This window comes from Gouania willdenowi, chromosome 11 (genome assembly GCF_900634775.1).
Source record: "Gouania willdenowi chromosome 11, fGouWil2.1, whole genome shotgun sequence".
NCBI classification, from domain to species: Eukaryota; Metazoa; Chordata; class Actinopteri; order Blenniiformes; family Gobiesocidae; genus Gouania; species Gouania willdenowi.
The window spans coordinates 25,554,419-25,625,629 of record NC_041054.1 but is presented as its reverse complement, the minus strand read 5'-3'; the positions used below and the strand labels follow the sequence as shown (position 1 = coordinate 25,625,629).

Here is a 71,211-nt window from a genome sequence, read left to right as displayed (position 1 = left end):
AACCGCCCTATGCTAAATGCCATACGTGCGTTCACACTGCATCAGTGAATTGATAAAGCGTGGCCGCTGCTAAGTTCTCTAGCTAGTGGGCGGGATAACACTACAGTCTGGATGACAGAGCTAGGGACAATAAAGAATGAGAAACCAACACCTGAGCTACCAGACCTTCAGCAAAGGTAAGGTCAGAAAAGGTTTTGTATTTTTCACAGTGAATAGAAGGATTGGCTTTGTGGATGGGAATGTGATGGGAAGATAGAAATGTATTTTGAAAAGCTGATGAATGAGTGTTGTGGAGCTGGAAGTGACAGATTTGTAAGGCTCAAGTGAGACAGGCATTGAAGCGGATGAAGAGTGGAAAAGCAATTGGTCCTAATGATATACCTGGGGAGGTATAGAAGTGTCTACGAGAGGTTGCTGTAGAGTTTTTAAAAAGGTAGTTCAACAGGGTCAACAGGGACGCCTGAGGAATTGAGGAGAAGTGTGCTTGTGCCCATTTTTAAGAACAAGGGAGACGGGCCGAGTTGTGGCAACAGAGGAATGAAGTTAATCAATGAAGTTATGGGAGAGAGTAGTGAAAGCTAGACTAAAGGCAGAAGAGAACATTTGTGAGCAGTAGTATGGTTTTATGTCCAGAAAGAGTTCTACGGGTGTCGTCTTTGCTTTGGGGATGTTGACAGAGAAAGTCACTGGGAGATGCATTGTGTCTCAGTAGATCTAGAGAAAGCTTGTGACAGAGAGCCCAGAATGATGTGGTATTTTATGAGGAAGTCTGGAGTGGCAGATAAGTATGTTAGAGTAGAGCAGGACGTGTATGTGTGTTTGAGCAGTGTGTTTGTGTGTATACATACATACTACATGGGCCCTCAGTTATGAAGCGTGCATGAAAATGGGTGCAAATTTGAGTTCACATTTGGTTGTATGATAGGACTAATGTGTGATTTATGAAACATTCGTATTTCACCAATCCCAGCATCCAAATGATCGGGTGTTGGTAAATGCGGCGGCTGAATTTGATCCTCATTAACTTGTTATGCCCTCCTGTTTCGGAGGCCCCGTCCACTGAGGTCAAACAAGAAAAGACACTTGAGGATGAAAATCCGGCCTCCTCACATCTGAAGTGGATCCGGACAAAAATGTGCATTTTGAACAAGTGAAAATTGTAATTAAAGAAGTGCATTTAATCGCTCCGTAAAGGATCAGCTACTGGGCAGGTGTAGTCTGCCCCCCTGTGTGCACTGCGAGCAACAACAGAGATCCTGGAGACACAAACAGATATGACGTTTAATATTGGCCTCAGTCCGCACACTTTAGGCATTAAACATCACATTCTTTTATTTATTTATTTTTTTTATTTTATTCTTGTGTGCACGTGCTGACAAAGGTCAACACTACATAAAGTGCAATCTTTATATGACAGCAATGCATGTCTCCTGGGAGCTGAACAGGGGAGGCTGGCAACCGTAAACACACTTAAAGGGAGCAAAAACAGGAAGAGGTGGGTTATGAATTGTGAGCATACTCAGCCCACGTGAGACACTTGCTCCAGGAAGAGGGATTGTGGGAGGTGAGGCAGTGCAGGAAGGTCTCTAACTGCACCTTGTAAAATATCATAAGCTGAGGAGACCAGTTGGAGAGGGTACCTGTTCTTAACAGAGATATTGTTCAGACATTGGTAATCAATGATGGGTCAAAGCGAGCCGTTCCTCTTGCCGACGAAGAAGAAACCAGTCCCAGCAGTTTGTTTATTGGTCAGTCAAAGCATCCAAAGTCTACATTCTGGTCAGACCAAGGGACATTTACCAGAAGCCTTAATTATACCTATACAATATTAATTGATAATCAGAGCAAAAGTTTATACACACATATATACATACATACATATTCTTGATACTGACGTACAGAATAATGTTTCAGGGAAAGAAATAAATTCAAACTGATAGAAAATAAACTTTACTACTCCCTTTCATATGCTGTCCTGTAGCCCAGAATCACTTATGTAGTTTTCTATCATATTGTCTTTGTACCTTTTATTTGAATATCTACACATTCCTACATTTCAATTCATTCAGTAATGCATTCCGTAGCTTCAGCCCACAGATAGATATACAGTACATCTACTTTTCCTGGTTGTGTTGTGGATGGGCTGTTTCCAGTTTAGATTTCTCCCTGGGATAAATAAAGAACTTCTGATCACCTCTGAGGGGATAATCCTCCTTTCTTTCTTTGAACATATTTAGTAAGTGGGATGGAAGTTTGAACATAATTATTTTACAAAAAATGCATTTGTATGTTCATAAACCATCAACACTGTGCACCATTCTTATGGCACGTTCTGTACAGGCATGACCCCATACTTCAACACAAGTTAGATGAGGTAGTATCAGTGTGCAGTATAGGATATTCATTGACCTGAGGGTTAAAACATGTCTTACTTTGTTCAACACTCCAAGACATCTTAAGATTTCAGATCTTACTTGATTCACTTGAGGTTTTATTTACACACCAAGAAAGTTGTTTTCATATATTCATCCAATGTCTACCCTATTTATCATTAAGTTTACTTGAATTGTTAGATGGGTTTTGCTTTTTCCAAAAATCTATTTTTTTTTAATCTTTTTTAATTTAGGGATAATTTGTTAGCTTCAAACAATACTTTTAGTTTACTTAGCCCTACTGTCACCTTCTCTAATAACCTTTCTAAACAGTCATCAGAACAAAATATGTCTAATATAAATATAATACATCTTCTCCCGCTAAACCGTAGTTTGGTTGCATGGGCAGCACCCTTAGCAGGGAAGCCCAGACTTACCTGTCCCTGGCCACTTCGTCCAACTCTTCCCGGGGGATCCCAAGGCATTCCCTAAGACATAGTCTTTCCAATGTGTCCTGGGTCTTCCTAGAGGTCTCCTTCTGGTGGGACGTGCCTTGAACACCTCAGGCGTCCGGGGGGAATCTAAATAGGTGCCCAGGCCACCTCAAATGCCTTTAATATGCACTGTATATTAAATTGAAGTCAGTCAGAATCTGTCCCAATCGATTGAAACCAGCACGTTGTTGAGGTAAAAGGCTTTTATTTGATGTATAAGAATCTTGCTTTGTATATTTTCTGGATGTACAAGTAGCTTCACAAAAAATCTGCTACATAGAGATAGGGGTAATTTCCTAAATATCAATCTGAGAATGTTGAGAGGTTGTAAGAAATGACCAGGGAGACGGCAGCATGAAGAAAATGCCCTTTAGCAGCTGCAATAAGTCATACTGACAGGCTGATACCCAAAACCTGACATAAATCTCAGATCTGTCAGATTGATGCCTCAGCTCCCTCTGCAGATAGTCAGCATTAACCACACCACTAGAGAAAACATTCCATTAAAGAAGTTGTATAATGTGCCTATCAAATACTGCCAAAATACTTTCTGCTTGGAGCTGACATTATAAACAGGTCATTCCTCAAACAACTCTCTTCATAATAAGTTATTAGATGTTATTCCACTAACCCACAAGGTCAAAAGGCAAAATAGAATTTATATCCATGACATGTTAAAACCTCAGAGCTCGAATGAATCACTAAAGCTGTCATGTTAAAATCCATACATATTTTGGATACAGAGGTTAGCTGTGTCACAGCCATAAGGCCTTTTGTACAGTGGCTGGGAAGTGTCAGGTGAATGCATTTACAGAAAAACACGAATGCAAAATGGCCACAACGGAAGTGTTTCCACAACGGAAGTGTTTGCGACGGACCGGTATTATGATATGATTGCCTAATATGAAAAATATAAGAGTATCCTGATCAACTTTCACTTACTTTCATACGCGTTTCGATGTCTTCTTCTTGTTCTTCTCTGTTCTGGCGGGTTAAATTTAGTTTGGAATACTAAATAAATCTGTCCCGTTCGCCTCTGTTTACATTGTCAGCATATAGGATTTATTGGTCCCGAATCCAGTAAGGCGCAATCATGGCAATATCAAATAAATTTAATTGTTTCAAAACTTCAACTTCCGCGTGTGTTGATGGTTGCCATTGATAGGGCTAGGTATTATAACCTGGAACATTTTTACTGCCCTCACAATTATTTTTGTAAAAGTATTAAATCATAAATTATCTAACATCTATCAGTTGCCTTGCACCTGCAACACAGTCGATAGTCAGTCACCAGTTTATTTGGATTCTGCTTGGCTATTCTACCATGACAACATGCAAAAAACTAAGTGTACAGGCTTTTGACAAGCTAAAACAACCACAGACTGCATGAAAACAGGAGCTGTACCGGAAAACTGCATGTAAAATTCCTGAGGAATACCAGCGGAAATAAATCCTAAACAATCTCATCTAATTTGTGTGCGGCAACCTGTCTGGGTTCTGGAAAGTGAAAAGGGCTACAGGCAGCAAACTTCCCAAGATTTTTGGTCCTTCCGTTTCAACAGTATTCATTCTGTGTGCACTAGAGGTTAGATTTTAGGCCCCAGGTCGAGCTGCCCGAGATGTCGCGCATTAGAGTCGGTTTTGGTCGGGTTTTTAAAAAAATCTCTATTACATTAATATAATTTTTTATTGAACACTTCTATAATGTTGTGGTATCATTTCTAAAGTGATTTCTGCTGGTAGTGGGACGGGATTTTGAGGGCGTTGTGTTGCATTTTGTTGTTCAGCGTTCACATTCACTGAATATTATTTGCTGATTTTGCTCATTCCTCACTTTCTGCGCAGGGAAGAAATATGATTGGTGCTTCAGTCAGGTCTGCGCTCCACGCACGGGCCGCCCGGTCTGGTCTGCATACTGTAATGGACTGGGTTCTATGTTCTGGTTATGTTCCACTTGTGTGTATTCATTGGTACACAACTGATGTTGAGATTTCCCAGAAGGCATCATTGGTTACGTGCGGCTTTCTCTGCCAATGTGTGTCTTACACGTGTTCTGAGTGTTGATTGGCTGGGAGGCTGGGGAAAGGGCGGGCGTAAGCGGGGAAAAGAGTGAACAGTTCTATTCCCACGGTAGTGTGAGTGTATGACGATGTAAGACGGGTCTTTGTGAGTTTGATTGTTTATTTTTGGCGTGTTACTATGACCTCCATTAAAGCCTGTAAAACTGTGATTACGGCTCAAGTCGCGTCATTACAATACATTTTGGGCAGAGCTGCAGTGCGTGTGCCAAAATTTTGTACTGGAGAGGCTTGCTGTAGCACCACCTATATGTCTGTTGGCCTGTTTTTGCAGCTGAAGCAATCGAGCATGGGACCACACCTTTGTGCAAAATGTAATGATTGCTTCACATGGGAAGTAGGATTTCCACTGAAGAAGGACATGCAGGACAATTAAATCTTAAATATCAGTGAGTCAAAGTTCATGCGATATAGAGAGCATATTACACGTCACACTGTGTAATTGCCTGATACTGGTGAATGAATGGGATGAGACTAGTTGTAAAGCAAATAGTGTCACTGTCTGCAGACAGCTCTGTGTTGTTACAACACAGCCTGGCGGCAACAACCGCACTGACGGGCTGGGAGTTTTTTGATGCTTCCTGTTGCAGTTGTACATATTTTCATATGTGTTTTTAAAGCACTAGGCTGTTGGCAGGGGCACTCTCTCCACACACGCATGCCCATGCATACAGTGCTGTCAATGATGGCCTGGGAATATTCTACAGAGACATAGCCTCTGCATGCACATGAATGATGGGAAAATAACAGTCACAATACCAACAACCTGCAAACTAGAGATCGGTATTATTTTTGGCTTGAACAGCTGCTTTGAAATGCATTCCTTTGTAGGTAGTAGGATTTGGCTCTGTCATATTTTCATGGATTTCTACTGGACTGTTGAAGTGATTACAACAAGGTTGTAAATGACAATATTGAGTAATAGCATCCTCATCATTCAGCCCCCATCCCACCCAAATGTCCCCCACCCAAACATCCACTACTGAGAAGAAGTCACTGCTGTAGCTGTTATTAATAAATGCACATTAAACCTCTATAGGTGTACAGAGTTGGCACAAAGATGTGAACAGCAAGTTAAAATGGCCCTGGAAAATGGCTAAGGTCTGCGTTGGTTCCCAGGATTAGCACACTTTTCTGGGTGTTATTTCCAGTGTCATTAACCTACACTATTACAAATCATTTGGCAGCATTAGTCATAATTTTACAGTTAACACCCATATTAAAATGACTTAAATGGTACCTGTAGTGGAAATGTATATGACAAAAAATTAGTTCAATGAATTACCAATAGGGGGGCACCAATCACCGATTGGTGATTGGTGCCCCCCTGAAAAAAGCCTGACCTGCCGATTCCGATTTTGGCCAATCCTGGGTTTTTCTATACACCTTGAATGTTCCAATCTTATTTTATTGTAAAAAATTGAACAATACCTGTGAAACAATACAAACTTAATCCGTGTACCCTTCGTTCTTTATTTTTTTCCGTTTTAAGACCAAATAAAAAAAAAAACAAATAAACAGTGTGGTTATTTTGTTATACTGACTTAAAACCAAAATAGTGATACAAAAAACCAAACAAGCAGCGTTTTCGTGTTTTAAAATTAAATCCTGTTTTGTTTGTGTGATATTTGGATATTTATGAGGAAACTAGGACGAGAGTGAGTTCTCACTCTAATTTCCCCGTAAATATCTGAATATCTCACAAAACAGAACAAGTTTAAAAAACAAACAAGAAAAAAAAAAACAAAAAACAGAAAAACACTGCTTATATTCTGTCAGATTCAACAGCTCAATGTTTGCAGGTAGTCACGGGGCTGTTTACATTCTTAAAGAGACAGTGTCCTAATTTTGTGATTTAATTTAAAAACTACTTTCAGCAACTCAGAGCTGCACTGAAAAAAGCAACACTACATAATTTAATCACATTTCAGCCTTAATGAAAAAAAAAAGGCAAAAGTGACACAAAATGTTGTTTAATCAATCAATTATTGATTGATTGATTATTATTTATCATTCAGTGGTCTATTGTGTCTGTTTATTTGATTTATTAGGAATACACATATGAGTTGTTTAATGTGTGTTAATGAGTGTCCTTGTTATTTATATCTGATTTGTCTCTTTGCTTACGTACTTGCTTGTGCTATTGTTAGATTTAGATTAGGCTGAAATCAGATGTTCTAAAAATGTTTGTTTCAAAAAAATGGGCTTTGAGAAAGTTGAACTGTACGTCATTGTTTACAACGTCGAGGCTTGATTTTCCCTTGGTCGGAATTAATTGCCAGTCGGTGTGAACATTTTTATTGGCCTAGTCATTTGATTGATGTCAATGTTTTAGTCTACTTATTTGATTGAGACTGTGACTGCTAGAAATTGTAGCATATTAGCGTACCTACTTTTAACTGTATGCCATGGCAACAAAAAGGAAACTCACTTTAGGTAAAATGTAAAAGTACAAGGGGTCCCCTTTTTCAGCTGACGTCACGGCTTGAACAATGTTAAACCTTTCCCCCATGTAATAAAAAGTGTAAACCTACTTTAAACCACAAATACCTAACCTCACCTGCACAATCTTTTCCAAAAATTCAACAACGCCAAGAATAAACATTAAGTTTACAGATAAAAAGTACATCCTCATTGAAAACATATGCAGCTAACATGATTCAAAATGTGCAGCTTTATTTTGAAGATGAGCTCATTGTACAAGTTGGATAATGCAACAAGCTGAACTGAATAGCTTTGCACGTCCTTGCTCAAAGAAACAAGACGAAAGTGCGTCAACATATATTCGCCAAGTCGGACAATAAAATTAAGCAATGCCCCTTAAACTGGCATGTTTTATTATACAACATGAACTACTGCACATTAACTACACTTCCAGCACCTGCCCTACACTTGTTACATTTCTACACCCAATCATTACTAAGTAATTGTTTTTTGTTTTAAAATTATCAACGGATATAGTGAAACTACAAAAAATGAAATGACCAGACAACAATCAAATGCATCACATCATAACCGACTAACCAGATTAAACATAATGCACCATGCCAAAACAGCATTAAATGATGGCTCTTTTCTCAGATTTAGAGTTCATAAGTGTATCTATACTTAGAGCAGGAGATTTTTTTTTTTTTTTTATTGAATCCATTGGTGTTATTTGATTTTATTTTATACAGAAACCTTTTTTGAAAATAAATTATGTTCCAAATGTTCAAGATTTCATCTGTTCCTTTTAAGGTTTATACTGTACATGAGAAGTTAGTTTACTGTATGCAAGGGAACCGTGGCAAGATTTAATACCAAAAATAAATGTGGGGGGTGAAAGTAACTAGTACTTTGACTACTATTTAATTTAGCTCATTTTTACTTGTACTTGAGCATTTTATGTATGATGTACTTGCACTTGAATAAGATATATCAGTACTCTTTAGACCTCTGAATGTAACTCACCTAAAGTTTGGAGGCATGAGCTCTGAAGCACTGAGCAGCCTTTGAGCATCCATCTGAATGTCCCTCATCCTCATGCTGTCGTTGACCTCCCTCGCCATGCTGAGAAGCAGCTTAACGTCATCATCGTTGTCATCCTGCAGCTGCAACCAAAAAACCATATATATCCCAAATATTTGCAATAAATCACAATTTTCCCGTGCTTATGTTACATGACGGCAGTCATTTTTTATCTCAATTTGTTCAAAGAACTTTCAATTTTACTCAAATTATGCCACTAAATTTATCAAAATTTAAAAAAATTTTTTTTTCAAGAAGTCAAGGAAATTCAAGTGAACATCCTATCTGTCGCTTATTACTTTGTTAGCCCATGTTCTGAAGTGGCTGTTAAATCTAAGTTGTGCCTTCATTTGTGTAATGAAAATGATGAAGAGTGTGTTGTGTGTGCACCGTGAGCAAGGTCTGTGTGGGTTAATAGAAATAGCATTACCTACAGTTTTAAGTGTGTGTGAAAAGTCAGCTGTCCTCACTGCCTCGTGCTTCAGCATTCATAAATATAGTCATTTTCCTGCTTTAAATTTGTGGCCCACTTGAGATCAAACATCTCCATATTTGGCCCCTGAACGAAAAATGAGTTTGACACTCCTGCTCTAAAACCTAGGTTCCCAAATGTGTACCTTTGGGTACCCCCAAAGGTACACAAATTGTCATAGTGGGTACGTGAATGAAAATGAAAAACAATGACAACATTTGGAAACTGGAATATAAATAGAGCAGTTAATGCTAATGCTAGACTAATGCTATTACTAGTCTAATGCTAAGTGAATGTTAATGCTAGGCGAATGCTAATGTTAGGTTATTGTTATTACTAGTTTAATGTTAAGTTATTGCTAGGCTAATGCTATTGCTAGTTTAATGCTATTGCTAGGGTAATGCTAGGTTAATGCTAATGCTAGATCAATGTTAATGTTAGGCTAATGCTAGACTAATTCTATTGCTTTGTTAATGCTAGGTTATTGCTATTGCTAGGCTAATGATAATTCTTTGTCAAAGCTAATACTAGATCAATTTTAATGCTAGGTTAATGTTAATGCTAGGCTAATGCTATTATTATGCTAATGTTTTTTGTTTGTTTTTTTTACTTTTGTTATGCTTATGTTAATGCTATTGCTAGATAATGTTAATGCCAATGATAAGCTAATGCAGTGCAACGCAGGCCAGCACCTGCATCCTCGATTGCATTTTCTTCAGGAAATGCAAATATTCTAGTTATTATTATATATTATTCCTCAACAGAATAGGTAAAATTCACTGTAGGGCTACATTCAGTGACGTGCTGTGAGCACTAGGGTTGGGTAGCCACGTTGCAAATCGAGACCACCAATGACAATTTCATATGTTTCTGCTGGCAAGTGTTAATCAAACAAAATCAACATCGTAAAACACCATTAAAGAAACATAAACAATTATTCAATATAGCCTCCATACTCTCCCAACAAGATATATCTCATAACGCGGCAGCACATCCGTTGTTTGTGTTGGAAACACAGAAACATGGAGAAAATGACAACAACAACAACTTAGAACAGCCTCAGTGAGGAGCATCCACAAAGCCAATCCTTCCTTTTATACCATTCACTAGTGTTGTGGTGGTCAAGACCGGTCTTGGTCTCGAGACCAAATTTTAAAGGTCTTGGTCTTGTCTCGGACTCTGAAGCATTTTGACTCGGTATTGTCTTGGACTCGGGCTGCCCGGACTTGGGATTTTCCGTCAAGACCGTTCGAGACCAGCACTAATTCCTGCTATTTTTAAACTTTTTTATAATGTGATAATAACACGGAGAAGAACGGGATAAAACAATCCTTTATTCATTCTTTAATCCACCCTGTATAATGACCACAACCTTCCTTAATGTGACTGAGTGACGTGTGTGGCTACGGTGTCAGTTTGGACCGCGGAGCGCAAGGGAGATATGAACTAATCACCGGTAAAAATCCCAGTAAAACTCCAGAAAACAATCACCAGTAATAAATATTATCTCCCTGGTAAAGACAGTAGCTCTAATAACTGGTAAAATGATAAACTGATATTACAGCCTGTGAAGGCTGGATAGGGGACGCACTTACTCTTGCTTCTGGGTCCTAGTGCCAGCCGAGCGGTGAAGCCTGTTCCGTTTACCGTGTGTACTGAGGTCCGTGTGTGTTTAATAAGTCAGTGTGTGTCCGTGTGAAAGTCTGCATGTTTATGCCTCTGTCCATCCACTCTTTTCATTAAATCAATGTCTTTTAAGGCTTTATTACATAATGTCGGCTGTAGTCCGGGCCGCCGCCATCTTGGATTATGTCGTCACCAGTGCGTCATCGCCGCAGAGATGCACAAGCCAGAATGAGTCAAATAACTGTAAAGAGGTCTTATATTAGTCTATTTTCTTTTTAAAGTGGTGTTTTTTTTGTGGCTTTAGACTCCAATTACATGTATGTATATAATATGTTCCCCACAATATAAACAGGTTCAATATAATTATTTTTTATAGTTTCTGTTTTCACTGTATCCAGAATAATAATAATCTTTCTCAACTAGAACTATTGATTGATTTGTCACATGACTGTTCCAGGGTTTGAGTTTGTTTTATTTAGTTTCACATCTACCTGTAGCTCTTTGTTTTTTAGACTGATGACAACTTGTTTGTAGTTTTATTTCAGAAAGTTTCACTTTTACAGTTACAGTTGGAAACCTTTGTTAATTGAATATCCTAGTTACATTACAGCAAAAAATTAAACTATATCAACTAAGTGAATTAATAAAAATGGCCTGTGTAAAGGCTTTTTCAAACTAAAAAATTATCTTGTGAAATCTGTGACCTGTTGACCTGCAAAACTCAAAGAATCAGAATCAAGAATCATTATTTCTTGGAAGAAATGCTTTTAAACACTTGCTGTACATTCAGCTGACATAAAAATCTTGTTTTCAATATGTAGAATAATTGTGAATTTATCAGTAGCAGTAGTAGTTTTAATATTTTAGTAAATTTTTTGCAGGCACCTTTTTTGTCCGTCAAATGTATTTAAAATAAACTAAAATTAAAGAGAGAATGTTATTTAACTGTCGAACCTTGTCATAATTTTATTTATTTATAGATTTTTTTAAATTGAAAAAAATAATGTTTATGGTCTTGGTCTTGGTCTCGGTCTCGGCTTGACTCGGTCTCGGCTCCCGAAAGTCTTGGTCTTGTCTTGGTCTCGGTGCATTCTGGTCTCGGGCAAGTCTTGGTCTCGGAAAGTGTGGTTTTGAACACAACACTAATTGTGACCATCACCAGCCCTCCCTAAGGAAGGGTAAGAAACACTTTATTAAAGGGAGAATATAAAAAGAGAGGGCAGTGTTACACCTAGGTGAGGGGGTGGAGGGGGAAGAGAGCAGGGAGGAGCGATTCAAGGAAGAGAAATGGAAGGGTGGGGAAGAGTTGATTACTGTAAAGTGAGATGTGAAGTTGTAGGCGTGAGGCTTAACTATAATGGTGGTGGCTGTGGGCAGAGGGAAGGAGTGAGTGGTAACACCTGAAACAGGTATTTGGGATCAACGTGTCTAAAGTTAAGCCCACTACAAGTTTTATCCCACATTCAAAGGTATGCTAGTGCATCGTAGACCAATGTATGTGCAAGAAACTGCCACTGTAAACCCAAGCGCTGCCCCGGACTCGAGGACGCAGCCAGAATAGCAGAGAGAGCGGGGGCCAGCGAGCCCAGGCAACCCCCCCCCCCGGCCGAGCAGTTCCCCAGACGCCACCAAGACGAGAGGCAGCCACCGCCCCCCACATACACACCCGAGAAAGCACCTAGAAGCCGAGGAGCCAGCGCACTCCGCCACCGCCCCCAGCCCCCAACCTCAAGGCCCCCCACCGACATCCACCCCACCCCACCACCCCCGCACCCAATTCCCCGAGGGGAGGGCCCAGAGAGCCCCCCGCCCGAGATCCCAGCAGAGGGGCCAAGGCCCACGCCCAGCAGAAGGCCAGAGCCGCAACGAACGGGCACCCGCCAGTGGGCCCAGAGCCAGCAGGGACCAGACCCCAGGCCAGAAGGACCCGGAATAGAAGCAGCACCGGGAGCAGCACGCCCGAGGACAATGATCTCATTTGTTATTTCCGCCTGTCCCGGTCAATTCCTGCAGCCCTCTCAGTCCTAAGTGGCTTTATGGATCTCAGGATATTAGGGGTGTAGCAAAATAGTCAACTCACGATACAATACAAAATACAAAATAGGGCTCATGATACAAAATATGATAACGATATAAAAACTAAAAGGAATTAAGCAGCATTTTCCCTTTACCCCTTTCGGCCACCATACAAAGGTATGCATAAAAACGCCCCGTGAAGGATCAGCTACCAAGCAGGTGATGTCTATATATATATATATATATATATATATATATATATATATATATATGAGAGAGAGAGAGAGAGAGGTCAAAAAGTCACTGATCTGGAGGGTTGCCTAAAATTTGGCACCCCTTTGTAAATCCAACTAAAAACCAATGCAATATTCTTCCCATAATACTTGGAATACTTTATTTTAGATCAGATTTTACAATCACCTATGTTTCATAATTTCTTTACAAAATCATTTTGAGACTAACAGAAAAAGGGATAATTTACAAGGTCAGCAAAAAATACTGCTTATTGGTAGGATATTATCTAAAATCAACTTGGTTTTTCTTAACCCATTCTGAAATGTGACCACTCCTAATGATTGCACTAGTACAGTATATTGAAGACCTTTGAGTCAGCAGTGCTGCCATCTATCAAGCCTTTTCATCAACAGAGTAGAAAACAATTGCATGTGAAGCATGATAGATTTTATCTGGAGATTATTGTTATGGCGGTTTTGGATTAAATGACACGGAGTCAAGTATTAGGGTTTAGGGTTTTAGAGGCAGACCGGTCTGGGATTCAGTGGTTTCTGTGTGTGTGTTTCAATGAATCTGTTGTTCTGTGCACTCAGAGTTCTGTATGTTGCTGATAGTGGTAGTCATAACAATGACAGAGCCTCCAAGAAGAGACCTTGGTTAATGCTATCAGTGTACAATGGTATCTGGCCTGCTTCAGGCAGTCTGACCAGAACTGACCAGGAGAGATTATGTAATCACATATCAATTATCGCCAATTTCAGAAGATGTTTCAAGTTCGTCACATTAAGTAGCTATTTTTACAGTAATCAAGGTAAGATTGACCTAAAAGCAAACATCTAAATGTCACTTGAAGTGAAAGTGAAAGTTATAAATCAATTAGACACATACACCAAGTAGCATATACAGTAGCTACATGCATGCATGAATGTGTGGGCCTTGACGATATGCTAGATGTGTTAGGCCAGTATAGCCACCTACACTAGATATGTAGCAGTGTGGAATGATTGTTGATATGGATACAGGTCTTATCCATATCAACAACTAAATTAAAGGGCTTCAATATACTAGCACAATCATTCTCAGTAGTAACACTTTGGAATAGAAAAACCAAGTTGGTGCAGTTTTAGATAATATTCTGTCAATAAGCAGTATTTGTATTTTGTAAATAAGCCCTTTTTCTGTTTGTCTCAAAATGATTTTGTAAAAAAAATGATGAAACATGGGTGATTTATAGTTGTCAAATCTGGTCTAAAATAAAAAGTACTACAAGAAGAATATTGCATGTTATAGGATTCACGAAGAAGTGCCCATTTTTAAGCAACCCTTCATAAATCTGTGACCTTTTGACCTCTGGTGACCTACTAAATAATGTCATTTGCATAAAACTAGCTTCAAACATAGACTGTAAAAAAGATTTTTGGGACATTCCCCCGAGGAAGTGAAGGTTTTATTTTTAGAGCGCCACTGCTGACTGGCTGCAGTATAGGTCATAAACCCCGCCTCCTCAGTGATAACGGATGGGATTTGGGTCAAACTGTAAAGTTAAAATACTCGTCACATAATTTTTTTCCAAACCTAAACTCTGCTGTGATCATTAGTTATCATCCTACATTGTGTTCAAGTGCTCATTTTTCTGTGAAGTTTGTTTTAAATAAGTTATTTGAGGTTGAAAAACGAGATTTGACGTCATATATGACAATGATTGACAGCCTCGGATCTTGCGTAGCTTTCTTTGTGAATAGCATAAACAGCTACGTCGTGAAGGAAAGCCGAGACGCCATTAAAGTTTTCCATTCAGTTTTTTTTTGTCTTTTTTGAGCTACTAGTACTAGTATTAACCCCTATGATCTGATCATCTGAACAAGACATTGGTAGAATTTCCAGTGGGAAAAATACTTAAGTTTGTGGCATATAGCTGGGCTACGTAACTCATCAGGGCAGTTTCCAGGGCTCCTCCCGTTAGACCCTACTACACAGACTCTGGCTCCAAATGACGTCAAATTTGTAAGATTTAATGTAAGCGCTGTATTTTGGCTTTAAAAATGTTGAACTGGAAAAGCTACAGTGCACGCCTACAGGTTTCAAAGAGTGGAGGGCACCCAAGGAAAGGTGGTGCAAGGTCGGCCCTTCTAGCCCATGGACTAACCCTACCTTCTGCTTCTGACTTACTGTAGATACTGTACTTTCCTGGAGTCTCTGCCATCTCTAAAGGGTGTGATATTTGTCATTTATACTAATATTCATATAATCAGCTTTCATTACTAGGGTTGGTTTTAAAAATCAGATTGAAGTTAGGGTTATTGAACTATACCATAGTGAAGCCAGGCTTGAGGCTAAAGCTGTAATGCATTGGATCTAAAACAAGACTTGTGTTTTTGTTGTACCATGATAAAATGACTCAAACGTAAAAATGAATTGTTGAAATTGTTCTATAGAACACCACTCTAGAAATAACACTGACTGAAAAGCTTTTCATAAAAAAAAAAAACTCTACAATTGCGCAATAAACGGTTCATAAATAAATCATGAAATTAGATTGAGGTGGTATTTAACTGCCTGTACAGGCAAAGAGGGTGATGTGCTGGTTTGTTATAAATCTTTGAATGTAATGATCTGAATTTCTGAGCGCCCTCAAGTCAAGTGTGTGTGTTGACATGTTTTGAGTTTGAAATGGCATTCTTAAGCAGTAGATTAATGATTCCATGTGTGTTTGAAGTCATAACAAAAAAATGTTAGGGGGGATCTTCATAGTAAACTGTAATAAAATGGGAATACCATTGTCATAGGAGCGGGGTCACAGTGTCAGCTCCCTGTGTCCCTGTTTGCCTCATTGTGATGGCTGCAAGAAGAAAAGCCTGAAGAAAAGCAGCTGCCTTGTTGCAGCAAGTTGAATAACTGCTGTCAAAGGTACCATCTTGGCTTTATTTGTTTCCATCCATAAACGTATCTATCACTGCCATTTCCCGTGGAACGTCATGAAAACATTTCCGTTTGGCTCATTCTCATTCTATCCTGCACAGTGCAGACAGACTTTTGTTTGGTTTTAGATTCACATTTTTTAGCAGATTTACAGCAGTCACAAAGTTTGCATATTGTGGATACCACTGCTGTGAGTCTGGTTTGATATAGAACACACTGTTTTACTCAATGGAAAACTCTGGAATTGGTAAATTGGCAGGGTGGGTGGTTGGTTTTATACTTGAGGGTGTAGGTTGTCAGGTGGATCGTTAAAGATTAGCAGGCGTCCATCCTGTTGTGATGGCTGCTTACTGACCAGGCCTTTCTTTGTGGCTCCCATGGGGTGGCCGAAGCCTATCAAGCCTTGGAACCCAGAAACAACACTTCATGTGAAGAATTGTTCAACTTTACAAACAAGTGATGAGACTCGTTTAAAAAAAACCCTGATGTCACTAAGTGCTCAACCACCCAGCAATCAGTTATGTGAGGTGAGGTTCATGACTGGAGAGGCACTGACTCCTCTGGAGTCAGATGTACACATTTTTTAATCCAGTAGAAGGTTAATTGTGCAACTTTTTTTTTTTTTTTTTAATGTAATTTCGTATTTGGGAATAGGGAGCATTTATTTCCTTGTAATTTTACTTTCCTTGTATTTTATTTTTGCTATTGTATATTCTTGCACTGAAACAGTGCAAAAAGCCCAAGTCACTGAAACAGAGTCCAAATGTATTTTTGTTATACTGGTGTTTAAAGACAAAGATTCTGATTTTGAATTAATTGCAATTTAGAACCTAATTAAAACATTTATCTGTAAAAAAAATCTTTTAATAATGTTTTAATCAATTACATACTGGTCAAAAATACAATAGCATAAAACAAAACAAAAACAAAGGATTATTTTGTATGAGTTCAAATGTTTTTAAAGTTGTTTTTTTTGCTGATATCTGTCTTTTTTAGTCAAAATTGCAAATTGTTTATGATCTCACCTTTGTTTGTATATGGAGTTAACGGTTAACGGTTTTGCTCAGGGACCCATATGGTGATGGCCCTGCCCACTCAGTAAAAACGCACATCGTTGTGCATTTTTATTTTTTAGTGCGCATTTCTGGCTGATCAGAAAGACTAAGTATGTCACACACATTTATTGAATATATTAAACAGACTGTACCTGTGCTCTGTCAGCACCCTTTTTTTACGGATTTGAACAGAATTCAAGAAGTACATTCACGAATTTATGTCTAAAAATCGGAAATTAATTCCACATATTTTTTGCAATTTGTTACCTTGTTTAAGCCACAACTCAATTTAGCAACAAACTGCAGAATGTAGAATCGTTAGACCTGTATGGAACCCCCCCCAGTGCCAAATGTAGTGACTATATCTTATATCATTGGAGAGTTTTCTGATGTTTGAGAGACTCTGACATGAATGCACGTATGAATACTCTGTAGTTACTGTCCTCAGTTTGCAGCAGATGCTGCTGTCAGCACCTCCCACCACAAAACTTACAGGTGGCTGCAGTGATCCCAGCTGCAAATTCAGAGCAGACCCACACCACTTCACGTCCAGACTGCAAATTAATTGTGCATGTCCTTGGATATGCTTCTCTTAGGTTTATATGCGGTTTATCCCATCTGTTATCATTATCCATCTGAAACCAGTATGTGGGGCGGACAGCACGTGCCACGGACGTCTGTTCTGAATCCTAGTAGCCTCCGTAGAGTCCTTTCCACTTCAGTATGTTTGGGACTTTATATTGTTTCTTATCCACGGTCTTACTTTTTCTGCTTTTTTTTACCGTATAACACTGGTACGAGTTCTCCTGCTGGAAGGTCCGCCATTGCACTTTTACTAAAATAGGACATGAAAGTGCGTTGCCTTTAGTCAGGCAGCCAATAGTAATGCCCCAAAACAGCTCATGGAGCACTCTGTTTGTAAAAATAAAAGATCTCTAATTGGCTGAAAAGTAGCGTTATGCTCCTGGAGTTCTAAATACAGAAATACAGAGCAAAGAGAAGGTGCAGAGGTCCAGTGTCCTCTCAGAAAACTTTGAATTACAGCATGCGCAAAGGTAATCATTGTGGCCCTAATACTCTTCCGTAGATTATAGATTTATGACCAAATTAAGCAAAAAATAAAAAATTACATACTGCAGCTTTAAATGTTTCCCTTGAGCCAAAATGTTTCCCCAGCAAGAAACGTGATTCAAAAACAGGAACACCTGTGTACCTGCAGTGGTTCAAGTTGAATTAATGAGTTAAAAAAGATCTAAAGAGGTTTATTTTTGTTTGTTTTTTAACAACTTCTGTTACATGAATTAATCAGTTTATAACTGTCATGACCCAGGCCCCTGAAACTGTTGTAAAAGGGAACCACATTTTAGGAGATGTCCAATAATGAAACAATTTCCCTATAAAGCAATCATCTTCAGAATTTACTACACTCATGCATCACTATGGGACAGCTCCCATTTGCCTTTGTCAGGTAACATAAATCCTCTTTAAGCATTTGGATGTCACCCTCCTTCCTTTGAAATTCAGTCAGTATTTAACCCTTGTGTGGGGTTCAGGTCTGCTGGACTCATTTTTCCTCTTTCATCAAAAGAAAAATATGATTATTTATGTTTTTCTTTTTTTTTTTTTTTTTTTAACTCTGACTCATTGGCCTTGGCTCATTTCCTGTGAAGAACATACATCCAACATCCAAAGCACATTTTCAATGACCCAACATATGATCCTAAGACATTTAAATTACAAAGTTGATACCTTTGGGCAGCTTCACCATGTAATCTAACTGCCTCCCTGTGTGTGTGTGTGTGTGTGTGTGCGTGCGTGTGCGTGTGCGTGTGTGCGTGCGTGTCTTTTTCAATATATTCTCTGTGTAAATTTTCCCAAAAGTAGTTCCAACAGGATTTGAACTTGCGTAAGGGGTTAACAGTATGTATGAAGTATTCTTTTTGTGACAGCTATGCATGTTTAATTCTTGCCAAAAAAAATAAACATGTTTTTTTACATACATAATTGTGAATATCACCAGCCCTCCCTAAGAAAGAGTACGCTAGGTATATCGGTATTCATTAGGGGCAAGATTTTAAAAGAGAGGGCAGTGTTACATGTCAGTGGGTGGGGTTCCACAAGAAAAGTAGTGTGGGCAGACACTAAAAAGAAGGCCAAGCATGAAGCTATTTTGGTCGTGCTGCTGAAAAACTGCGTTGCTTCTAATGTGCTGTGCCATTGTAGTGACATACAAAGACAAAAAAGTAGGAGGAAAACATCCCACTGCTCAGACACAACAAAGATAAAAGCCAGCAAAAGGAGAAGATGTGACACAGCTTAGAAACATTTCATTACATACAAAATCTGTCACTTGTAGGTGCAAGACAACTGTCCCTTTGCCCCCGACGCAACACTGCATCCACGAAAAATGTGCATGTAGCCGCTATTGGAAGCCATAACACCGCACGAGACCCAGAGACCACTGAGAGGATCCAAGGAGCTACCCCCCAGGGACCACCAGCCCTCCAAGATGTCCCACTAATACCCATCCCTGGGTGCCCAGCCAACGAGATGAAGCCCCCATCCAAGGGGGAACCGGTGCTGTACCCTTGGGCCACCCAGTGGGCACCTGCCAGTGACCAGGGCCAGAAGCAGCCAAGGCCCACACTCAGCCCAGAGCGAGTTGTCATGGGATTTAAGAGTGCTTTAAGTAGAAAACAGATCTTTGGATCTATATATCAATAGTTTTAAGACAACAAATAAAGTCAGTTCTAAATCAAATCCACATGAACCAATTTCAAAGTTGGAGCCACTTTGACCTCCTTCAAGCCTCATGGCGTTAACATGCACATGAAAAATAACATTGAAAAGATAAAGATGTGAAATAAAAGCTGCTCAAAAACTTAAAGATAAGTCATCTTTTGATCTAAGATTTTAAATAATAATAATATTGTTCTCAATAAGGTCTTAAGGTCTATTTTTTGGTTAAAATGTTGTCAAAATCCGTTTCTGTTAGCAGATGTATGATGAAGTAAATAAGAAAGTTTCAATGACCTGATTATTTATGGTTTATGTGTCGCAATGTTAAATCATTCATCAAAAGTTAAAAAAAAACATGTGAAAAAACTTCCATTGGCTGGACCATTGGGGCCTGCATTCACAATACATTCATCAAGCTTTCCAAAGTTATTGGGTTCCAAGTGTAAAAATGTAGTATAAATGTTGTAGCTAACACATTTTCATTATTTATCTTACTTTTCTCATATTTTAAACAACATGGTTAAAACAACATTTAACCACATATATAGAGATCAAATGGTAAACGGTAAATGGACTTGATTTTATATAGCGCTTTATAACCACACTGAAGCAGTCTCAAAGCGCTTTACATATCAGCTCATTCACCCAATCACTCTCACATTCACACACCAGTGGGACAGGACTGCCATGCAAGGCACTAGTCGACCACTGGGAGCAACTTAGGGTTCAGTGTCTTGCCCAAAGACACTTCGACACATAGTCAGGTACTGGGATCGAACCCCCAACCTCTCGATCAGAAGACGACCCTCTACCACCTGAGCCACGGTCGCCCATAAAAAAAAAAAGCAATTTAAATCTAAAAATTAAAACTATATCTAAATGGTATATGTTATATCTATATCTACATTTTAAATCTAAATCTAAATGTGATGTTCTATCTAAATGTTAAATCTAAGTCTAAATGTTAAATCTAAGTCTAAATGTTAAATCTAAGTCTAAATGTTAAATCTTATATATAAATGTTAAATCTAAATCTAAATGTTTAAATCTAAATCTAAATATTAAATCTAAATGTATTATATCTAAATGCTTAATCTTATATCTAAATGTTAAATGTTAAATCTAAATCTAAATGTTAAATATTAAATCTAAATCTAAATGTTGACTTAAATGTTTTGCACATATACTAATTGACCCCGCCCCTTGTAACCTCAACCAATACACAAGCAGAGACACACACAGCCGATCCCACCCACCTCTTCACCCTTCACTGATGCCTGCCTGGGTGATATGTATGGCTGGTTCTCTCCTGGCGGCGGAGATCGAGCGCGCGGTCATGGCAGGTGGACGAGCTGCCCTTCACAGTACACTTCCAACACAACAGTGCACCACAGTAATTATAACGGTAGCTGAATAGATAAGGCACTGCGCTTGAAAGCTTAAGGTCTTGGGATTGAACTCACCATAGGCCACCTTTTTTATTTCGTGAATGAAAATGAAAATTTTTACAACTTTCTAAACATCCCCAAAAAGACAAAACTAAAAAGATGGCCCAAGGTGGGTTTGATCCCAAGACCTTGTGGTTTCAAGCGAATCTCCATATCTATTCAGCTACCTTAACCACATTAAAACTAGGAGATCTGTTGTGTTGCGGGAGTGTACTGTGAAGGGCAGCTCGTCCACTTGCCATGACCGTGCGCTCGAACTTAAATGCGAAACATTTAAGTTCAACATTTAGATTTAGATTTAACATTTAACATTTAGATTTAACATTTAACATTTAGATATAAGATTAAGCATTTAGATATGATATATAACATTTAGATTTAGATTTAAACATTTTGATTTGACATATATTATTTAGATTTAATATTTAGATTTAAACATTTAGATATAGATTTAACATTTATATATAAGATTTAACATTTAGACTCAGATTGAACATTTAGATGTAACATATAACATTTAGATTTAAAATTTAGATATAGATTTAATATTTAGATATAACACCATTTAGATTTAGATTTAAATATTTAGATTTAATTCTTTTTTTTTAACCTCTATATATGTGGTTAAATGTTGTGTTAAATGTAGGAAAATGTGCTAAATATGAGAAAAGTAAGAAGAATAATGAAAATGTGTTAGCTACAACTTTTATACTAAATTTTTACACTTGGCACCCAATACAAAGTCAAACACTCGTTTCACTACGGAACTTTGGTGGAACCGATTGCATCGAACAACATTTTGATTTCACTTCCACTCGCACCTCTTGTCGATAGTCAGGCACACTCGGAGGTATGTTTAAATTTAATGTCAATTTTAATTGTTTTAAAGCAGCGGTTCCTAATTTTTTCACACTCATGTACCCCTTCAGACATTTAACCTGAAGCCATGTACCCCCTACTCCTGCACACTTAAAAAACATAATAATGTTATGCTATATACAATGTAGCCAGTGACATGCAGTCAGGGTAGGCAAGGTAGACAGTGCTTACCCAAGGGTGAATTTATATTTTGATTATTTGTTTTAATTATAATATAATTATAAATTATTTATTTTTACATTTCCGATAGCCTGCAGTACCTATAAGTTTGAAAGTTTCAGCATTTTGTGCTTTTCACACCCCAAATGACTAAACATTAGGGACGTAACGATTCACTCAACTCCCGATACGATTCGATTCACGATTTATTTTACAAAATGGGACTGTAGACAAATGATGACTGAAAAATATTCCTTTATTTTAGAAAATACTGTATTATTTTCCTTTTATTTTCATTGTCAAAATAATCCCTTGATAAACTATTCAAAACAATGCAATTTAACTAAAAATAAATCTTAAATGAAATAAAATAAAGCAATAATACAAATGAAGAAAAAGCCTATTTATTTAAATTCTGGTTCTACAGTAAACAATGCAAAAACTGCATAATATTTATTTTTCTTTTTAGAAGTGCAACTGAAAATGTATTTTGTGCCTTAACAATTGGACTTAAAAAAAAAAACAGTCTGCACTGTATTTACATCGGATATTAGTTTGGACCAACAGAGGGTGCTGGTAACCCAGTGGTCGGTTGGCATGCAGATATTCTAGCAGTGAAGAAGAGATGCCACGCGCTACCAGACAGAGCTAATAGAAAAACGTGACTTTTACAGATATTCACGTAATAGTACAGATATTACTTCGGTGCTAAAGGAGTAAGGAATCATTTATGAACATATCTAAGAGTAGAAGGCGGCCAGAAAGTAGTAGCAGATTCCGCCCACCTGCCAACACTTTAGGACAAGAGAAGAATATATAGCGCCCTCTGCTGTTTAAAAAAGTACTGCGATTCAATTTTCACAGTATCGATGTGAACCGTGATACCTATGAATTGATTTTTAACTGCCTTACAATTAATTGTTACATCCCTACTAAACATCGTTATTTCCTGGTACTGCAGAGACGCTGCACACTCTCACTTTACTGTAAGGCAGGAGGAGGCCACGCCGTCTCCCAAAAGCACATTGCTGCCCTGCCTCTGGCCCCATAGCATGTTTTATGTGTTTGTGCATGTGCAGTCAGTTCCCCAAGATGAAAACCATTTACGTAAAAAGGCAGCTCTCTATGCTGCCTTTGTACGTAACCGCGCTATGCTAAATGCTATACATACATTCACAGTGCATTAGTGAATTCATAGAACATGGCCTGCTACGTTCTCTAGCTCGGGGGCGGAATAACACTACAGGCAGGATGACAGTGCTAGAGACGATAAAGAAACTTTCTTTTGAGGAAAAACAACAGCTTTTAAAAGATGGGAGACCAACACCTGAGCTACCAGACCTTCAGCAAAGGTAAGGTCAGAAAATGTTTCATATTTTCCATAGTGAATGCCAATTATGCAATAAAATAATGCAATTTATTTAATTGCAATAACAAAAAAATAAAATGCATTGCTGTCTAAAAAAAGATTGCACTTCTTGTAGTGTTGACCTTTGACAGCATGTGCAGACAAGTAAAAAAAAAAAAAAAAAAAAGATCATCCGTGTTAAGAGCGACAATCAGCTCCAGCCCATTTCTTATTATGTCACATAAATGTGGGTGAGCCTTTAGAGCAGCTGACGAAGGTTCCATGACCACAGCGAAAAGAAGAGGGCTCAATGGGCAGCCGTCCTGGTGGAGCGAAATAAACAAAAAATACTGAGTTTGAACTATGTGTTCTGACAGAGGCTTGTTGGGAGGATTACAGTAACTTAATCCAATCCATCTTTCCAGACTAAAAACAAGTAATCTCACTCAACTCTATCAAAAGCCTTTTGGCATCAATAGCTAATAAAGCTTCAGAGAAGTGTTATACACAACATTAAAAACATTTCTGAGATTAGAAAAACAGTGTCTGCTGCGAACAAATCCAGTTTGGTCCTGTAAGATGACTAACGGTAGTAAAGTTATGAGTTTAGATAAGTTTTCAAATTCCACCTTTAAAAGTAAATTTCTGACAAAAATAAACATTTTAGGTTTAGGGATAATGTTAGGGATAGAGTTACAGTTAGGGTTAGGGATAAAATAAAAGGGTTAGCAGGGTAGCTAAAAATAAATGAGCTAAAATACAAATGATGGAACTTTAAGCCACGTGGTGCACCTATCACGTGACCTAAACTGGCTAATGAGGGGCGCTGTGTATCTATAGAATGGCAGTCTACGGATATGTTTAACGTATCCCCCATGAAAGGGGGATACAATTACCATTGTACGAAATCTGAAATATTTGGGGTTTTATTAGTTTGAGGGGAAAAAAATCCAATCGCTATGACATAAGTTTAACAAAATAAGAGTTGTATGTTAAGGTGATGGTGGTCGTGCCTTTATGAATTCCTGAAAGTATACATTTAAAATATAAATATACAGATTTATCCTATTGACTAAAAAACTTGTCATGAAGTAAATTAGTTTTAATTAGAAAAAACTGTCAAATTTCATCAACCCATCTCCTTCAACTTTTCATTGACAAACTGGCCACAGTTTAACTTCAGACTGTCCTACACAAAACATCCAGAGATTTTTATTTAATTAAAAAAGCTGAGCCTACCATGCATCCAAATGATTGTAAACGGCAAAAACAAAATTTTGGAATCATGGTAGATGATATTTTGAAAAAAATCAGAATTGTATCTTATTAAGTTTGTTTTTTTTTTTTTTTTACAACATTTTGAACTTTGCTCCCATGTGAACAATTGGAGTCAATACATAAATGGCATTTTGAAACATCCATTTTCACTTATGCGGTCAATAAATAATTGTTAAATACAAATTACTCTATGTTGTCGAGATGCAATTTGTGCATTTTTGTCTTAATTTTTTTTTTTTTTTTTACAGCCGTTTAAAATCTAACTATACACACCAACAGGTGCTATCTTGTCTAAAATTGCCTGGCACAGACTATTGCTGCACAGAAGCTATAATTTAAACTAATGTCAGGGCTCTGTTACCTTTTAGGATTTTGTTTGAAAAAGTCAACTATAAATTATTGTTAATAAAACTATCATACAAATAGAAAATGATTGTTTAAAGCACCACTGCGTCTTGTTTTTGAATGATTAGCAGGCTCATCGCCACTCATTTGTGTCCACAGCAATAAAAAATGTAATCCATTTATTAGTGTTTTCCTGACATTTTGGTTTTAAATGTAAAGAAAATGAAATGTTTATATGAAGGTTTTCATGTCTCCACGGGCAAAACCAAGAGATGACAATTACAGTTTTCGTCACAGTGTCTAGTTACACGTCAACCGTCACCCATGTAGCTTTTCATCTGCTTTTTTCCAATTTTTTCAAAAAGCAACTACATTGAGCCAATGAATTTGAAAACACAGTCTAACTAGAGTACACACATTTAACCACAAAAATTACAATTAAATCTGCAGTCAGTCATCAATGTTAGTGTACTGTTTTTATCCTGATACACAGCCAAAATGTCAGATATCTTATTTATTAAAAGATTTTTGTAACAAAACATATTTTTCCAAAAACAACACTCATGTACATAACAAAACTACTTCTGCACATGGGCCTCATCCACTAGAAGACACCTCAAAGGGGTAGTGCTGGGGGAAGTCATGGATAACTTTCAGTGCCTCATTGTACAGTTCCAAATCTGTAAGAAAGGAGCACAAAAACCAGAGTGAGTCACAAGTGAACCCTGCTGTATCACTTACATTAGCTACAGATGAAACAGGTACCAAAAGCAACACCCTTGTCCTCAGGCAGTATGTTGTAGAACGAGGCCATAATGGCTCCTCTGTTGGACACCATTCCGATGACCTCCACCACTCCGCTCAGCTCCTCATCGAGCTAAAGGAAAAACAACCAGAGGTGCAAAGAGTAAGGCAGGGCAATATGGACCATAATTCATATCTCAATATTTTTTCCCAAAATGGCGATATACGATATAAATCTGTATTTTTTTTTAACTCAAAGTCTTACCAGAAAGAAAATTCTTGGTTAAATTTGCTGATGAAGAAGCCACACAGGCACATTTATTAAACAGTTGCACAATATGTGCCACTTTTGGCGTTTTCTCATACAAGGGACAGCACGTGTGAGTGAGTTCTGTAGTTTGGCATTTTTAGCAGGTCTGGGTTAGTACGCACTCAGAAATCCATCTAACTGTGCATTTCATGCTGTTCTGAGAAGTAACGTAAGCAGCGACACCTAAAATGAGTATTTTAATAAAAATTAAAAACATATAGGCGCCAAAATGGAAAACTTGATATATTGCCCAGGCCTAGTAAAAAGTACTGCTATACCTACTCAAGTAGAAGTGCTGTTGATTGAAATTGTAGTTAAGTACAAGTAAAAAGTAGCTCAATTAAATAGCACTAAAAGTTAAAATTACTAGTTACTTTCACCCCCCACATTTATTTTTGGGAATAAATCTTGCCACGTTTCCTTGCAGACAGTAAACATCTCATGTATAAACTTAAAAAGGAAGAGACCAAATCTTGCACAATTGGAACTTAATGTATCTTCCACAACGGAATCTGTATAAAATAAAAGGTTTGTCAAAATGGACCATTATTTTTTAAATAAAATAACAATTGAATAAGGCAATTTACATCACAATTGAGGAATAATTCTTTAAAAAAACACTGTTGCTGCAGAAAATCACTAATGCATGAATTGATGACTGTTGATGCTTAAATTAGTGAGATTATACAAAATTAATTAATGGGAGAATAAACGGACTCTGATGCGTTACTTTTACCTTGTCTGTGGCTTTGATGCTGCGTTCAAACAGCTCATCTTACAATCACAGAGTAAGAGCTAATGACATAAAACTATAAAAGCCACCAAATAGTTCAAAATAAATGAGCTAAAACAAGAACAAGGTGAAGTTTTTGTTTCCAGGTGCTGTAAAAGGGCTCTAAACTCTCCCAGTGTGACCAACTCTTTATGAGCTTAAAATCTTTCTGTACAGCAGAATACATGAAGGCTTTTTGCCCAGTTCAGTACAAACGGTCAGAACCGTGAGTAAAAACAAGTCTTTAGACTGCATACTAGTCATTTTTTAGTTTCTGGGTCACAAGACTACAAAGGTAGGGAGGCAGCAAACCAAGAATTGTCTTGTTGATAAAACCAAGCCAGTGAATGTGTCTGCATAAAGATAGAGCCAATCATCCAACACCTGCGTACAGGGAACAATGTGTCAGAGCTTTGCAGCCTGTAATAAATCTCAGAGCAACATGATAAATAGTGTGAAGACACTGAGAAGAAGAATTCATGTAGAGTAAACAATGTCCTTAATCCAACATGGACATGAAAGTAGCTTCAACAAGGCACTTATTCATCTCAAAAGAGAGACACGATCTATTTCTAAAATAAAAACCCAGTTTCAATTTAAGCTTCTTCACAAGCTGCTCAATGTGAGGCTTAAACAGAGGGAATCATTAAGTATGATTCCAAGGTATTGATAAAATGTAACTTCCTCAATGAGATGACCTTGTAGGATAGTAATAGGGGTCAGATTAGTCTTCCTCTTCCTGGTGTGTGACAACAGCATGACCTTGAATTTCTCAGTATTTAACATTAGCCTCAGGTCTTTTCGGTAGGACAGAATAGCTGAAAAGGTTGCCTGCAGCTTGCAAAGGGCCTCTTTTAATGAGGGTGCAGAACAATAAATGTCATCGGCATAAAAATGAAAGTTAGCACTGGCCTGAGGACCGACCCCTGTAAAAAACCTTTGGACATGAAGTAACTTGGAGGTGCTGCCATCAACCTGCATACTCTGAGTTTGTGCAGAAAGATCATTTTGGACCCAGCGAACAGTTTGTTCCCCTACACCAGGGGTGGGCAACTCCAGTCCTCGAGGGCCTGAGACTTTTAGATGTGTCCCTGCTCCAACACACCTGGTTGAAACCAATGTGTCGTCGTTAAGCTCTGCAGAAGCATGATCATTTGCTTCTGCAATTGATTACGTACTTTTTAACCTTCAACATCAGTATTATACAATTTAATAAAAAAAATTAAAAAAATAAATTATATCAGTTATGATATTGGAGATTTTAGATGCAGACCGATAAAATCCGATATTCGTTTTCTGGCTGATATCGGACCGATATCCGATATCAATATCGGATCGGGACACCCCTACAATACATACCATTAATCATTATATCGCTCCAGAACAGAGAGTCTGAGTATAGAGCGGATATACTTTCTCTTATTATAATACCAGAGACTTCTGTCGTTTTTGGGGGGTTGGTGGACTGGACACCGGAGGGGGCGTGTGCGCACCTTACCTCCGCTATGCACCTGTGAAAAGGGATTTAAGGCAAGGGTGCATTTTACAACAGCCACGGAATCCAGAAATAGCTTGTGCTCTACTGATGCAGACGTATCGCGGTGTATGATCTACAACATTGAAACACCTTTGTCGTCACTACAATGTGTGGAGTTAAAGTGAGTGAAGCTCACATTCATACCTGTCATATTTTTGTGGCGATTTGGCGGTGCACGACCTGGGACCAGTGGTGGCGGACCCCTAAACTGAATGATCAATAAGTTCAGAAAGATTTTGTCTGCATTTGTATAAATAAAATAGACAACACAAAGTTGTTGGATGAGTTTTACACGAGTATTTAGTAAATAACTATAATTATAGCAGATAAATAAAATGTCTTTCATAAAAAAATGATGCTTCATTTACCTTTGTCTCAACATAAGCCTAAAAGTACAACTCATGTATAAATAGCGCTGGGCGATATGCATGACAAATGTATCACGATGTAAGTGTTCCATATCAGTCGATATTGATAATTGATTTGTTTTTTTTTGTTTTTACAGAACTAGGCTTGTAACCAGAGGGTTGAAGGTTCAAATCCAATGTGGGACCTTGAGCAAGTCACCTACACCTAAATGCTTCCAGGACTCTCTTTGAAAAAGAGATTATTAATCTCAATGAGACTATTCTGGTTAAATAAAGATTAACAATATATACACAACAAATATACAAATATATACATTTGTATATAATCATTTTTGCCCAAATTTAAATCTTCACTTTAATCCTTTATTTTCAAACCAAACTTCTTCTGATAAAACTCAAGAGATGGAAAACCAGAATTCTGACCCAAAACCCAATCATGTAATTAAATCGATTGCTCTCACATATAAAAAACAAACAGCACTGTTAATTACAGTAATAATGGCCACATGGAACTTTGAATCAGCATTTAATCACTGTAACGGTCAATCAATTCTACTCTGTTTTAGTGACATCTAGTGGCAGGATGACTGCAAAACAACAGCTTAAAGCCGTAGTTTTATAAATGATGGCAATATTTAAAGTTTCTAGTATAGTAGTTGGATGATGTTGCACAATGGGCTTTTTGTGAAACAACATTTTGATTAAATTACATTTTCCATTTTCACAAAGCTGGTTAATATTGTTGGAGTCAAACCTTTCCTTATTGTCCAAACCACACTATGAGAACAGTCAGATTTGGACAGAAAAAAAATATTTACATGTAGTGTATACTGCATAGAGCAGAAGTAGGCAACTGGTGGCCTGAGGGCCACATGCGGCCTTCACTCTAATTTTTTGCTGCTCCCAAATTAAACAAAGTGAATGAAAAAAAACATATAAAATTTGAAGAAAACCACATTCCACAACAAAATACACAAAATGATCCAGAAACACACAAAACAACTAATAGACAAAAATGAATTAAATTTGGACATGTCAAAAACAAACAAAATGACTCATAGGAAAAAAGAAAAAAAAATTACAGGAAAATACACAAAATGTCTTCAAAAACAACACAATAACAAAAAATAGTCGACCACAGAATAACAAAATCACACTAAAAACACACACCAAAAAAAAAGACACAAAATGACAGCAAAAACAGAAACCCTTTTGTTGTTTTCCATGTTAATGTTTTTTTTCTAATGCAATTATAGAGTTATGAACTGTTGTGTTCTGCTGATACTGTGTAAATACACCAAATGTACATATATATATATATATATATATACATATATATCTTATACATGTGTATAAGATTGATCAGCACAAAGTGTTCCTACTTATGTTAATGGATTCTCTATATAACTCCATGAAGAATTTTAAATAAATACAGCAATGCTAATCCAATCCTGTAATCAACTCAAAAAAGTGTTTGTGTACTTCCATGTAAAAAAGAAAATGTATATATTAAGAAAATACTTACTCGTGAAGATATTGTCATTTGAAATTGAATTTATTTAGCCTTTGGAGCGACAAACACAAATATATTGTCTGAATAGTTTGAACAGAATCAAGTGAAATAAAATTATTTGATTAAATTATTTTTGAAAGTGTAGCAGCACTAGGGTGTCTGCAGACAAAACCCCCTCTGATTGGTCTCCTTGTTGGGCAGGCAGTATAAAACGGGAACGCTGGGTGTCATTTCCTCATTGCACTGTCAGCTTGGGGACCCGCCCACTTCTCGGTTTTCCGTCGTGAATCGCTCTCTAACCACCAGAGCAACTTTGGGTTTTTCGCTGCATTGGTGCCTGTGCTCACTCTCCGTGGTGCTGATGTGCACTCGCCTTTCGTGTGTGTGACATCGCCTGAAAGGTATGCTTACAGTGGAATGTGTTTTTAGACCCCACGATTGATGGTACTCCTTTATGGGCTGTTTTATTGTGTAACTGTGGCTGTGTGTGCCCTCCTCACTCTCTGCTGCGCCGCAGCGGATCCGCCTTCAGCCTGACAGGTACATACACCTCATGTCTGCTCCCGCTGTCATTAATTGAAATATTTCTAAATAAAGGTTTGTGTGACAGGGTTGTTTATTTGAGTTAGTTGGAGACCGCTGCTGCTTTGCTTTACTTCACGTCGCTGTTTTGCTGCACTGAATATCTGTGGAACTGTGTGTGAGTCCAGCCGCCCTCATTGTGTCCCCGTGCTGGGGGACTGGACCTCCCCGTGACTCATTCCGACGTGTATCTAACGCTGACCTGGCTACCGGTTTGAACTGATATCACAGATATCTTTATATAGTATAGAATTTGATCTGTTTATTGTCCATTTACTCAGTTTATATTTTGTATTTTATTTCTGCGTACATCAACCCATTTATTGTACTCTTTTGTTGTTGATGCCAAGCTGTTATTTCTCTTTTGTAAAATACTCATTTAACCTCTGGTTTGTTATTTCAGTTGCTGAGAGCCAATAGTGGTGGTCCTGGTGGAGGGTTGTCGTGTGCTGTGTAGTCATTGGTTTGTTGTCTCCACGTGTTCCTGAGAGAGAGAGTGTGTGTGTGTGTGTGTGTGTGTATTTGTCACCTTTTAGGCGTGTATTGTCTTGGAATCCCCCACTTTGAACCATCGTTTCCACGCTGGTAAGCCTCAGCACTGGTCATTGTTGTTAATTTACTTTTGTTTTATAAAGACTGTTTTTAAAATATATTTTTGTAATAAACATGTTCAACTGGGAACACGTCTGAAGCTCCTTTAATCAACGTGCCCGAGTGCCTTGGGTGATACATTTATTATTTAGTCTGCAAATCATTAAGTGCTCTATTTTCTTTTAAATATTACTATTTCCTTGGGTGAAACTCCCCAAGATGGCGTTGTCACTAATATCAATCAGTTAAATTTATTTTTACATTTATTATTCAAGTAATTAAAATGCTTCAAATAAAGTAAAGGCAACTGGAATTAAAGGGCTGTACTATAACTCTCATTGCACTGCTCTTACAAAATCTCCTGGAAGGAGAGCAAACCAAATTTCATCATAAATTTAATTCATCCCCACATAGGAGATGAGATTTCTACGGTGGCCGTAAAAGCTCACAACACAACACAAAATGAAGAACCCCACAACACAGCAGGCCTGAGATCTCACAACACAACACAGAATGACAAACGCTGCAACGCAACACAAAAACAAACCCCACAACACAAAAGCAGTCCACAAAATCCACAAAGAAGAGTGACATTAACGTTGGTACATAAAGAAATCCATAGATATAATATACATAGATGCCTCGTCACGTGCTGCCATATTGGAGGGGTCTCCTCACTCTATGCTAGCACTAGAGTAACTATGCCTGTGTTTTGTGCAGCTTTTGGTTGCAATAACTGATGCAGTATTTAAACCAGATCCCGTGGGATTACCTTTCACAAGTAAGATTGAACAATACTTTTGGTTTATTTACTATTTATAATATTATGTCATTGTAACTAATGTTATTTACATGTATAAGAGCAGGAAATGGTACTCTCTCTCTCTCATTGTCTCTTGCTGTTTTTTTCTTCCTCACATTTTGAAGGTTTCCCAGTGATACAGGCTTGAGGAGGCTATGGGAAGTTGTTTTAAAACTGGAGGGTTTTGTTGTTGGTAATTCATCAGTGCTCTGTAGTGAGCACTTCAAACCTGATCATTTTGACAGGACGATTCAGATTGTCAGGCTTAGAGATGGTACGACCGCATCTGTCTTTACCTTCCCATGTCATCTATAAAGGTGTATTTTTACTTTACATCCTAACAGAGATATCTATGTTTCAACAGAAGTTAATATCACACTTTGCTGAACATGTTTTTAGTTCTTTCTGCATGTTTAGGAATTAGTGATATATTGCAGTATTTTTCAACCTTTTTTAATCACGATACATGTTTTCATTGAAAAAGGCACACCACTAACTGAAAATGTTAAATAAAAAAATTGATCATCTTTCATATTTTGCATATTGGGATAAAAGTGTTTCAAAAAACTAAAACATGAAATGTGATTAATACAGTTGAACTTTAGTCTGTTAAATGTTGTTTTGTTTCATTAAATATATAATACATTGTGTGTTTGTGATAAATTAAAATGAACAATCAAACTTGTTTCTTTAATGAAATATCAAATTCATTCATTCGTACATTTACCAATATGCCATCGCCTACCACATGTCTTTGTTAGAGCATAATACAAAGTATTTTAGCATGAAAGCACGTTTTTTTCAGTGTTGACAGCATCCTGTAATCATAACTAAATATTTGCTGTCTGTAACAAACTAAACCGTGTGAAAATCGGATAAAAATTCGGGGAGTTATGAAGAGTATTGTAATTGGGGATACACCGTCCTCAGTAGAAATAAATGCATAGAGACCTGTCCAAGATGGCGGCCGCTGATACGTCAGCTCCAATAGGCAGCGTCAGTCTATGAGGCGTTTATGTATATAATGTCTACGCTTTCACGGGCCTGATCCTTTCCTCACTCTTTGTGGATTTTTACCGGATTGCTTCTGTTGTTGTGAGCTTCCGTGTTGTGGGGTTTGTATTTGTGTGCGTTCTGGTTTTGTGTTGCGGCGTTCGTCATTCTGTGTCGTGTTGCTTTGTGAGCTCTCAGGGCGTTTTGTGCTGTGAGCTTCTACGGCCACCGTAGATTAGAACAAAACTGTCCTAATCCCTCTATGGTGCTTCAGTAGTAAATGCACTCACGGGTTCACTGAGTTCCACGGTAGCGCTCTTTCCTTCTCCGTCTGACAATGTGAAAGACTTCCCGCTCTGGTGAACCTGAGAGACACACAGAGTCACATACAGTCAGTTTCCCCAACACAGCTCAGCTAAGCCAACCATTAAACCACACACACCGACCTTCTCAACGCGTCCAAGAAAGCACACCGCCCTGTTAATATGCTGGGACAGCATGGAGCCGTTTATCCTGGTTCTGGGAGCGTCAAGTATTCCAGCCATCTTCTTCACTCACTGGTTGCGGCGGTAAAACGAACAGGAAAGATTGGGACAACGCGGGAAATGACTGGTGGTTACTTTTGTGTCTCGCAAAATCCTGCGCGGGTGGAGACAGGAGGTTTACACTGGGTGTTCGGTAACGGCTTCTCTGAGAGAGAAAACAAGCGCTTTCAGAGATTATTACGCCACATTTGTTATTACGTTACATCCGGTCTTTTTTTTTTTTTTTTTAATAAAAAATAGCAATTACAACATATTAAATGAAGTGCACCATATGAAATCATTGATACAAAAATGCACATATATACAGATAATAGATCAGATAAACAACATGACACAATAACTAAGAATAATAGGAAAGATTACTGGGAAAAAAACAGCAGTAAAACAGGGCATATATAACGATTTCAGAATCTCGGAGATGTTCCATGTGCCAATTTAAGAAATATTGCAACCATTATAGTGTTTCAATTACTCTGATTAATCATTCTCCAAATCCAAAGGTTTTTGGTGTTTTTAGCATTAATTTATAGTATCCATGAGGTTAGGGTATATATGTAGTAGGCGGTAATACCCTATTAACTTTGCCAGCTGCCATAAAATCTATAGAGCGCGTAGGGAAGGAAGTGGTTTGTGATATGCTATAATCGGATTGGGCCCCCGTTTCCACACGAGCACGATTGTAGAGGTCCGTCTGTCTATGACGTCACTTCCGTGACAAACAACAAGGTGGATGAAATTCTAAACAACAGAAGAGCTGACGGAGACACGGTAAGGTGTTAAAACACACACACACACACACACACACACACACACACACACACACACACACACACACACACACACACACACACACACACACACACACACACACACACACACACACACACAGACACAGTGTTAGTTTGTAGAAACGACCATTCACCATGTTTACATGAAAAATGTTTAAAAACAGAGACAATGCTTAGTTCCGGCTCAAATGAGGGGAAACTCTGAGTATCTCATTCCTAAACGCGAGGTATGTTCTTCTCTGAGTATGTTACCATGGCAACATTGTCCGTGAACTAAACCTGGTCGCTGGCAAGTTTAATCGAGGAAACCCTGGGTTTCTACCTGGCTCCGCCCACCTAAACACTTAAATGAACCTGAACCTTGACATTAATAACATCACACACCACAGACGTGCTCACATCATTACTAATGTTGTGTTGCTTTACGTTTTTTTTTTTTTTGTTTTTTTTTGCGCAAACGGTAGTTTTCTTTCTAACATTGTGGATACAGATCAATAAGTGACAGACATTGAGAGGTTGATCTGCATTAAAACATCTACTGATGTCTGTAGTAAAGTTCCCTGAATACAAACCTGTGGATTATGTAAAGGAGAAGATGACAATTTAAATGAATCCACTTTTGAGGCTCAATTGTTGTTTATATTCTAATACAGTTTGATCTATAGATCATGTACCTTTGAAGATATGATGGCACAGTGAATTATGACACCGAATTTCAGAGCAATGAGTCGCGGGTTCGCGTCTCGCTTCAGTTTTTTTTACGACATATTTTTTGGACGTTGAGATGACTCTGGCGACAATATTACATTAAAAATCAATATAAATTATGTGATATCAAGGGGCAGTCACTGTCTTTATATCCAGTGTAACGGGAGGGCTCTCCATGCAGCCATTCTATGCTGCTACCACGCCTCCTCAAACACATATCATTCATATTATTCCCCGCTCGTCACATCACTGAAGCGATAAAGTGATGAAGTGACCAAAAAGCGCGACTAATCACAGGTGACTTAAGCCACTATTGTCACAGAAGTGGCGTTCTGTGTGAACGCACATTTAGAACAGGCTCATATTCCTCAAATGCCAGCTTATTTCCCCTATCAGGGTGAATAAATCACTCTCTTCCGGGTGGTTGCCATGGCAGCTCGAGTGGCAGCTCTGACCCATTGATGATGGCTTTTTATTGTGCGCGTGCACGAAAGTAACCCAAGGTTTACATATTCAGGGTTGATTAACCTACTTCATACCAGCTGTAATGGAATCCGATACCCAGAGTTTCCCATCGCGGGTTATGTTGACCCAGAGTTTATGGATAGACTCAGAGTTTGTTAACCCTCCTTTATGGAATACTCCTCTGCTCCCGACCAGGTTTAAGCTGCAGGCTTGGCTTAAGCTTCAGACGCACTCTCATGAAACCATGTCATCATTTTGAAATAAGTAATTTAGTGATGCTTTAAAACACTCAATAAAGATCTACAAAAGGAAAAATGAGTCAAAAAGACTTCTGTTATACTTTGCTTTTTTAAATACCACTTTAATACAGTATTTTAAAAGAAAATTAAACAGAATATCATGGTAAATATTTTAATATGATTTAAAATCCATACAAATGATGAAATAATCATTGTCTTATTACATGTTTAATGTGTACCGTATTTTTAATGAGATATCACTGTCTCCATGTGTTTAAACCAGTAATAACATATATAAGGATACGTGCGTATCCATCACCTCCGTTTACCGCACAGTATAAATGTGTCCATTCATTGATCAGCGATTAATATTGAGAAGGCTGTGGATATACAGAGAGGGAGGGGCTTTAGGGACAGTCACAGGGCAGAGCACTAAGGCCCCCAATGACAAAGATACACTATCGCTTTAAGCAATGTAAGCGCAGTGCACGCAACTCCCCTGCACAGCTCACCTGCACCTGCAGCATCTACAGTGTTGGATGTGACATCCAACAGCATCCAACAGCACTGCTGCTGGTCCCGCTGTTCATTTAGTGCTGAGTACAACAAACTATTCATCAAACACTCACAAGTCTCATAAATTACATATTTAATTGTGAGTTACATCATCTCTTTTATAAAACGCTGACAGGTGTTAAAAAACTTACTTACTTACACTTTACTACTTTTAAAATGTTCAAACCACAGTTGGTCCTTTTTTTTTTTAACGTGTCTGTCATTTTTTTTACTGCTCAGAAACAGATGACGTCACATCCTGTTGGTCTCAGCATTGGTTCCTATTGGCTGTTTATTCATCGTAAAACCTGCAGCGCATGCGTCGTCAATCTCTCATATTTAAATCTGTGATCGATCTCGTGGGTCTTATGAAGACGTGCATTTAAGCTAAACATTGTCAGCTGGCTCGGCTCAGCTGATTGAGGCTGAGAAGAGTTTGATGAAATGGTAAAAGCCAGCATGGTCACGGATGGCTTAGCTGAACCAGGTTTTAACCATAAGCCTGGCTCTACTGAGAACACTTTGATGAAATACCCCCTGGTCCCAACCAAGTTTTTCCTCTAGCTTAAATGTTAGCTAGTGATAAAGTCCCGCCTCCTGAACAATCAGATCTCTTAAAAAACGAGTTATCCAATGACAGGTGATGTGTTATCACGTCACTGTGTGGATCTGATGTGACTCTGACCATACACCTTTTCGCGTGATGTCAGAACTTGATTTAGCAACACGTGCCGCCATTTTAAGAGTGGTAAACATTTGCCTGACAACTACTATTTACCGCTGATATCACGGTGGAGATTTTGCAGTCATATAATGCCCAAATCCTGCGTAGTATTTGGCTGTCATAACCATGCCTGGCTGAAGGAAAACATAGCCTTTTACCGAACACCGACAGAAAAAGGCCAGAAACGGAAATTATGGATCCAAGCACTGAGGCGAACAAACGTAGATGGAACTACAGTACATGGAGCCCAAAATCAAAGTGGTTGTATGTTTACAGTAGACATTTGTTTATGGTAGGTTGTGTATTTTGGGGATCTAATTTCTTCCTGACTGATTTCTTCCTGACTTGATTATGAATTAGCCTGCTTTTAAATCATAATTTATTCAGTAATGACTGAAATGTTTAACCCTAGCCCTAAGCCAAATTCCTTGTACTGTCCTTAAAACTGTACATGGCCATTAAAACATTTCTGATTCTGATTCTGTTTATGGCTCGTATGTCTGACTTGAAGACAAGCAATGTAAAATTAACAGTAAATATGCAATGCGTCAATTTGTATATGAACTGTAAGTATATTCAATAAACAAATGTGCTTTATATACCCATTTATGTTTTAATTTAGGCTGTATTATTATTATTATTATTATTATTATTATTATAATATTATTATTATTATAATATTATTATTATTTCAGAATTTCCGTTTATAATCTCACAAATGTAGACATTAACACTCATCAATTCCTGCATTAATAACTTTCTGCTTTTACTGCAGCACCAGTGGTGTTTTTGGTCTGAATTATGAATATTAATTCTTCATATTTTTAAACTAAAGCAACACATAACCCGGGACCAGGTTATGAAATGGATCAGATCTGATAGCGAGTATAAAAGCTCCGCCTCCTGCACTACTGTTGCTCTTCCCTGTCATCATGGATTTATATTTATTATATATCAGATCATAAGCTGTTCCTCCTGTGAAGACGCTCTGCCAGTTCTCTCCATTGATTGGTCAGACACTGCAATTTCACATGAGCGCACACATACGAGGGTGAAATCACTTGGCTTAAATTAGCGTGTTTTGATCGACAGTTGTAGTCCAGCACATATCTGGAAAGGAATGTTTGGTTAGTTCAAGCCAGTTTATGGAAATTAATCCAATCTAGATGCGTAGTATACCCCCTAACCTGCTACGTACTATAGTAACCGTACCAATAGCACCGGGGGTTGTCCGTACGGCATCCGTACAAATAGACACTTTAATTATATATCGTAAAAAGAATAATAAACAATAAAACAGCTTATTCAGAATTATTGTTCGATTTATTTTATTAATTAGACTACTGGCCTTTTCAGTAAGAAAGAAATGTCCCTTTTGGGTAAAAGAAATGGACCAAACGTTTGTTGATTAAACATGCAGCATACCAGTAATACAACATATTCATCACCCAGAATATGTGAAATACAACTAGCTACAATCGTTCTACATGCAAAGTTTTGGTCTGTATTTTGTTTTCATGTTTGTTAAAGCTGAAAATTCACTTTCACTCAAGTACGTGGTAGCAAAGGGCATCAAAGTCTTGATGGTGCATTTGGCTTGCACAAAGTAATGTTGCTCTAGTCATATTTGCTCTCTTTGATGAGATTGATTTTCTGTCACCACTCTAGGGTAGTCTTCCATTGGCCAATGTGTAATTTGTGGCAATGCATGGAGGCTTTATTCACGTACCCCCTATGACAAGTGGCGTACCCCTGAGGGTACCCGTACCCCACTTTGGAAACCTAGGACCTAGAGTATGCACAAGTTGACTGAAAAACAGCTAAAACACTCCTAAAAACATAGAGAATTGCAGAAAAATATACAAGAGGAGGACAAAAACACAAATAACTCCACTGCTAAAATACACAAAATGACAGAAATATTTTCCAACCCACCACAAAAATATATAAAAAGCCAAAAACATACACAAAAGGACTCTAAAATGACACAAAATGACAAAAATATGAAATGACTCCAAAAATACATACAAAAGCAATAAAATACACAAAGGGCCTATACGACAAAGCTAGATTTCCTCTTATCGCGCTAACTTCCTGGATTTAATCGGTGTGTGCTATACTACAAAGCCGGTTAATGTCTTACGGAGTTAAATCACCATGGTTACTTAGGCTGAACGGCTAACCTGGTCGGGACCAGGTTATTATTATTATTTTACATCAATTTTATATAGCGCTTTTCTGGCTGCTCAAAGTCGCTTTACAATGAAGATAGCAGTGGTCGGTGCCGTGTTCAAGGGCATCTCGGCAGTGCTTGACAAGTGCCCTGGCACCTCTCCAGCTACCAGAACAACTTCTGTTCTTTTGGTCCGTACTGGGACTTGAACCGGCGGCCCTCCGGTTCCCAACCCATGTCCCTACGGACTAAGCCTCTGGATAGGATCTGAGCGAGTACTAAAGCCCTGCTTCCTGACCATTAGACATCATTGCAATCCTTTCATTTACCGATGACATCCTATAGGAAATATATAGATTTTTATGTGATGATCTGACCTACATTGGTCGGCCGATAAAGCCTGCGTGTGTCGGACACTTTCAGACCGATTAATTTATTAATGTATTCTGTGGTGACGCATAGAGCCTAAATCCTGTAAGATAATATAAAATATAAATATTGTCCACCTATGATTTAGGCTGAGCCTTATCAGAACCACAGACAAGGTAAAAGTGAAAGTGAAACTCATCAGTGTCTGTTTATTCTCTGTTTGTAATCTCACTACTTTAAGCATTAACACTCATCAATTCCTTCATTAATTACTTGCTGCTTTTACTGCAGCAACAGTGTTGTTTTTTGATCTGAATTACGGATTTTAATTCTACATATTTTTAAAGAATTATTCCTCAATTGTGTTGTAAATTGCTCTCTAGTTTCTCTGATTGGTCTGACGCTGTAATCTCCTCCTCTGTCACTAGAGAGTGCATGTAGCCAGGCTGAAATCAACTCGCTTAACTTGTCGTGTTGTGATGGAGATTCGTAAGGACAGCTTCTGTCTGATGGAGAATGTTTGGTTAGGTGAAGCCTGCTAACGGAGATAAATCCATGCTATAAGTATCTACTAGCTTTGTAGTATAAGCCCAAAATAACTAAAAACCACAAACAAACCTTTTGTTCTTTCCTGTGTTAATGCTCACATTGATTATTCTTCTAAACGCCGACATGAATGTTCATAAAATGTGGCCCTCAAATTAGACAATCACATTTCTGTCGCCCCGTCTGTGGCTTAAATGGTCTGTGATGGAACTTTTAGACGGATAGAGAAACATGTTGGTATGATTTCATTATTGGGAATAAAGCAGGTCGACTCAGCAGAACAAATGCAGACGTGCTGATGACAATCACAGCAATAAAGTTGCACTTTTGACAATATATCTGTTGTCTGCAGTCATTTTTTAGTGCATTGAAAAAAAGTAATTGGAAAATTTAATCTTAACTCAATTTTTTCTTTAAAAAATTAGATTTTTTTTTAACGCAAAATCGCCCAGTCCTACTGTTGGGTAATAAGGATATCCAGTAGAGATGGGACAATACAGATACGATATGGTGGACGATAATGAGCCCTGTTAGAGCCCAATATGTAACAACGGCCCAAAATGTAAAAAACATAAAAATTAATAAAACTTTTATTATAATATTTGGTCAATAATGTAACAAAAGTCCTGAGCCCGAAATGTAGGCTTCACACTGTAAGCCTTAATGCTCAACTCATATTTTTTGCTCAGATCCAATTTTTTGTTTGGCTGTTCACATGATCATTTAAAATGACCTCTATCAGATTCCAGTGTGAACGGTTTGCAGCTCCGAACTGACACACATGCACATTTTTGAGTTTGTCTCAAAGTTTTAATGCAGTGGAGCAGTTAAAGCCTAATTTTTTCTTCATACAAATGACATATTTACGTTTGTTTTAGTGGTAAGCCCCCTTTTATTAACAGGCAACTGTTTGTGTCAACATCAGACCAGCCTACGGGGAAACAAGCGCACGTCAAACACAAACATGCGCACAGTGCACGCAAGAGACAGTGGATCTGTTTACATAATGCAGAAATTAAATATAAGGACAATCCATGTTCTTGTGCAGAAAAGGGATTGATTCAACAGTGGATGCTTCAAGCCTGTTCTCTGGCCCATGGTGAGCAGAGGACAACGCTCACTGCTAGAGCTGTTACTATAACGTGACATCATCGTATCAAACGCTCATCAAATCTGCCATGGCATTCACACTGAGGTTGCATTGAAAAAGATCAGATCTGTATCTGATTCAGGACCACATATGACTAAGTGTGGAGTGAAAAAATGAGGCCATGTCAAGTGCTTTGAGTGACCAAAATAAGGCGGTATATAAATCCAATGCATTATTATATTATCATTATTATATGAAAGTGGTCTATGGATTTGGGCCACTTTAGCCAGCAGTGTGAACAATAACAATAACTACACAATAACTAAAAAAATAATATGATCACTTGGAAATAAAATGATGCATGTTTTTTTTGGGTCACACTTCCTCATTCATACAATGGAATGATGAGATGTTGGAATGAATATAAAGAAAAGTGTTGTTTTTACTTTTACTTCCTCTCCCTTCACAGGAGAATCATGTTCAATTTCCTGGGGTTTCGTAAAGACTCAAAGAAGTCATCGGCCGACAAGGAAGTGGATGGAGGCTTTGTGATTATTGGTGAGAAACATTCATTTATCATAGGTGTGGACGATATGAAAAACATTTTGTGAAATGTTTTCCATATCGCCCACCTCATTATTTCTATAATTCTGATTTTTTTTTTCAAGTTATTTACCAGCAAAGCCAACCTGTTACCTTTTAAAATCATAGCCCTAAACAGAAGAAAGAAGCATAAAATATTGTTTGACGGGGCACTTTTCAAACTTTTTTTACATAAAGCAGCATATCAGTCGAGTGATTTCAGTTTGCATTTTAAGGTCGCACACTCATTTTATTACAATACGATTTGAACCTACATTGCTGGACAGTTCTTTACTCTGTGTTTTATTGTTATTCTATTAATTGTGGTTGATTTATATACAAAATTATGTTTCATGTGTTTTTTCTTTATTTTTTCAAAACCCATATCACATCATATAATACCCAAACTATTAGAAATGCAGTAGAACGATGTATTTATGAAATAGAACATTAAAAGTAAAACCTAAAATGAATCAAGAGTCTTCTGTCTACCATGACAGCTATTGTCAAATACATCGAGATACTATATGTATGTCAGGGTTTAAAGTTTTCCGTCTCTACAATGGATTTCCATCAATTGAGAAATTTGAAGGAAAATTTGTCAATTCATACACAAAAAAAAAATATTGTAATGATGTGACTGGAGCCATATCAAAGGTTCATTAGCCTTTAATGGAAGTTGTTACAACCCGACTACTGTAGGTCAAAATAAACAATATAGACACAAACAGAATGGTCTTACTCCGATATTTACCTCGCTCAACACACGTGGGAGCAGAATGTTCCCGCTTACACCCGCCCTTCACCAGCCTCCCAGCCAATCAGCACGCAGAACACATGTAAACAAAGATGAACATTGGCAGAGAAAACTGCACGTAACAATGATGCCTTCAAGGCCATGGGAAACAACATCATCTGTAAACCATTGAATAAACTACATTTGGAACATTACGCATGACATAGGACCCAGTCTGTTACATTATACACACATATATATATGCAGTATATAATCATTATAATAAATGATGCCTCTTCCCAATGTTATCAGTCATGTAAAGAAGCTTGAGACCTTGCGAGGTCATATGACCCTGAGTACGCAGCTCAGCAGAGCTCAGTCACAGATAAATGTTTCGCGCTCCCGCACAGAGAATAGACAAATCATATTTGGCCTTTTCTGATCAAAAGTTTAAAGTGGATTTATTTATTTTTTCTTTGTTTTTCCAAAATGGATTTATTGGAAAATATAACAATTGACAACATACAGTCATGCATTACAGTTTTCCAGTTTTTTATTTTTTAAACACACACAAAAAAAACAAAATACAAGAAAAACTAGAAAAACCAAATAAACACAGATTAAACCCAACATCCGTCACCCATCCCACCCTGGCTCAAATGGAGATCAAACAAACGTGACAAAACAGCACTCAGTCTGGCAGGACGAAATAAAAGATTGCCATTTACAAAATAACTTATATCACTTGTAAAGTATATTTATTCTTGATTAAAAATACAATGGACATGATGTCCATATTATTTATATGTATATTTCTCAAACAGACTATCCAATCAGAGAGCAGAATGAGTCTCTCATTTGGGTTGCCAGTTTCTTAGGTGAAATCCAACTTGTTTGGGCCCTATTTTTTATTTATTTATTTTTTTAAATAACAAAAGTCACAAACAAAAAATGGCACCACACATTTGTTTCATTGAAAGTCACTACAAAACTAACTAGTCATATGTAATACAAATAATTTGTACTGGCTCTACTCAAACCCCAGCAGGTGGATTGCATGAGTAATCGTTGCTTAGGAGCTATAATATAATAATATATGTGTCACAGGCAGGTAAGATTCTGACAACAACAGTTGGATTATAATTGTAATGACTTTATTAAACCTGAGGGGTATTCCATAAAGCGGGTTATGTTCAAACTTTGAGTATGTTCAGGCTCAAATGAGGGAAACTCTGAGAATCCCATTCCTAAACGCGAGGTATGTTCTTCTCTGAGTATGTTACCATGGCAACATTGTCCGTGAACTAAACCTGGTCGCTGGCAGGTTTTATCAAAGAAACCCTGGGTTTATACCTGGCTCTGCCCACCTGAACACTGTTTCTGAACACTTTAATAAACCTTAACACTCTTCTCTGAAACACATTAGTAACATCACACACCACAGATGTGCTCACATCATTACTAATGTTGTGTTGTTTTACTTTTTTTTTTTGTGTGTGTGCAAACGGTAGTTTTATTTAAAAATCAATATAAATGATGCAATATCAAGCGGCATTTACTGTTTTAATATCCAGTGTAACAGGAGGGCTCTCTATGCAGACATCCTATGCTGCTGACACGTCTCCTCAGACACATTTTATTCATATTCTGAAGCAATAAAGTGATGAAGGGACCAAAAAGTGTGACTAATTACGGATGATTTAAGCCACTATAATCATTGAAGACTGAACGCACCTTTAGAACAGGCTCATATTCCTCAAACACCGTCTTATTTCACCCATTACGGTGAATAAATCACTATTTTCCGGGTGGTTGCCATGGCAGCTCGACTCATCTTCGATCCATTGATGATGGCTTTATATCGCGCGCGTGCACGTAAGTTACCCAAGGTTTACATACTCAGGGTTGATTAACCCACTTCATACCAGCTGTAATGGAATCCGATACCCAGAGTTTCCCACGCGGGGTATGTTGACCCAGAGTTTATGGATAGACTCAGAGTTTGTTAACCCTCCTTTATGGAATACCCCTCAGTAATAGTGCAAACTACATACGGTGCCTATAAAGCACAACACATGGGACTTTTGTTTGTTTAGGTAAAGGTTTGTTTTTATTAAATTTGTTCAATAAAAAGTTCACAAGAAGATGTAATTGTTTGTCATTTCAGTGTAAATAAGCCACACCAAAATACACCAGTTTCCTTTGATAGCTTCTACTTAAATGTGTGAAAAAAAAACCCTCTCACGTCTTGCATACATTTTACAATTACATTTCCTCCTGTTGCTCTGACTTTTTTCCTTAAAAACAGAACTATTTATGTCCATATAACATCATTACACGAATTACATGCAAGTTATTTTGGCTGAAAAATGTCATTGTATGACATTGCCGGTGACTTTTGCTCCTTCAATTTACATCACAAAAATTACACAATGATGATAACAAATGGTATGAGTCTCAATGTTAAAAAAAGGAACATTTATTGAAATTAACAAAGGTGAGGTAGAACGACACAAGTAAAAAATATTTAACAAATATTAAAAACAGGTGATCTAGCACTGCAAGGCAGCCAACAACTGAGGGCACCTGAGCCACTTTCCACAGCAGAAAACCCGGCAAAGTAGCCCCTATACATACACCACACCCCACCGACATACAGGAGGCCCTCGAGAGAAGGCCCCAAGTTGACCCGTGGCCAGCCGTTCGTCGGCAGCACCAGGCCGCCCAGTAAGGTGCACAGAGGTCCAACTAAACCCAGCCACCCGCCACCCAGCGCAAGACCAGGAAAACACCCCACAGTAGTCTTTTTTTCCACAATCATGGAAAATCAGAGGCCGTGCACCAGCAATCCCCTGCCATCCTGACAGCAGAAAAAAACTAAAATGGAAAGAGCCAGGGTAATAATGATAATAAAAATACAATTTGGGAAATTAACTTAAAAAAAATGTTTCCATACAACTTGCAGCATTAAAATGTTACTGTTTCACATGGTGTTGTCAAACAATGATGGGGGATTGCTCGTCATGAACTATTTAGGGTCCGCAATTTATAGGGTTGATTAGAAGTGCTGTGGAACATATTGCAGAAGATAAATGTTGGAATCTAATCTCAGGTTTTAGCTCATGACAAAACATTTTTATTTTTTGAGCAAGCTGCAAGCTAAATCTACATATGATTGATTTCCAACACAACACAAAGTGAAGTAGAGACACAAGACTAAAGATGGTGGAGCAGTAGATCGTTATAGTTGTATGTGAGTGTTTGGCTGTGCATGATCCCTCAGGAGACATTCCTTCCTGATCAGGGAATATGTTGTGGAGACCATAGAGCTAACGCAGTGACGTTGGTAGAAGCTGTTTCACCATGTAGTTATAGGCAAGTCAGCTCTAGAGACGAGGGGTGTGTTATTATCACTTTCTCCATCTTAGCTGGTCCTCGGATGGTTCAGTTTTTTTTTTTGTTTTTTTTAGCAGCCACTTGGTGTTTGAACTGTTTTTCACAGACTGCAGTCCCTTGTATGTGGTGGTTATTATAATTGATCTGAGCCTTTTTATTTATATATAAAAATAATCAAGTCAACCTCAGAGACCACTTTGAACCAGCATGAAATCTTTTGAATGATCACTCTGAATGAATATTTTGTAGAATCAGATTTTACTTTTGCCAGCTTGCATTGTCAGTCTGGGAACTAAACCGTCACAATCTTTAATGGTTTTAACTCCTTGTCCCAAGTGCCACACATATTTCTTTGTAGTATTTCATATTAGTTGAAAATGAACTCCAAATGTTAGTTTTTGTCTTTATTTGAATTTGACTGATCTTTGTTGTTCTTTATTGTTTTTTTTCTAAGGTTTAAGTCTGATATGCTCTTCTCTTTATTTTCAGGAGAGACTGTTGATGAACAGAGACGGAAGATGCAAACCATCACCATTGCAAAGCCCTCAACAAATGTAATTGTCCAGTCATCAAAGGTGAACTTTGTTTAAAGTTAGTGCCCTTATGCATTGAGGTTTTGGATTATCTAGCTAGTGCAGCATGGGCAACTGGTGGCTAGAGCCAAGGGTCACAGACAACCCTGTGCACCTGCCAAAGGAAACGCACCAATTAAAAACTCACATAATTATATAAAAAATTCACTAAAGTGACCCATAAATCACAAAAAACTGACACAAATTGACTCCAAAAACACATCAAATGAGGCCAAAATATACAAAACCACACTACAAATACACAGATTAACAGAAAAATATACTACATTATAGCTGCCGTTGGGCAATGGTTGGGGTCAGGCAATATTAGGAAAAATTATAAAATTTGTAAATGGTAAATATTAAAATTGACTTAATTTAAATAGTGATTTTATGATAAAGTATTTCCAAAGTGCTTTACAATCATTCACACACCAAATGAAACAGCTGCCATGCTGTTAACATTTTGAATATTCCCATTATTCCCAAACATAAATTCTCATGGAAATGTGGAAACACTACTTCAAACACAAATACATTTGTTTTAGCAGAAAAAAAGAGGTTTTGGGGTTTAGTTACTGTTTAACTCAGTGTGATGGAGCATTGTCTCTTGTAGCACAAATTGTAACTTCAAGTCTCAAATTATGTGTCTTCTGATCGAGAGGTTGTGGGTTCAATCCCAAGGCTATACCTGTCTATGTGTCAAAGTGTCATGGACACAACACAAAGATGCTCCTAATGGTCGACTAGCACTTTGCATGGTAGCTGTTTCATTTGGTGTGTGAATGAGCTGGGATTGAAATACTTTATCATAAAAGCACTGTTTAAATGAAGTCCACTTTTTCACAACACTGTATTTTCTCAATTAAATAAAATCCCTTTGAAAGTTTCCAACTTTGGAGATTCATGGCATTTTGCAACCCTAGTTGAAATGTTGTTTTTTTAATTGTTATTTTAAATGGATTTTAATATTTCTTTGTATGTTACAGTTATTAAAAATTTCTTCCAATTTTTGGTTAATTTTTGTGAATAATTCCCATGAAATTTTGTTTTTTTTTTAATATCCCCAAAGTTCCCGAGCTCAATAATAATAATAATAATGGTTTGGATTTATAAAAGACTTTTTCTGAGGAGACGCAAAGCGCATACAGAAACCATTATTCATTCATATCAGTCAAATTAGCGGTGGTAAGCTACATTTTAGCCACAGTTGCCTTGGGGCTTACTATAGACAGAAGCGTGGATTCCATTTCGCTCCTACTCTGTTCAGTTATTGGATGAGTCACTCTACCACTGAGCCCCGGTTGACCCCAAAATAATTTTCTGCCCCTTTGCAACTCTAGCTGAGCGGTCCTGAGGTCAATCACAGGGATTATTCCTCAGGTTAGGCTAGCAGGTGCTTCTTAGGCAGTGGTGAACTCGATCCCTCTTCTGCAGCTGGAGCTTAAAGGTGCGTTCACACCTAACGACTTTGTCGCTCAAAGTTGAAAAATCTGAACTTTTTAAGTGACTGAAGGACAAGAGATTTGTCCCTTTAACTGTGTGTAGAGCAGAGGCTGCTGCCCCTCCCTGCTCCTTCCCGCTTCAGTGCAGATGGTTGCAGAGGAGGGCTGTACAACTTATGATTACAAGTACCTACTGATCATAACACAATCTGAATGAAGTCCTCCTTTAATATCTCCATAAGTTGATCATTTAAAACAGTAAAAGCAGAGAAGGAAAGAAGGAAAAGAAGTGATCAACCTTCTCTCTTTCTCTCTACACTGTCACCGGCTGAAAACGCACGCACGCACGAGCGATGGAGTGACCAAAAAGCACCACTATGTGCAAGCGTCACATCAGGGGAGATGTAAGCTACTGCAGTGCTCCGGTCGCGGTCGTTAGGAGGCATTGAAGAGGCAGCACCTTGTGGCCACTTCCTTAGGTCCATTTTCCGTTACACGTCTTATTTTCATCTGATATTGAAGGTCATAGGTTGGGGGGTAGTAACAAGTAACAATTTTTCAATGCATGTAGAAATTCCTATCAGGATTGTGTTCTGATCTTATTTATGTCCTTTCTCCCACAGTCATCATGTCCTTCTCCAGCTCTGCCCTTTGACACACGACACTCCTCAGCCTTACCCCACCCGGGTCCTGTAGTAGGTCCCCCAGCAGCGGACATGGTCTCAGCCATCCCTGATCTGCTCGGGGACATTCCTTTCACTTTGGCTCCACATGTCCTGGCAATGCAGGCAGGATTTCCCCTCATCCCAGACGTGCTACTGTCTCAAGACATAAACTACAACCTGGCCAATTTTCAGTATGATTTTACTTTAGAGAACTCTGTGTTGCACAACATTTAGTTTGTTTTAATGTGTGGATAATTAGTGGCTGATGGTGAAAAAGAATTCTGGGCAGGTAGAGTAACTGTGGCTTAACAGAACGATGTCTGACATGAATGAGCCAAATCTTACAAACAAGATTAAATCAAATTATTTGCAGAACTTGAATTGTTGCCATTTAAACTGTTTATAAGCTGTATGATCCATTAGTATCATAGATAAAAGGTGGATAAAGGTGCCATATTTTTTTTAAATATATATATTTAGGTCAAAATGTTGATAAATAGGCCTGAACTCATTGTAAAGTATAGGGAAAAAAAATCTTAATATCTGAAAAAAACTTTAAATGTGGGATACATTTTTAAAATTGTTGTCAAAATGGATGAGAAAAGATGAGCTGACTTTGTCCTAACCAAGAATCCTAAATGATTTATTATTCAGCGTGAGTTTGATTATACATACCCTAAATGTTTTTAATATGGTAAATGAAAGGAGGGGGACACCCTGGACCGGATACCAGCCTTTCTCAGAACCAGCAGGTGAAGATAGTCAAACACATTCATATGGAGAACCATTCCAGCCTAAATTTGATATTGCTGATATAAGTCATGGTTAAGCTGAACTAGTATTCAATTTGTAGTACATGTACTCAATTTTGGTTTGCTAGTGCACAAATTTAATTTACTAGTGAAGCAAAAAGTGTCACTAGTACAACCAGCGAGACTTTAGGTTTGCTATTACAGTACCTTTCAAAAATATAATGAATCAAGCTCCTAGATTTGGTTATTATCCCTCATGCTTCATTTGCATTAGGTCTACTACTATTAGTAAAAATATTTTACTGGTGGTTACATGATACTTTCTACTGTAGAGGAAACTTAACATAGATATTTATGATCTGAGCTTTCTCCAGACAGAACATTGCATCAATAGGTTTGGATTAACTGACTTATCATACCTCATCAAAAATGATCTAGCCTTTTGCTAATTTTAAGTTGCTAATAAGTAGGATACCTGTTGGCCTTAAACACACTCATGTTCAGGATCATGCACGGTGAAAAAACACAGGCTTCATGAGATATACAAAAACAGCTGTAAAGGTTAACTCTAGAATAATTCTGAGTGGTCTCCCATCCAACTATAAACCAGGCCCAGCCTGCTTGGTTTCCAAGATCTGATGAGATCGGGCAATGACGGACAGGTATGGCCAGGGGCGTAGCACTGCATTACTGTAAGTTATGTACACTTTGCCCAGAAACTATACTAGTATTCTCCAGCTTTCTTTTTGTTCAAATGAATCCAGAAGTTCCCAACCTTTTTTGGGTCGTGACCCCATTATAATATCACAAATGTCCGGCGACCCCAGAGACATTTTTTTTTTCTACAATTAGTTTTTGATCGTGTTTAAGTGGGTTACAAATACAGAGTAGCAAAGTGACAAGTGTGCCACCTTAGATATTTTTATACTGCATTTTATTTGAACTAGATTTATATTTGAGAAAGTTTAAGTATAGGATACAGTTATTTGATATTTATTGTGTGATGTGTATTTGAATAATAAAAATAAAATTTGAATCTTTTTACCTCCGTTTTTTTCTTCTTTTTTTCCAATTACTAGACATTATAGGCGACCCCATTGGATCCTGACCCTAAGGTTGAAAAAATTGCAGTAACCTAATGACTCCATATTGCCATTGCTTGTATTTTATAAATCTGTTCTACTATATTTTAGTTATATATTGAATATTGTGTTTGTGACATATTTTTGCTACAATTTAGGGGCAGCTGGTTATTTTTTTTTGCAGGGGAGGGGGTATAACTAACACACACAAAGCAAACGCGTACAAAGGTTAATAAAAGGTAAATGAATAGAATCATGGGGACACTCTGGACACCTACTTAAGAGTTTACGTGCAAAAGGCATGTTCCAGCATTTAAATGCGCATGAGTGCACATACAGTTGGGCAAAAAAGTATTTAGTCAGCCACCAATTGTGCAAGTTCTCCCACTTAAAATGATGACAGAGGTCTGTAATTTTCATCATAGGTACACTTCAACTGTGAGAGACAGAATGTGAAAAAAAAAATCCAGGAATTCACATTGTAGGAATTTTAAAGAATTTATTTGTAAATTATGGTGGAAAATAAGTATTTGGTCACTTCAAACAAGAAAGATCTCTGGCTCTCACAGACCTGTAACTTCTTCTTTAAGAAGCTCTTCTGTCCTCCACTCGTTACCTGTATTAATGGCACCTGTTTGAACTCGTTATCTGTATAAAAGACACCTGTCCACAACCTCAAACAGTCAGACTCCAAACTCCACTATGGCCAAGACCAAAGAGCTGTCGAAGGACACCAGGAAAAGAATTGTAGACCTGCACCAGACTGGGAAGAGTGAATCTACAATAGGCAAGCAGCTTGGTGTGAAAAAATCAACTGTGGGAGCAATTATCAGAAAATGGAAGACATACAAGACCACTGATAATCTCCCTCGATCTGGGGCTCCACGCAAGATCTCATCCCGTGGGGTCAAAATGATCATGAGAACGGTGAACAAAAATCCCAGAACCACACGGGGGGACATGGTGAATGACCTGCAGAGAACTGGGACCAAAGTAACAAAGGTTACCATCAGTAACACACTACGCCGACAGGGAATCAAATCCTGCTCAAGCCAGTGCATGTCCAGGCCCGTCTGAAGTTAGCCAGAGAGCACATGGATGATACAGCAGAGGATTGGGAGAATGTCATGTGGTCAGATGAAACCAAAATAGAACTTTTTGGTATAAACTCAACTCGTCGTGTTCGGAGGAAGAAGAATACTGAGTTGCATCCCAAGAACACCATACCTACTGTGAAGCATGGGGGTGGAAACATCATGCTTTGGGGCTGTTTTTCTGCTAAGGGGACAGGACGACTGATCCGTGTTAAGGAAAGAATGAATGGGGCCATGTATCGTGAGATTTTGAGCGAAAACCTCCTTCCATCAGTGAGAGCTTTGAAGATGAAACGTGGCTGGGTCTTCCAGCATGACAATGATCCCAAACACACCGCCCGGGCAACGAAGCATTTGAAAGACCTGGAGTGGCCTAGCCAGTCTCCAAACCTCAACCCCATAGAAAATCTGTGGAGGGAGTTGAAAGTCCGTGTTGCTCGGCGACAGCCCCAAAACATCACTGCTCTCGAGAAGATCTGCATGGAGGAATGGGCCAAAATACCAGCTACTGTGTGTGCAAACCTGGTAAAGACCTATAGTAATCGTTTGACCTCTGTTATTGCCAACAAAGGTTATATTACAAAGTATTGAGTTGAATTTTTGTTATTGACCAAATACTTATTTTCCACCATAATTTACAAATAAATTCTTTAAAAATCCTACAATGTGAATTCCTGGATTTTTTTTTTTCACATTCTGTCTCTAACAGTTGAAGTGTACCTATGATGAAAATTACAGACCTCTGTCATCATTTTAAGTGGGAGAACTTGCACAATTGGTGGCTGACTAAATACTTTTTTGCCCCACTGTAGTTTATTTCAAACAAAATAATATATTGTCTAGAAAAAGATGTGTTTTAAAGCTCACCTCTGAAGAATTAAGTAAGCAGCAGATTTCCCTGATTTCACATTTTCTCCCTCTCCTTTCTTTCTTTGCATCTTTGGCCTGGTTTTCTTTTCTTCAGGAAAAACATGCTGCTGCTGTGTATCTCCCGCTTCTTGTTGTATCCACAGTGCAGCAGAAGCACTTGCATTTGCACTGTTTTAAAGGGGGTGGTAATAAGGCCTGATGCAGCATGAATCATTGTTTTTAGTGCAAAACTGTGATTAACAACCAGCTTATTTTCACAGGGTCCTTTTCATTCCACAGGAAACCTCATTGCACAATGACAAGTTTTGCATTCATCTGCAATGCCTTTTTCAGACATTTCAGACATTTCAAGAATACTGCCACACGACTAACATCACTCCTACTACTTGCTAGTGTTTATGAAAGATTTTAGGCCGATATAACCTGATCTTTTTTTTGTGCTGATTTTGGACTGATATCTGATCTAAAGAATAGATGAATAAGGGGTTGGGAATCCCTTAGGACAACCCATGTAAAAGAGAGAAAGCTAATGAAACATTAGATGAGTGGACTTTCAGTCAGTGATTCATTCAGTACTTTGATCAGCGGATTGCGTAATCAGTGAGTTATGTCTTTCCACAGCTGGTGACCATTGTAGCCACTAAACCTATTCTGTCCTATGTGTCTGTGTCCGTGACGTGAACAGATAGCTAACATAAGGTTTAAAGGAAAAACTGAGCCCAGGGTTTATCTTTCGGAACTTTAGTGATCTTCGCTGAGAATTCATATATACCTTTTTTCTTCTTTTTTTTTTTTTACAAGCAGAACTTTATAGATCTGGAAACCATTTCAAACACAAACTTTACAAATTATAACACACATAATTTCAGAAATATTTACAAAAAATGATTAAAATATAATACACATTCACAACCAAGTCACACACATTTATCAAACACACGAGGCACTGAGAATGTGCAACTGGCCACTCTGGCCATTGGACAATGCTTTCTAAGGCATGATGTAGAAGCAACAACACTTGAAACTAGCATGCACATGACTATACTGGAACTATCGAAGCCTAGAGGGGGAAAATCACCTTCAGATACAGCCCATAGACAGAACGATACAGGGAATATGAGAGAGACTTGGAAACAGACAAGACTACAAAGAAAACTTCAAAAATTCAAGCTAAACACAAAACACAAGTATCAATATAACCCTTAGAAGACCAATTAGAAACCTTAGCTTACCATCTTTGTACAAATTAGAACACGCAATTGAACTTCATGCCACTTGATTATGGGGCATTTTTAAGAGTAACACTATTCCAGATCTAGCACTGCAGGTCTGAATCAAGAACGAATGTGCTTAATTGATCTATCAGGGTGGTGGCATTACTAAACTTGGACAAAGTTTTAGGAAAAACTGGAAGTAAACAAGGATAACAACATTGCACCTGATATATCCTTACATATTGTCATGATCTAACTTGACACACAAACCCCAAATTGTTGCTCATTCTTTACAATATTTTTCTCAAGCACAAGACACAGAATTTAAGACTTGCACTTTAAATTTATTGGTAGGCAGTAAAAATCTACAGACACACCCAAAAACCTTACAATACAGTATCAGTAGAAAACAGTCAATGGGGCAGTGAAATGGGCAATATAAAGAACTTCGGGAAGTAATATATTAAAGGCACTACAGGTTAAGGAGTTCATTTATGGTCACGAGGAAATAATTATGGATACCAAAAAAAAATGGAACAGCAGATTGATAACGCAAACTTCCTGCATCAATGTGAAAATGTGCAAACATTTATCTTGTTAGCTAACTTCACACCAATAGGTTTTTAAACTTTTATGGTTTAAAAATTGTGGCAGAAAAAGTCACGAAACAATATACATATCTCCCTTTATTATGTTGACCCGTGTCAAGTCAATGACCACTAAGGTGGATTTGTTGTAGTAGAGTGTCCCGTTGCAATATTGATACTGGTCTGATATCTAGGAGGCTCTGTAATTGTAATGACTATCATTATCAGCAACATACAAAAACCCTGAGAGCACTGATCAACAAGCGATTCATTGAGACACACACTGAAAGCCTGTTAACCTCTGAATTCCAAACCGGTCTGCTTCCAAAAACCCTTTGACAATTAAACCTAGTGACTGCAATCTGATCAACAACCCTAAAACTTGACTCCGTCTCATTCATCCAAAACTGCCACAACAGTGGGTTTACCCTGGATACTCCAGATTCCTTTAAAAGACCTAAACAGGTACTTTTGGATTATTAAAGCTGCCAGCTACTATACCCAACATTTCTTAAACTGTACCTGTATTTCACATAAAACACTGCAAAAGTGACATTTCTGCTGTTTTCGCAGATTGAAAGTTGTGCCAAAACCATGGCGGATGTTGATTTTGTAGCTTTCCATTGGAAACACCCGAATATGGCTGCAATTTAAACAGGGAACACTATAACAAATCAGAACAAAAAAGGCTTCAAGCAAATAGCCGTATTCCTAAGAAACACAAGAAATCATGATAAGCAGCGCAAGTGTTCAGAAAGTTTGAATTTTAGGAGCCGCTTGTTTCACCTTCATCAGATGAGCTGACGTGTACTTTGCTTTTTTGACTAAATGCGACACAGCGGTAGGAATAAAACTATGGAATACCGTCCTAAATTGATTATTTCGATGGTCAAAGAAATGACGAGGAGAAGAAAGAGGTGTGTGTGCAGCTAGCGACCCTGGTGAGTGTTTCAAACAGCTGACTATATGATTTACTCTGCTGCAATAAACACACTCCTGAAGCAGCATTTGTCAGACTAATAATCAGAATAGAATAGCCTTCTGTTCAACATGTACTTTATTGTTGCCGGCAGCTTTTATTTTTATTTTTTAACACTGTACACATTGCATCACCCAAAAATGAAATTAAATGCAACAGTTTCTGACTTGAAGAAAATTGTTAAACAAGTAAACTTATTTACTGCACATCCCAGCCAATTTTAATAAAATATAACAACTTGTTTTTGTATTTTTTCTATGATGGGTCGGAATGATTTGGAGTCCACGGTGGAAATAGGCAACATGTCCTCAACAATGTAGCTAGCGATGATCTTCGACAGTTCAGCAGCACTAACTCTCGTCGCTTTTAAATCTATTTTCACCTGTTTAGTAGGAGATGGGCCCTTAGAGTTTTGCTGGGTGGAAGTGGATGATGTAGAAGCAGCGGGATCTGGGGCTTTCTCAATGACTTTTACATTCCTGTGCCGTCTTGCTAGGTGCTTACTCAGATTTGAGGTGGAATTCTTCAATGTAGACACAAGTTTTCTTTCCACTCAGAGTACACAGCGGACGCTTATGTTGTTGTCGTCTTTTACGGAGTCAAAGTGAAACTAATGTTGGTATTTACAAGCAGCTTGGACATTCTCTCTCACACTCTGTTTTCATGTGTGTTGTTTACCAATGACGGCACGCCGCTAACGTCATTGGCTTGAGAGTACGGTGGCGATCTGGGTTATAATGCAAAAATAATGCACTACAAAACACGAGACCCCAAAAAACAATAGCGAGACGATTTCATTTAGTAATGCAGCATGCTTACGGGAAAATAACTGTAATCCAATTATTGTTTCTTCAATTATAATCCCTTACTTTACTCGTTACTTGGAGAAAGTAATCAGATTAGAGTAATGCGTTAATGCCATCACTGATTGTAAATTACTAAGTCAGACAACAGGTAGGGTAGGATAGCATAAAAGGATGTATAAGGATTAAAAGCATTTAAAAGTCCAACAATGTAGATTATGGCATTAAAAGTCTAACAATGTTATGTCTGCCCTTGCTGAATCCATGCACACTCCCACAGCCAGGGGATGTCGAGTTTGTCGAGGGGAGAAGACTAGCACAACACCACTTAATCCACCTCTTTATATCCAGACAAGGGTTTGCCTGTTCGGTGTTCCAGCCAGCTTGTTTTCTCCGTGCACAAAATCAAAGAACATTTATGAGTCTAGGGAGCACTCGCAGTGTCAGCCATGTTGTAAACAAAGCACTAAGCTGCTACGGGAAGCAGGAGGGACAAATATCATCGTGCTGCTGCGGTCTTCATTTATTTATTTATTTTTTGTGCTAGTAAGCAAGAGCTCCTTCAAAATAGAGGGTTTTCACAGGGCGTGATCAACCCGGAAGTTGCCATATTGGCGATATTTAGCAGGTAAACAAAGCGCGCGCACACAAGCAAGTCCCGAATTTCGAAAGGAAATGGTGAATTATTGCAGTGTTTTTGGCTGTACCAACCGGTCAGACTGTGAAAAACATTTGGATTTTCATAAACTTCCAAAACTTAGAACAAATCAGGGAGAACAATGTCAAAAATTATTAGAGGAAAGGAGGCACTTGTGGCGAGCGAAGCTAAACCAGAACCTAAGAGGCCGAAATCTGGACAACATCCAAATGTGTTTGGTCTATTTCTTGTCGGGTAAGTTAATTTAAACTTTGATAGTGATAACTGCTCTGTAGTTTATAGTGTACATACAGTATATAGAAATGTAGACTGTGGTCTGTGGACTAATTCACATCAAACTGGAGGTCCTTGAAATGAAAAACTCTTGGCTAACATTACACCTTGGGCATTCATGATATAACACAGTTAAGGTTAGGTTGATTAAAGACGCTATTGCATTACTTACTTTGGCCTTGACAACACATCTGTCGTTGATGACTTGATACTGCATCCCTCACCCATCCACACACCATCTGGTTATAGCCCTCCAAACTTTTATAAGATTTAAGATATTCCGCTGTGTATGGGCAAAGATATTCCGCTGTGTATGGGCTTGGCGAGAAAACCAGGTAGTTGACGATATCAGGGCGACCGTGGTTCAGGTGGTAGAGGGTCGTCTTCTGATTGAGAGGTTGGGGGTTTGATCCCAGTACCTGACTATGTGTCGAAGTGTCCTTGGGCAAGACACTGAACCCTAAGTTGCTCCCAGTGGTCGACTAGCGCCTTGCTGGGTCTTCCCCGGGGCCTCCTTCTGGGGGGAACGTGCCCTGAACGCCTCACTAGGGAGGCGTTCAGGGGGCATCCTTATTAGGTGCCCGAGCCACCTCATCTGGCTCTTCTCGATGCGGAGGAGCAGCGACTCTACTTTGAGCCCCTCCCAAATGACTGAGCTTCTCACCCTATCTCTAAGGGAGAGCCCAGCCACCCTACGGAGGAAACTCATTTCGGCCGCTTGTACCCGCGATCTTGTTCTTTCGGTCATGACCCAAAGCTCATGACCATAGGTGAGGGTTGGAACGTAGACCGACCTGTAAATCGAGAGCTTCGCTTTTTGGCTCAGCTCCCTTTTTACAATGACGGACCGGTGCAGACTCCGCATCACTGCAGACGCCGCACCAATCCGCCTGTCGATCTCTCGCTCCATCCTTCCCTCACTCGTGAACAAGACCCCGAGGTACCTGAACTCCTCCACCTGGGGCAGAACCTCATCTCCAACCCGGGTGAATGTGCTGTTATGTAAAGCGCTTTGAGACTGCTTCAGTGTGGGGATAAAGCGCTATATACAGTAAATCAAGTCCATTTTACCATTTTACATAATAGACGGAAGACTCTCCGGGTCGTCATTGAACAAAGATGAGGGAGCTGACTCGTATGGATCTGCATCACCAATAAAGCATAACTTTTCCAAATATCATGCCCTTTCCTGTGGACCAAGTCCTTCCCTGTATGGCTTTGCATCTATAATGCAGTTTGAGGAGCTTTTCTGTGGTTTATCCATCACAGTGTTTACCTCCAAATGCCTCCAATATGTAGTGTTTACCTCAGAATGCCGCCAAAATGGCAGTGCATCTGGGTTACTGCCCAGAACGTGACATTGGTGAAACCCTCTAATAGAAAGGTGAATGTATTTATTTTGTGCATGTAGAAGTCAAATACGTGTTTCATTTGTTATGTAACAGGAAGTTGAGTTTAATATAATTTGTTAAATTCTTGTTTAATTGTAGTTATAAATGGATCAGTTTTGGTTAAAAATGAGAGAAATTGAGGAGGCGGAGCCTCAAGCCTATGAGACTGAGCAGGAAGTGAAGGTGTGGAGGAAGGCCTGAACGACGAGCGACGGACGTCGCTCTGACTCAGGCCTCGGACGGTGAAGCACATGGCAGCGAATGTGGTATCCATGTCGGACCCCGATTCACATGAGGAAGAAACAGAAGATGAAGAAGGAAGGACAAGCTCAGAATGGTCTTTAGTAGGGAAAGGAAAAAATAGAAATCCAGGAAGGAATGATGGAACAGCAGGGATGAGGAATAAACGGGAGTTTGAGGGAAGCAGTAGTGAGGAGAGAAAGGATAGTAAGGAGAAAGAAGGAGGGAACTAGATTCAAGGTAATGTTGAGATTAGAATCAAAAGAGAACGAGAAGATGTTGAGTAGTAATCCTTTAAAGTTGACTAGAGAGTTGAAGAATAAAGTGGGAGAGATTGAGATGGCGAGGTTTGAGGTATGGAGGTTTGCTGAGTATTTGTAAAATGAAAGAACAAAGAGACAAAGCAATGGAAATGGGGAGTGTGTGTAGGAGGACGGTGTTAGATAGGTTTGTGATTGGAGAGAACAGAGTAGTACGAGGAGTTATATCGGGGATTGGATTTGATGAGTGTTTTGAGGAGGGCGTAAGGGAAAATAGAGAAGTGAAAAGAGTAAAAAGGCTATACGAAACTAGAAATGGAATGAGAGTAAACAGTCAGTCAATGATGATTGAGTTTGAAGGAGTGGTTCTACCGCAGAGAATAATGATAGGATACATGAGCTATCCAGTCAGGGCGTATGTACCCCCTCCACTAAGGTGTTACAAATGCCAGAGGTTTGGACACGTGGCGGCTGTGTGCAGAGGAAGACACAAATGTCCAAAGTGTAGTGAAGAACACAGGTTGGAGGAGTGTAGTGAAGACGTGCAGCTGAAATGTAGTAACTGTGGGGGTGAACACCGAGTAATGTACAGGAAATGTGAGGCGAGGATGAAAGCAGAAGAAGTGGAGAAAGTCAAAAGATCTAATGACATCAGTTATGCTGAGGCAGTAAAAAGAGTACAGAGAGGAAAGGAAGAGAGAGAGAAAATGGAAAAGATGGAAACAGAAGCAAAGCGAGAGGCACAGGCGCAGAGAGAGGAGAGGGAACAAACTAACAGTGGTGATCAAACAGAAAGGATATCAGTGGAACATTTTGTTGGATAGGCTAGTAGTTATAGCATATGTTATCAACTGCACTGACCAGGCTAAACAGAAGACGGAAAAGATAAAAATCATTGTGAAACGAGCAGAGAAGTAGTTAATTATGAAGGAGCTGTCATAGGAGGGTGAAAGCAAAGCGAGTGAAGGTGTAGGTGAAGGTGTAGGTCCCTGTTTGACTTCTGGAGATTCACTACATGACTGTGGTGAATTTCTGGGGGTCTAATTGGAGGGGGGCAGGAGGATTATTTACTTTATTTATTTTATTATTTATTTTTTTGCAAGTTTTGGTCCTCTTAAACTATGATCCACTTACAAACAGTAGGTGGCGGTAAAGCACTTTTAGTTTGACAACTGCCATAAAACCCAAAAAGAAGAAGAAGAAGGTGTGGAGGGGAAAACCCCCCCCCAAAAAAACCCCAAAGTGGCTCCTGAAGAATTCCACAAAAACCTGCAGCACACCTGGAAAATGGGACTATTTCAGCAGGTTTGAACAGTTGAACAGCAGTTTGTTTGAGTGGTTTTTTCCCCTAAAGATTTTCCTTTTTTTTTTTTTAGAAGAACAGATGCTGTTTTGGAAAGAAAACTGCAAATAAAATGACTTTTTTTTTAACCTGAATTGCTCCCTGTGCTTTTGTCCTAATCTTCTGCCATGCCACAACCCTTTGCCTTGTAACAACTTGATTTTATTTTGTGAACCTTTGAATTTTATATTGCCGTTATTTTATTTCCTATCGTATCTGTCTACCAGGTTTCCTAAATACGTTTGAAAAAGTGGTATTGGGGTTGACTTACCCTTTAACTTATTGCCATTTTTTATTGGCTGAGTGTATCAATAAGCAACCCACAAACTTGTCGTTTTTTTTTTTTTTTGGTTATTTTTTATTTCTGTACCAATCACACTGCACAATCAAAGGATGAATGTGCGCAATTCACCCACGCGGTGCACATGGCATGTTTTCTCTTTAAATAAATCAACACTGGATGAAGTTCAGAAACTTTAACTAATCAAATAACTTTGTTTTTATTGACTGTGGGTTGGTCCACTGCCGAAATAATGAATTGGTAGCGGTAAGAATCACTTTTCTTCTGTTCCCTGACTTCATTGTATGCTCAGGAACTATTTTATACAAACAAGGAGTCGTTGATGTCAGTTGCAGCGGGTTCTCTGGAGCTTCCTGCCCGTCGTGTAGTAGTAGTAGCAGCAGCTCCAGGGCTGACGCGCCGCCGTGGCCTACCACCAGCTTCTGCGTTGAAAGCATCACAGCCCAACCCGCTCCTCTTCCTCCTCCTTCGTCACCTCCTCCTCGGTAGCCGAGAGCAACACAGGACCGACGTCCCGTTGCTCCAGTCCCGCCAACTCAGGTGGAAGCGACTCGGACGGCAGGCTGGTTCCCAGGCAAAGGCTTTCACCACCAGTCTCCAGGGTCTTACCCGAGTCCCGACATATCCGCTCGGCTGTAACGGTAAACGAATCTACGCATCATCATCCTTGTAGCTCTTTGCTATGCTAGGCGTTCTGCCTTCCCCAGGCCAAAGTAGCTTGAAAGAACAACAAAATAAGAGTTTATGTTGTATCATAAGTTAGTATACGTTTTAACACTATTAACAATTTGGTTCCGAGCGATATAATATTAACATTCCGTTCGGCTTGTGTGTGAGCAACTGTCCAGCTTGGAATACTTACAAAATCTCGACTTTATGATTTTTTCCCTAGCATTCGCCATTAAGCGCCACGTTGTGTTTTGGTGATTTGAGCTAATGGAAATTACAGACGAAGCAACCAGAAATTACGCATTTCCTGTTTAACGGTGTTACGTAGAGATTTTACAATTAAGCCGTACGATGTAGTGAATTGTCAATTGTCATTAAGCGTTGGGAAAACTTTTTAAACCTTCGAATAGTTTCTCAGCAAGATTAAAAAATCTAAAATTTAAGCCTTTCACACTGAGGTTCAGCTTAGCGGACTGTTGTTGCTGATTGTGCTACGTATTGTGGTTTTTATTCTAACCTCGTTGGCTGGGTGATTACTATGGTTAAAATACAATGGGCATCAAATGTCTATTAGTAAAAGCATTAATACGATATAGCATTAATTATGTTATACAAATGTGATTGGTTAAAGTAAATCTCAGTGATTGAGCAAGCTCCAGTTTTGGCTGTAATATTTTTGAGCGTGTTGTGGTGGCGGTTTTAGAGGGCAGTGGTTATGGGGCTGTGATGACAGCACTCGGGCTTCTCCCCTCGCTGTGATGAGGTAAACATGCTAGGTTCTGAGTGCCTGTGTAGTGATGATGCAGCTTCTCTGTGCAGATAAACTGCTCACTGAGCTCCATGACACGCTCCTCAAACACCATTTATGTAGCTCTGCTATCATCACTGGACTGAGTTTATGGTCATTGACCGTGATTATAAACTGCTAATAGTCTCAGGTCAGCTGGCTAGGTTGACTTCTATGGTATCATTGGGGCCTAGCAGTCGGTGTGACATAAACAGAGTCCTCGGGGCAGGCCTGCATCTCAAAGTGCATGCAGTCACTGTCACACAAAATGCTCTTAGACACGAACAAGCTTTAATGTATGTCTGTCACACAGCAGAATGTGATTTTCTTTGAAATGGGTGGTGTTCTTGAGTTAAACCAGCATCCAGACTGTTGCGATGTGAGCAGTTGTCTTTTGAGACCAGGATTTTACATGTATGTTGATTTCACTTTCTCTTGTTTTGGATTTCTGTTGGTATAGGGCCTCTGATGTTTTGTGATCACGGAAAATGGATGGAATAAAACAAATTAATGTTATGAAAATGAAGGAGCAATCCAACGTTTATTTTTCTCTCTTTTTATTTAACGTGACACAGAAATGCCTCACACACGTTAGTGTTTACACTATAACTTGACCACATGGTCTTCTTAGGGCCGATACCGATATTGGGGTTTAAAAGGGCCAATATTAGATGTATTTGCTGATATTTATCGGTTGATAGAGTGCTCTACAGTGCAAGCATTTCACTCGGATTTGCCACCCAAAAACCTATATACAGTAGATGTGAGTAAAGATAAATACTAAATGTAGAATTACCCCATTACACCACTCACTTTGCTCATGGATGGAACAAACGGTCTGTGTGACATGCAGAGCCAGGCACTCATTTACTTCCTCTTTATATCAGACATTTATGTCCATTTTAGGAGGTTGGTGGACACAGAAGCACATGTGTGCACCCTCCTCGCCTCAGCCATGCACCTGTGAATAGGGACTTAAAGCACCAGTTGAGTGCGATAGCTACAGAACCTGGAGATGGCTCTGCGCGAGCTAGAGCTGTCCCAATTTAAAACTATTAATCTAGCGATTATTTTTTTGATTAATCGACTAATCTAACAATTAATTAATGGCAACATTTATTTAACATTTATTGATAAAAACACTTAAACACAGCTTTGCATCTCATTGTACAACTAAAGTATGTTCCACATATCTTCCTGAGGTGTGCAAGGTTCTGGTGTCCATTACTGTAAAGAGGCAAAAGCACATGAATATTCACAGTAGCAAATCAGTTTAACCAAAATTCAGTCCACATCTACATGCATATTAATATTTTAGTATACTACAGCCATCTCAGAGGCTCAACTTACAAAATAATTAAATTAATATATTAGTAATACTAATCATGTTATACTAATTTAGTTATTTTGAAGTTGAGCAACTGAGATGACTGTACTATATTAAAATAAAACATTCACTCAGGGATGTTAAATGGAACATATCATTTATATAGTAAACTACTGCATCATAACATTATGTTTTAATATATACCGGTTCCATTATATTAAAAAACATGTCCGTAGTACTTCGGGAAGCTAGTGATGCTAACGTCAGTAGCGAATCAGCGATGTATTTAAACACCAAAATTTACAGTTTAACATTGCGTTGTTAGAAAGAAAAAGAAAAAACATTCTGTATCAGTGCTCGATAATCACACATTCCAAGGTGGGATAGCAAATAGTACTTACTGTATGGTGTTTGTGGCCATCCTGACAGAGCGCTCCTGGGTGTTTTCTTTTCAAAAGTTTGTTCATTGCTTTCATACTAAGTGGTGCACCATCCGGGTTTTGCGTAGTCTGGAAAAACTCCCACACCTTGTGTGAAAACGGGTGCAAATCTGAGTGCACATTGTGTCGTACGACAGGACCAACATGGGACTTAGGAAACATTCGTATCTGACAAATCTCAGCTTACTGATGATCGGGTGTTGATAAATGCGGTGGCTGAATTCCATCGTCATTAACATGTTACGCCTTCAAATATTCCTGGTTCGGAGGCCCCGCCCACTTAGGTCAAACAAACATTTGCAAGGAACTAAATGATTCCGAGATGAAAATCAGCATCCTCACCACCACTAGGGCTGGGAGGTATGACCAAAAATGTATATCTTGGTATTTTTCTAAATTCTGACAGTTTCACGGTATATGACGGTATTTTTTTTTTTTAATGCATAATCAGGTGTTCAAAGCATTTTCTACTGGTTGAAAATCAGAATCAGACAGGTTTATTTTGCAGAGTACAGTTAAAAAAAAAAAAAAAAAAAAGCACATGGAATTTTACTTGGTAGTCTGTGCGCGGGACAAAAAAAAAAAAAAAAAAAACAAGCCAGGAGCAATAATAAAAATAGTGATGAATATAAGGATAAGGGATAATAAAGGATAGATGATAAAGACAAGAGAGAGGAATTACTGCAGTAGATTGACTTAGGATGGTCTATTTTACTGTCACGATGAGTGAAAAATGTAGAATAGTTTCCCACTAGTAGTAATACAAGTTTCCAACAGCAGCCCAATGGCTCTAACTTAGTTTTAGCATTAGCTTTCTAGCTTTAAATGCTGCTTAGCGTTTTGTTTGCAGCTCCACCAGGACTTATTTCCGCATTCTAGGTATTACAAATTGCAATCCTTTGCTTTCTTTTTTTGAGTATTACTGCAGACACGCTAAGCTAACCGTGCCTCCATGTACATGAGTGTTGTCCTCCTGTATCTGAGGCATGCACACGCAGGTACATGCTCATATGCAGCTTCAGAGCTTTCAATTGTCTTCTTTAGTGATTTACATGTATGATTTACACCGCAACTAGCACCAGAGCGCTACTGTTTACCTTCCGCAGCGTAGCATTCCGAAAGTTGTGCACTCAAATACATCGGTACGGCGGCATATTAAAAATGTATATCATAACGAAAAGATATGCCTTTTTTCATTATTAACCCGGTATACTGCCCAGCCCTACTCGCAGCTGAGGTGACTTTTCTGTAGTGTGAAAGGAGCTCATTTAAACACACTGTGGCAGAGAATAACCGAGGCACTGAACAGCGTTTTTGTGTTGGAACGGACTCAGACTGAGGTTGGAATTAAATTCTCAATAACTGCAAATGATGGTTTAAATGGAAATCATACTCATCTACAGCCTAAAAGCATAAATCCCTATTTTCTGCTGCTGAAACACAAATTCACACACTCAAATTTGCGTACAAAGAATTAACACTGACGATGTTTGCGTGAATTTGGTGAAACGCACGTTGTGCACTCTGATCTGAATGTACGAACAATTGATAAATGAGGGTCCGTGTGTGGGATTTCTTTGCCACGTGTTGCTCCTTGATACTCGCGCTGCTCCCACTGCTGGTGCCGACAACATTATTGTTGATGCAACTTCTTCTTTGTGCATTACCGCCACCACTGAACTGTTGTAGGATTACTTATATCTTTAAGACAACAAATACACGCAAAAAAATGGAAACATAGCTCTTGTTGTTGCAACAGCACGTGGTTCAGGGGAGTAAATTAAATGGTTTTCAAGTGCTAGAGAGAATAATTATATATTTTGCAAAAATGTCAGGAATACACTGGATTAAGATTTTTTTTTGCTGCAGACACACGATAGAGTTGAGGTGAGTGTAGACACGTATAAACTGAATCAACCTAAATATAACAGTAGCATGTACACATGTTATATACTGTGAACCGCCCATGATGTCATTACGAATTAAACGGTTTGTCTAGTGATCATGTTATCCTGTGATTGAAAATAAATGCAGAGCTTCATCTGTTCATCACAACACATAAACACACTTCAGATTCTGAAGTGTGTTTTCATTATTATGGATGCATTGAAATCTGAAAAGGCACTGGTGCAAAGACAGGTTTAGCTGTGTATTAACTGAACTGGTAATAATTTTACCTGGTGAAACGTTATAGCAGAACCATCTCCAGTCACACGGCTGCATAGGATTTGGTGGAAAACGTGAGGGTGGTATGCCATTTGGCGGTATTTTAAGGCTTTACACATAGTGTTTTGGACCTTATCATGCATTTCCATGGTATCTTTCTCTGTAAACAGAGGCTGATGGTCTAGTAGTACAATGTACTAGCACATTTTCAGCATAAGCCATCCACTTTTTGCAAGTTCTCAGAAGCATACATAATGTAAAATGAATAACAGTAGTTGATGTTATTGACCCTATTTAGCACGTTTGGTACAGTCATTGGAGTTTGATAACAAGTAGAGTAATCTGAACAAGGAAAGGTGATGGGGCTGTCAATGAATATTCTAAATTCGAATATATATTCGAATAGTAAAAAAAATTGAAATTCGAACGTGAAAATTAATATTTGAATATTACTAAAAATATATTTATTTATATATTATGGGAAAAACACGCCCGTGGTAGGTTTTATATAGTTCAGTGGGTAGCAGGCACAGCTGTCTGCTGTGCTCGTGCTGCTTGAGGGGTCAGAGTGAGGTCCCGACAGTGCATATGGAAGATAAAGTAGTATGCAAGCTATGTAATATGCAGTTTGCATACCATTCAACCACTAGCAACATGAGGTTACATTTCGAAAATGTGCATCCAAAGGAGCTTGGCATGATGTGTGGAACTACATCTAAACAGCCATGTCTTGACACTTATTGTGCCCCGCCTGCCACAAGTGCATTGTCTGCGACACAACAAGAGGCCATCACGCGGAAATTAACATCGTTCATTTGACATGAGTCCGATCAGTGTTGTGGATGGGGCAGGCTTCGGGGAGTTTTGTCAAGAAATGAAACCGAGGTACCGCATCCCGAGCTGTGGAACGGTCACCAATAGAATCGTAGAAGTGTATAACTGCACCTCAGACAAGATAAAGGAATCAATCAAAGACAAACAGGTGGCTCTTACCACGGACGGGTGGACATCCCGAGCAACAGCATCCTATGTTACAGCAACGACCCATTGGATTAATGATGACTGGGAAATGCTTAACATTGTGCTAAAAACCAAAGCGCTTAAGCTAAGCCACACTGCAGAGAATGTAGGCAAATGCCTTCAAGAGATCTTGGACTTTTTTGGCATAGAAAGGGCATCAGTAATTTCCATCACAACAAGCAATGCCACTAATTACGTCAATGCAGTGGAGAGACACCTTCAAACAGTGAATATACCATGTGTGGTGCATAGGGATGTAACGATTCACTCAACTCCCGATACGATTCGATTCACGATACTGGGTTCACGATACGATTCTCTCACGATTTATTTTACAAAATGGGACTGTAGACAAATTTTTTTTTTGGGAAAAAAACTAGAAAATGCTGTACTATTTTCCTTTTATTTTTCATTGTCAAAAGAATTCCTTGATAAACTATTCAAAACAATGCAATTTAACTAAAAATAAATCTTGAATGAAAATATAATAAAGGAATAATACAAATGAAAATGAAGCCTATTAATTTAAATTCTGGTTCTATAATAAACAATGCAAAACTGCATAATAGTTCTTTTTCTTTTAAAAGTGCAACTGAAAATGTATTTTGTGCCTCAACAATTGGACTTTAAAAAACAAAAAACCGTGATTGCACTAATTTACGTCATATTTGTTTGGACCAGCAGAGGGCGCTGGTAACACAGTGGTCGGTTGGCATGCAGATATCTAGCAGTGAAGAAGAGAAGCTATGCTAGCAGACAAAGCTAATAGAAAAACGTGACTTTTACAGATATTCAAGTAATATTACAGATATTCTTTCGGTGCTAAAGGGGTAATGAATCATTTATTAACATATTTAAGAGTAGAAGGCGGCCAGAAAGAAAGTATTTCTTTCTGACAGACTCCGCCCTACACTTGTGGATAGCGCCCTCTGCTGGTTTAAAAAAAGTACTGCGATTCAATTTTCAGAAAATCGATATCAACCGTGATACCTATGAATTGATTTTTAACTGCCTTACGATTAATCGTTACATCCCTAGTGGCGGATACAATAAACTTGGCTGTGCGTAAAGGGTTCGGGGTCAGAGCCATTGAAAACCCCCTGAGTAGGCTGAAAGTGGTGGCCTCACATTTCAACAAATCTTCCGCCGACCGCTACCTCCTCCAGCAAAAGCAACAACTTTTGGGATTAAAAAATGAGAAGCTGATTAATGACTGACGCGATGGAACAGCATTTATGAAATGATCTGCCGTGCATCGGAGCAGCAAGCAGCGGTGTTTGCTGTCATCTTCAAGAAAAAACTGTCAAGAATGGAGCTGACCACAAGCGAATGGTCCCTAATGTAAAAGGTAAGCATAGTGTATGAAATGTACAGTAATTGGCTAGACAAATGGAAAACTGTCCTAATATATATTTTTAAAAAGGTAGAATGATGGCCCGAATTTACTTTGTGTGAATGTTAATAAGCTGGACAAATTCAAACCTGTCCTACAATATTAACACATTATATTTACTTATTTATTGCAGGTGCAAGGGGCCCTTAAACCCTTTAAAGTGGCAACAGAAGCACTTTCAACTGACAGATATCCAACAGTGTCGGCTGTCCTGCCTTTAATATATGTTCTGCTCGCACAACTGGAAAAGCGAACGCAGATGGACCAGAACCGTCAGAGATGAAGACAAATATCGCCACAGATCTGGAGAAGCGTTATTGTGAGGAAAAGGATGTATTTATGCTGCTTAACAAAGCGAGTTACCTGGATCCATACTTTCATCGCCTCGTTCATTTGAAAGAGGAGCAGAGACGGCAGGTGTAGGTGGCTATTCTGGAGGAGATGAAACGAGTGAATGTGGCAGAAGGCACAGGCAGTGAGGCCGTTAGCGAACAACCCCGTGATCAGCAACCGCAGCCCGCTGAGAAAACTGCGTTATCTGCTATGGGGTGTCTCTTCAGAGACACGTATTGCACGGACAGCCCAGACCAGGAGGACATCAGCCTGCTGCTTCAAAAAGAGATGTCGATGTATGAACAAGAGTCTCCAATTCCTGCGCAACAAAATCCTCTCATGTGGTAGAAAACTCTGGGCTCTGGGAGATACCCTCACGTCGCTCAGATGGCAAAGAAATATCTTTCCATCCCCGGATCATCAGTGCGCTCTGAATGCGTATTTTCCACCACTGGGAATATAGTAAATAAAAAGAGTTCAGCACTGGCCCCTTCAAATGTGGACCGTCTTGTGTTTTTGGCAAATAACCTGTAGGCCTGGAGGCCTGATCCGACGCCAGTGATGGCGCACACTAAAAAGACAATGAAATAATTTACAGTCAGTTTTGCTCTCTTTTTTTTATACAAGCACCAAGAATGTAAGTAGCCTTTTTCGGTTTTAAAAGCACTTTATTTTTTTTATAAACCTGAGGGTATACGTTATTTGTTGTCACATTTTATTTCACGTTAAACAGAAACATTACTAAAGTGTAGACCACTGTACTTGAGTGAATAGATATTCATTAATAAAGTAGGTAGAAAAGTACCATGTTTACCGCAGCTCGCTTTGAGCGTTCAGTTTTATACTGTAAAAATGTTTCAATCACAGACTGAAGCCTGTTATATTTGGTTATGCGCAGAGAGTGTGAGGGTGTGGGCAAGAATACGTTCAAGGTTGTCAAATGTTTTAACTTGAATAAAGAAAACAAGTTGTTAATGTGTCTCTTTGTATTAACTTTTCCACTGGTAACAATGGTGCTATGAACTTTCTCAATTGGTCGCAGCAGCACATGAATTGGTCACAACCATTTTCAACCTCTTTAGAGTAATATTACTGTTAAGAAAAACAACATCTAAATACCTAAAATAAGCCAAAATATTTGATAAAAAGTCAACTTACTATTTTCAGTGTTTCCCATACATTCATTTATTTGTGGCGGCCCAGAAGAGCAGAGGAGAGAGAGAACACAGCCCTGAGGAGATTCAGTACTGATGGTCCGAGAAGCAGAGATAGTTTTTTCCAACTTCACGTGCTGCCTCCTGTCAGACAGGAAGTCTGGGATCCACCTGCAGGTGGAGCCTGGCACGTTCAGCTGGGAGAGCTTGTCCTGTAGGAGAGCTGGGATGATTGTATTAAAAGCATTAGTTTGTTTCCGCGGTGTGTGCGTGTGGCTACGGTTTCAGTTTGGACCGTGAAGCAGAAGGGAGATATGAACCAATCACCGGTAAAACTCCGGAAAACAAAAACCAGGAATAAATATTAGCTCTCTGGTAAAGAGAGTAGCTCTAACAACTGGTTAAATGATAAACTGGTGATATTACAGCCCGTGAATGCTGTACAGGGACGCATTTACTCCGCCGCCGGGTCCTAGTGCCATGCCAGCCGTCCGGTGAAGCCTGTTTCGTTTACTGAGGTCAGTGTGTGTTTAATAAGTCCGTGTGAAAGTCTGCATGTTTATGCCTTCGTCCATCCATTCCTTTCATTATATCCCTGTCTTTTAAGGCTCTTATTAAATAGTGTCGGCTGTAGTCCGGGCCGCCGCCATCTTGGATTAAGTTGTCACCAGCGCGTCATCGCCGCAAAACGCACAAGCGCAGAATGACCCAAATAACTGTAAAGAGGTCTTATATTAGTCTATTTTCTTTTGAAAGGGGTGTCTTTTTTGTGGCTTTAGACTCCAATTACATTTATGTATATAATATGTTCCCTACAATATAAATAGGTTGACAATATAACTATATTTTAAAGTTTCTGTTTCCACTGTATCAGAATAATAATAATCTTTCTCAACAAGAACTGTTGATTGATTTGTCACATGACTGTTCCAGGGTTTGTTTGAGTTTGTTTTATTTAGTTTCACATCTACCTGGGCTGCAGCTTTTTGTTTTTTAGACTGCTGCCAACTTGTTTGTAGTTTTATTTCAGCAAGTTTCACTTTTACAGTTACAGTTGGGGACCTTTGTAATTGAATACCCTAATTACAGTACAGCACCCAAATTAAACTGCATCAACTAAGTGAATTAAAAAAAATGGCCTGTGTAAAGGCTTTTTCAAATTAAAAAATGATCCTGTGAAATCTGTGACCTGTTGACCTGCACAACTCAAAGAATCGGAATTGTTTAGAACAGGAATCGAAATTGAGAATCGGGGTGGAGCAGGCGGCGGGGGGTGTGGAGTTTTATGACAGTGATA

At 38.7% G+C, this 71,211-nt stretch overlaps 2 protein-coding genes across 3 annotated transcripts; one reads left to right on the top strand and one right to left on the bottom strand.

The window, feature by feature from the left end:
* Positions 1–25,468: 25,468 nt before the first annotated feature.
* rpa3 (replication protein A3) lies at positions 25,469–34,401 on the bottom strand. The gene is made up of 5 exons (XM_028461547.1): positions 34,298–34,401; positions 33,628–33,871; positions 33,472–33,546; positions 25,735–25,846; positions 25,469–25,649 (listed from the first exon to the last, which is right to left on the bottom strand). The coding sequence occupies exons 2-5, from the start codon at positions 33,724–33,726 to the stop codon at positions 25,567–25,569; spliced, it is 369 nt and encodes a 122-aa protein (XP_028317348.1). The 5' UTR covers positions 33,727–33,871; positions 34,298–34,401; the 3' UTR covers positions 25,469–25,566.
* Positions 34,368–50,417, top strand: umad1 (UBAP1-MVB12-associated (UMA) domain containing 1). 2 transcript variants are annotated; one of them, XM_028461546.1, is made up of 4 exons: positions 34,368–34,494; positions 41,853–41,941; positions 46,587–46,651; positions 48,738–50,417. In XM_028461546.1, exons 2-4 carry the CDS (start codon positions 41,860–41,862, stop codon positions 49,011–49,013), a joined length of 423 nt encoding a protein of 140 aa, XP_028317347.1. In that variant the 5' UTR covers positions 34,368–34,494; positions 41,853–41,859; the 3' UTR covers positions 49,014–50,417. The 2 variants fall into 2 exon arrangements, with proteins under 2 accessions (XP_028317347.1, XP_028317346.1); XM_028461545.1 differs by having other exon boundaries at positions 34,371–34,494; positions 46,587–46,672.
* Positions 50,418–71,211: the final 20,794 nt, after the last annotated feature.

Excerpts from the sequence above, each read along its gene's own strand:
- umad1 (XM_028461545.1), top strand. The coding sequence starts at position 41,860 with ATGTTCAATTTCCTGGGGTTTCGTAAAGACTCAAAGAAGTCATCGGCC. Across the intron at positions 41,942-46,586 it reads TGGAGGCTTTGTGATTATTG|GAGAGACTGTTGATGAACAG; the intron begins GTGAGAAACATT and ends CTTTATTTTCAG. Across the intron at positions 46,673-48,737 it reads TAATTGTCCAGTCATCAAAG|TCATCATGTCCTTCTCCAGC; the intron begins GTGAACTTTGTT and ends TTTCTCCCACAG.
- rpa3 (XM_028461547.1), bottom strand. The coding sequence starts at position 33,726 with ATGGCTGGAATACTTGACGCTCCCAGAACCAGGATAAACGGCTCCATG. Across the intron at positions 33,547-33,627 it reads TTCTTGGACGCGTTGAGAAG|GTTCACCAGAGCGGGAAGTC; the intron begins GTCGGTGTGTGT and ends TGTGTCTCTCAG. Across the intron at positions 25,650-25,734 it reads GGACAAGGGTGTTGCTTTTG|ATTTGGAACTGTACAATGAG; the intron begins GTACCTGTTTCA and ends CCTTTCTTACAG.